At 36.8% G+C, this 70,389-nt stretch overlaps 1 protein-coding gene and 1 non-coding gene across 2 annotated transcripts; both read right to left on the reverse strand.

Annotated features, from left to right (window-relative positions):
• Positions 1 to 34,256: 34,256 nt before the first annotated feature.
• LOC114263520 (copper transport protein ATX1) lies at positions 34,257 to 37,048 on the reverse strand. The gene is made up of 2 exons (XR_014328551.1): positions 36,668 to 37,048; positions 34,257 to 34,870 (listed from the first exon to the last, which is right to left on the reverse strand). It is a non-coding gene; the product is annotated as a copper transport protein ATX1 (transcript).
• Positions 37,049 to 42,065: 5,017 nt separating this feature from the next.
• LOC114263550 (Heavy metal transport/detoxification superfamily protein) lies at positions 42,066 to 46,383 on the reverse strand. The gene is made up of 5 exons (XM_028204111.2): positions 45,779 to 46,383; positions 45,357 to 45,537; positions 44,923 to 45,095; positions 44,723 to 44,813; positions 42,066 to 42,658 (listed from the first exon to the last, which is right to left on the reverse strand). The coding sequence occupies exons 1-5, from the start codon at positions 45,797 to 45,799 to the stop codon at positions 42,180 to 42,182; spliced, it is 945 nt and encodes a 314-aa protein (XP_028059912.2). The 5' UTR covers positions 45,800 to 46,383; the 3' UTR covers positions 42,066 to 42,179.
• Positions 46,384 to 70,389: the final 24,006 nt, after the last annotated feature.

A 70,389-nucleotide genomic window follows, 5' to 3' on the forward strand; every position in this document is an offset into this window, starting at 1 on the left:
TTGTCAAAAGCTCTAGGGGTCCTACTCAGGAAAGAACATCTGAAACCATTAGAACAACGGCCTCTACCCGATCCTCTCCCTCCAAAGCATGACTCGGGTAAGTACTATGCCTTATATCAACAAACCGGTCATGACACTAACAGTTGCTTTCGTCTTCGCCATGATATACAAGATCTGATTGACAACAAGGTCATCGTCGTACCAGTCTTGCAAGGTTTATCGGCACTGGATCAGTGAACTTGGGGGATAATGTGATGTGATCGGGGGTGAACCACCTGCGGATGGTGCTCAGTTTACTCCAGATGTGATGGATGGCATGCACTGTTTTGAGCAATGTACAAATGCTGTTTATTTTACTTTCTGACTTGGGTATTGGGTTAGTCTTGTTGTGTTGTATTGAGTTAGTCTTTTTGTACTGAGTCAGTCGAGTCTATCTTGTTGTATCGAGTCAGTCCTGTTGTGTCGGAGTCGGGTGATTTCTGGGGTATTACCTCGGGCATCACTATCTTGTTTTGTGTTTGTCTTTTACACTCTTTCTTTTGAGTCTGTGTGTGCCATGAAGCCAGTTGTGCCAGAAGATCTGAATGAAATAGCAGTGATTTTCACCCTTTCGCGTTTGTTTCTGCCATCGAGCCAATTGTGCCAGCAAATTCAAATGAAATGACAGTGCTTTTCACCTACCTTTTTTGTGCCTTGAAATCATTGCATTGACCTAAGTTCTTCAAAACTTTTCTAACACTGTGATGAAAACAAAGAGGGAGGAATTCCTCTGGATTTGCAAAACTTTGATCAACTGAGAGAAAGAGAGGCATGCTAAGCCTTTAATGAATGAGATCATGTTTGTTAACGTGAGTACTAAGAAGGATCCTGGCTTGATCTAGATTGGTTCCGCAATGTCTTCAGCGCGAGCGACTAGTCACTTTCTTAAAAGATTTCAAAAAAATGTTTTGCATGGTCCTGCGAAGACATGCGTGGAATTGATCTTGAGATTGTGCAGCATAGGATCGCTCTCGGCCTTGAGACTCGACCCCCCTTTTGCTTTCAAACCTTGAACTTTGATTCAGAATGTTCAACAGTCAACCACAAAGGAGGCCCGCCAGGCCAAATTTGAAGCAGCCTTCGAACTGGGGGCAAGAAAGTCAAATCAAGAAGATCAGAAGCTATCAAAGGAAGCTTGCGAAGCTAGATCAAAAGCAGCCCTTGAACTAGGGGCAAAAATGTCAGATGTGCTCGAAGAGCCAAATATGGGTCATTTTGCAAACCAATGAAGACTGGCAAGAAAGCCAAATCCGAGAAACGGAGACAAGAAAATCTTCGCCGAAGGACAACCGAGTTCCTATCTACAACACTAGGGGAAAATTCAACCCCTATTGGATGGACTCCTACATTAACAACAAACAACAACCATTCTCCTGGATTCAGATGGCTTCGAGATCCTATGACTAGTCAACATGGACAAAGCTACACTTTTACCCTTGAGAGGCTCGCTGGGCTGAAAACCCGGAAAGGCGACCTAGGCATAAGTTAGAGCAAATGAAAAAGAAAAAAGAAGAAAAAAACAAGAATAAAAAGAATGAATGCAAAAATGGAAGAAAAAAAAGAATGAATACAAAAATGAAAAGAAAAGAAAAACAAAGCTCGCAAGGTTGAAAACCCAGAAGGGTAGCCTTAGCAAAAGTTAGAGTGTAAAAGGAGAGGTTAATACCCGAGTGTACCTTAACCCGGAACTACGTCAGGCTTGATTCCCATCTTTGGGATACGTAGGCAATTTCATTCTAAAGTCCAGCCATAAACACTTCCGAATTGACTATGTCCATGTAATGGTTTTGATCATCTTTGTCTTCTCTGTATCCAAGAGTTCGATTGTGATCATCACTTTGAGGACTGATTATAGTGCGTTGTGGTGCCATTCAGACAAGGGGCAACTTTCCGTTGCTGTGTAGTGCCATTTAGACAAAGGGTAATTTTCCATTGTTTTGATCTGAGGTTGTGCATCTCAAGAGTAAATTCTGTGTTGGTCAAGCAATGGCCATTTGTAAAAACAGTTTTTGAGAATTTTTAATGAGGTTAACTAATTTTCTCTCAAAAATTATTCCATTTTTCTGAAACTGGACCATTTCTTGGACCCGAAAAAGGAAAATTTCCAGTGCTCATAGCCTGACTTGCATGATTTCAAATCAAAAAGTTGAACAAGTTTGTTAATCTAACTCTCATGTTGGTCAAAACTGTTTTAGTAGAAAGCAAAAACAAAAAATGGTCAAAATAATGAACTAGGGGCACAGTTGAGTCAGGTGTTTTGTCTTTTTCTCATTGTCAACATACTTGCCAGAAAGGGCACTCTAACTCCTAGAAAATGGCACAACTGAAGCTAACAGCAAGGGGCCGAAAGCTCTCTCATCCTCCGAGCAGCGAGGTATCAAGTCAAGTGCGAAGCACAAACTGGAAAAGGAGCAGGATATTCCACTCCCTTATCCGAAAAGGTCTGGTCACATCCGAACTGGCCAAGGGCGTCATCAACCGATGTCAGCTGCAGATTTGCTACACACCCAGTTGTAGTGCAACTCCTCTATGGGAAAGTTCACTGTTGAAGAATAGAGAGATGTGTGTTGAGAGAAAAAGTGAGAAAAGGGCTTTTTCAGAAAAATAGAGATTGAATGCCAGAGTGATGTGAGAATCACAAATGAGAAAGGGTGGGAAACAATACCCGGAGAAACAGGCTCCCTGTGCACATTTGAGTCTTGTGTTTTGTTGTGTTTTGTTTGTCTCGATTCTTGTTTTGAGTCATTTCGAGTGTCAATAGATGTGTTTAGGTTGTTTTACCTTTGTTTTCCATTGTTGAGACATTTTTTCTATGGTTAGTCGTAGGTTCAATACCCGGTTAAGAACTCGTTCCTCAATTTCAATTTCAAAAATAAAATTGTTTTGTGCTCAGAGTGCTGTGCCATTCTCTACATGTATGCAAAACAGGATTTGTTCTTTCATAAAACTGCAGGGTTCAACCCAAGTCATGTGAACAGTAAAACCAGTACCTATCTGAAGCTACATAGGTTCCAGACTGCAAAGCAAAAGAAAAGAGGGAAAATCGGAGCATCTGAGTTTGTTTCAAATTCCGGGATTGTACTCCGAATGTAGCCCTTCAGGCCTTGTTAATTCTCCAAAGTATGAGTGTGCCTCTACTCCAAGCCCAAGCCTGCTTCAAAGCCAGAAAGGCGATCAAAAGTGATCTCCCTGAGCACCGTCCCTGACAGGGACATCTCGGCCGTGTTTGCAATGAGTTCTTAGGAGACCAACTGTGACGGTGGAAACTAGATTTCGAATGGCTGATGCCTAGAACGCAAAGGTTCGGGATTTCCAAGACTAAAGTCTAGTTTAAATACCCAGGGGTGTATCCCCGGCTTGAAATCTATATGGAAGCCCCATAGGTTGAGATAGCATGTATGCACCTCAATTTTGGATACTGAACCAACCTAGTCTGTCACCTTGTTGGAGAATAAGGAAAGTTGTGAATATGGTTAGGAAGAAAAGTGGCATCCAAACTGTTCTACGTGAAGAATCCTTGTCGGAATTTCAGAACCTTTAAACTGTGAGTTGAAGGAAAGAGTTCGAAGAACGCAAGGTAAGAGTTCGAAGAACACAAGGGAAGATCCCCGTTAGAGTAGAGCGGTTCATCGCCACTCACCCCATGAGGTGCTTTCTAAAGCGCCGCTCTGTTTGTTTATTGCGTTCCTTAAACATCATGCATTGTATTACATTGTACCTATCAAGTTTCTTTCTCATTAATGCACGATATTGTATGCACGGTTCATTCAAAGAAGTTCCGTTTAAGATTTCTCACTTAGTGTATCTATCACAGTTTGCTTCACTTAGTGTATCTATCACACTTTGCTTCACTTAGTGTATCTATCACACTTTGTTCACTTAGTGTATCCATCACACTTTGTTCATATAGTGTATCTATCACACTTTGCTTCACTTAGTGTATCTATCACACTTTGTTCATTTTGTGTATCTATCGCACTTTGCTCACTTAGTGTATCTATCACACTTTGTTCACTTAGTTTATCTGTCACACTTCGTTCACTCTTGTGTATCTATCGCACATGTTCACTTTGTGTATCTATCACACATCCTCACTTAGTGTATCTATCACACTTTGTTCACCGGGTGTATCTATCACACATGCTCACGTTGTGTATCTATCACACTTTGTTCACTTAGTGTATCTATCACACTTTGCTCACTTAGTGTATCTATCCCACTTCGTTCCCTTTTGTGTATCTATCACAAATGTTCACTTAGTGCATCTATCACACTTTGTTCACTTAGTGTATCTATCACACTTCGTTCACTTTTGTGTATCTATCACACTTTGCTCACTTTGTGTATCTATCACACTTCGTTCACCTTTGTGTATCTATCACACATGTTCACTTAGTGTATCTATCACACTTTGTTCACTTCATGTATCTATCATACTTTGTTCATTTAGTGTATCTATCACACTATGGACGTGCCCGAACGTCCCGGCTCCGCGCGCGAAATGGCGCGGAATCCGTTTTGTTTATTAGGCTGCTATAGTTCGGACTCAATGTCATGGTTCTGAATCTGATCCCGCAAAGTGAAATGCAAGACCGATAAATCACCAAAGAGTCCAAATCTAGCAAATCGTTTTGGAAAACTGATTTTTGTAAAGAAGTGCCAAACATGGACTGCTTTTCCAAATACAGAGTCGCCACCTAAATATTTTATTTTGGAGAAATTTAGGAAACCCTGACTCGTGCCTAAGGCCACGTATCTGTCATCACCAAAGTTGCCTCAGCTCGGGAACTTGGGTACAAGAGGGGAAGGTCATGCAATGAGCACCCCCGCTCGCCCGATTAAAGATCGGCCTTTACTAACATGATATTTTGTTTTTGAAAACACATGTGTTCTTATTCCAGTTATTAACCTAGAATTAGTATGTGATGCGCACAACATACAAGTATAGACTAGATCGCCTAAGTTGGAACAAAACATTTCATGCTTGCTTGTTTGAAAATGGTTTGAAGGTGCTACTCGCAAGTAGGCTAAGACGTGGATTTGCCACCCTCAAGTGGGCTTAGAAAACATGATTTTGCCACTCTCAAATGGGCTTAAAACTCGCATTTCAATGAATTGTTCCAATTCAAGTAATCCAACCTTCACCCACAGGCATTCAGGCAGTTATATCACATAAGCAGTTAGCCTCATGGTAAGCATGCTATCATGGCAACACTCACACTCATGCAGTATGCTAAAGCATAAAAGCTTACCTAGTACTCCGAACCAAAACAACAACTAGTTAGAAATCATGCATGATCCTAGTTATGTTAAGATGGCTAATGCAACACATGCAAAATGTAACTAGAAATAGGCTCAACTATTCTAAGATGGCATATGAGATGTAACTTGATAATCATGTATTCAAATAGGAATTAAAATACAATGCAGTTAGTATGATGCGCCGAGCCCAGTGCATGCAATACAGATGAATGGATGCAAACATGCGAGCATAGGACTGCTAATCAAAATATGACCTAGAACTAACCATCGTAAGTGGTTAAGTAAAAGGGAGAAAGACGTGGGGTTGGAAGATATTCACACACTCACGCACACTTATTATGTTGCTGATAGCACCCGACAATTCCCGTATACCCTTAGCATTCAAACTCCGGTTCAAAGTGTCTAACAATGAGGCAGAGTATGAGGCATGTATTGCTGGACAAGAAGTCGCCCTGGAACTAGGGGCCAAACAGTTGGATGTCATCGGGGACTCGAACCTTGTTGTATCTCAAGCTAAAGGAGATTGGAAAGTTAAAGAAGAAAATATGAGAATCTATCACCAGACCTTGGACGTTCTGATTCCTCGGTTTGAGAAACTGAATTTTGCCAATTTGTTAAGAGAGAACAACAGATTTGCCGATTCATTAGCAACTCTATCTTCTATGAAAGACATCCCTTTTGGAGTCCGGATGCGTCCGATCATCATTGAATAGAAGTTCGTGCCGGCCTATGAGCTGATTACTGCCAAAGATGAGGTACAAGATCAAAACCCTTGGTATTACGACATCTAGAACTTCTTGGAAAATGAGGCATATCCACCAGGGGCAAATGCCAAAGATAAAAGGGCAATTTGAAGAATGGTTGCTCAGTTCATCGTTTGCGGGGGTAAACTATACAAGAGGGGTCATCTCGAGATGCATAAGCTGTGTATTGATGTTAAAGAGTCCAAGCGCCTGATGGAGGCCATCCATGGAGGAGAGTGTAGAGCGCACATGAGCAGGGTGGTGCTAGCTTGGAAGATCCTTAGACAGGATTATTACTGGTCAACCATGGAGGAGGATTGTATTGGCTTTGCTCGGCAATGCCACAAATGCCAGATCAACGTAAACCGCATGAACATTCCACCGTCGAAGCTATACAACATGACTTTGCCATGGCCTTTTTCCGAAGGGGTCCAACGGGCATGAGTATATTCTGGTAGCAATAGACTATTGTATGAAGTGGGTTGAGGCCCAATCTTACGCGGTGTTGAAGGCATCACATGTCACTATGTTCATCAGGAACAACATTATTTGTCGTTACGGGGTCCCGAATGAGATTATTTCGGATAATGGTTCCCACTTCAAGAAGGAGGTGATCGACTTGTTGGAGAAATACAACGTTGCTTTTCATAAGTCATCTACATATCAGCCGCAAATCAACGGAGCTATTGAGGCTGCCAATAAGAACATCAAGCACATTCTGCAGAAGACGGTGGAAACCTACAGGGACTAGCTAGATAAGCTGTCATTTGCTCTTTGGGGCTACCAAACATCAATTCGAACTTCTACTGGGGCAACTCCGTATTCCTTGGTTTATGGGATGGAGGCTGTTCTGCCTATCGAAGTTGAGGTTCCGTCATTACGGGTATTGGCTGAGTGTCAGATAGCTGAGGCAGATTGGCAGCAAAGCAGGTTCGAAGAACTCATGCTCTTTGATGAAAGAAGGCTGAAAGCACTGTATCACGTCCAGGGTTATCAACGAAGAATTGCCAGGGCTTTCAACAAGAAGGTTAAGTCTATGAATTTGAAAGAGGGGGATCTAGTGCTCAAAGACAATCGGGCTCCCATCCACGACCCTAGGGGCAAGTTAAGACCTAATTGGACTGGTCCTTACATCATTAAGTCTATCTGGTCAGGTGGAGCGGTCATTCTGATAGATTTAGATGGCCTTGAGTTCTCCCAGCTGATCAACATGAACAAGTTGAAGAAATACTATCCCTGAGTGGCTCGCTAGGCTGAAAACCCGAAAGGGTGACCTAGGCAAAAGTTAGAGCACAGAAAATTTGAAATAAAAAAGATTGAGATTTTAAGGTTAAAAACCCAAAATGGGCGGCCTTAGCAAAAGTTAGAGCGCAAAAGGAGAGGGTTAATACACGAGTGAACCTGAACCGAACTACGTAAGGCTTGATTCCCATCTTTAGGATACGTAGGCAACTTCATTCTGAAGTCCAGCCATAAACACTTCCAAATCAACTTTGTCCATGTGATCATGTTGGTCATCTTTGTCTATTCCGCATTCAAGAGCTCGGTTGTGATCTCCAGTGCAGTGCTATTCAGACAAGGGGCAACTTTCAGTTGCTGGATCCGGGGTTGTACATCTCAGTGATAGATCTCAGTCGTGTCCAGTTTTGATCTATATCAAAAATGGTTTTGAAAAGTTTTAATAAAAGTGATTTTGCTCAAATTAATCTTTTTATGACTTAAACCATTTTTGGACCGAACAGAAAATTTTCAGTACCCACAACCTTCAATTACATTGATTTCAATACGGAGTTCTCCTACTCTTGAATACAAATTGAAGTTATTTTTTATTACATTCATAAAGAAAACTTGAAAGTACTAATAAAGCAGTAAACACGGGGCATGGATAATTCAGGTGTTCCTATGCCCCCTCTTAGAGCTTGTGAAAGCCTCTGATGCCAAAGTGGGCCCAACCTGTGCCTCTTCATTGAGCTAAGCTATACACTCATCAGAAAGAATGCAACTGAAAGTGGGATCGGGGGCCAGAAGCTCTCTCGTCCTCCATGTTGTGGCATACCGAGCCAAATGTGAGCCTCGGACTGGAAATGTAGTAGGGTACTCTACCCCATCTTCTGGGCAAATCTGATCATGTCCAAATTGGCGCCAGATTTGAAACGGGAAGTAAAAGACGCAGTGTGTCAAACCGATCAACTGAATCCCGAGCTAGCGAGACATGTTGTAGTTCATCGCTGGTAAATTAAGCCAGGGGCAGCGCCAAGCAATGTTGACAGCAGACAGACTGCACATCCATTCGCCCCACCATCCCTCATCTGGGGCATCAACTAGTCGTCGCCAGAAGAAATAGTCGCGTGCTGAATATGCTGGGCATGAGTCCACCACCCGCAACTTGTTCATCAACCATATCTAGGGAGGAATGAAAAATGAGAGGTTAAAGAATGGAGAGGTGTACGTGGAGAGAAAAGAAAGAAAAGGGTTTTGAGAGAAAAAAATAGAGCCTGAGGGCTAAGTGATGTAAGGAATACACAAGTGAAATAGGGTGGGAAACATTACCTGCAGCAGTAGTGGACTCCCCGCGAACCTAGTCGTCTCCAGGCGATGGAAGGCATCCAAACCCATAGTGTCTCAGCTAGTGTCATGGCAATGCAGCTCTTGCCCTCTTTCAAGCCTTGGGCAACCTCAATCAAATGGACGCTAGACCCTCCGGAGCCTGGGGCAAGCAAGAAATGAGACAACATGCGCAAGTAGAAGGCGTGTCGCCGAAACCTTGCCAGTGATTACCGTCGTAGTCACCGGTGTCAGAAAATGGATGAATCAAGCTAGGGATGTCCAACTCCCCGTCGCGAATCAAAGACCGAGCGTCATGGGAAGTAAGCCCACATATCCGTCCTAGAGCTTGGACGTGGCCAAAACGGAATTGGGGCAAGATCTCTTCCTCACACTCGAACTCCATCAAAGCTTGGAAGTCTTCGAAAGTGGAACACATCTCTTGTCCGTCAAAGCTAAAAACATGAGTTACCGGATTCTAACACCTTGCCACAGCATGGAGGAACGAAAAATGCAACGGGGTGCAGCTCAACGTGAATAGTGCATTTATTCTGAAACCCCGGAAGTTTAAATTTTCCGAGCCATCCAAGTTTGCAATCCAATTCGTGAGGTTTTGGACAAGAAATGCTTCCATTTGGGGGAGAAATAGAGTTCAAATGAGGGAACCATGAAGCTAGAACCTTTATAGAAGACAGAGCATTGAGTGGAGGATAGATGGCAGAAATCTGGAGATTCCCAGAAAAATTGGCCGGCTGGCCAGTTTAAGTAGCCAACCGACTACCTTAACTAGCCGGCCGGCCACTTAAGTGGTTCACAGCAGCAAAAAGTGGCCGGCAATGGCTATAAGTGGCCGGCAGCCACTGTTTGTCCCCAGCAGATTTGTCTTAGTTTGTCCATATGCTGGGAGTGCTAAAAAATCTGTGTTTTACTCCACTTTGGACGCGTTTTGCTGTGGTTTTGGTGACTTGTCTTTAAGTTTATCACTTTTGTTTATCGAGTTGTTAATCTTGGTTTATCGAGTTATTATCAAGTTGTTGAGTTTTGTTTATCGAGTTGTTAAGTTTTGCTTACCAAGTTTTTGAGCTTTGCTTATCGAGTTGTTGTAATTTGTTTATCGAATCATTGTCTTGCTTACCGAGTTATTCTTTAAGTTGTTTTGTTCTTCTTGTTGTGTCGATTCACTACCTGACTTTGCAATAAACAAATGTTCAATTTCCATCAATCTCATTTTTGCGTAAAATGATGCGATGCGAATGCTTAGAATAAAAATGCAACACTTTTTGAACAAAAAAACTGTTTTCATTCCATCATGGTTTCTCTTTACAAAAGTACAAATTTTTAAAGAAAATAAAACTGCCTAAGGCTGTACAATGTGCTACTACTAAAGCGAAAAGAGAAATAAAGCAAAAAGCAAGAGTGTCTGAATCGATGCCATCCAACTCAAGGCTGAGAGGCCCTCTTCACCCTCTTTCACGCCCTAGAGGACTCTGGGGCATCGTTACCGTCAACACCGCTGTCTAAACCAGAGCCATCTCTACTCTCGTCGTCGGAACCCTCCTCGGCTGACTCTGGCTGAGGACTCGCTGCCTCCTCGTCCTCAATGGACTCATCATCATCACCACGACTACTAGGCCTCCAGCATCTCCCCCGGTTGTGTGCTACTCGAGGTGGTACTAAAGGTCATGCCGCCACCCCTGCTGGGGCACCTGATAGAGCTGATGTCTCAAAGGGGACCTGAAAAGAAGAAAGAGTTTGTTAGAAGGTATTAATTGCGATATATGGCAGATGCAATATATTAGATGCAAGAGTTAATGTGCTGTGAGCAGTAAATGATTGCAGTATGTGTAAGTTGTGAGCAGTGTATGGGAACAGTGTATTAATGCAGTGTTTTAATGCAAAGTATCAGATCAGCGTAGTACGGAACTGTGTAAATGCTAATGCATTAGCGGAGAGTTTCAGGGCATTGAAATGCAAATTGAAGAAAGATTATCGGGATCCCGTAAAGGTTGAGTAGATCCAGGCTCCTCTACGTCATCTCTGTCAATGAAACTACTAAGTCAAGAGACTATCCTGTGTACTCAATCAGTGCCTGCAAGTGCATTGAAGAGATTAGTATGCTACAAGGCATAATTGAAATGAAGTAAATATGCAGAATGTAAAGTTTGGTACATACCGGGGTCCGGCCTCGAACTCCAGCAAGTGCATAACCGGCCGATGCAGGCTCGATGGGGATCTGGCAAGTCTCCCCAGAACGTCTCCAATAACTCAGTGATGTAGGCAAGTCTGGCCACCCGGCACTCTGTCTAGTGGTGGGCATCTCCCTAGCTCTGCCTCTTTGTGCTCGAGACCTACTCGTCGAGGGGGTACCCGCCGCTCTAGCCCTGCTCGACGAAGCAATAGCAACTGTCCTCCATGTGGGAGCGCGAGCACCTACTAACGGAGGCATGAGGTATGCCTCAATGTGGGCTGTGTAGTCCCCCTCCTCAATGAACCGATATGCATCCATGCCCTGCATAACATCAGTGAGCTCTTGGGGGGAGATACTCTCTGTGCTTCACATGGATGGTGGAGGTGGCAAGGGGATCGACTAAAACTCCAAGCCCAATGTCTGGCGCCTGAAGCGCTCTCCAAGAAACCAAGCTTGGCCCACCAGTCCCTCAAACAAGATCTGGAATCGGCAGGCACCCCGGGCTCTAGCAAAATAGAATCGGGCGAACTCTAGCATCACCTCCCAGGGCTGCCATGTAATTTGCAAACAGCAAGTGGATTAGTTGCCAGTAGATATACAAAATGAAGTAAAGCTAAAAGCGAAGGGAAAACTGTGAGTTTTGAATTACCTCAGCTGGTCTCACTATGTCAAAAAACTGGCGCAGATAGGGAAGAGTCTCCCAAGCCCTCGGCTGGCACTGGCCGTCGTAGCTACGTGAATAAGGTACCTCCGGAGGTGTCTCAACCTCTAGCTCAGGTGCAAGCAATGGGAAGTAGGCGTATACCCACAGCTGTGAAAAACAAAAGGCTGGCAGTGAAAATACAGCATACAGATAATGCAGAAAGCAGAGTATGATGCAGCGTGCAGAAAGTACAAGTGCATAATAGAAATGAGACTATGTGTGCAGTGTACAGCGTGTGCAGAAAGTGCAAAGCAGAAAGCATATCAGGAATGTAAAGCTGAAAATTAAAGCATACCTCCTAGGCTCTCCAGTAGCCGCCTACTCTATTCCCACTCCTGCGGGAGACCGAGCTCATATAGCAATAAAGAGTGGCGAGGGCGGCGCCTCCCCAATCGTAGTGTCGCACCTAGGACAGGTCCACTAAGGCGCTCAGCAAATACAGCCCCACAGTGTTCGACCTGTCAGCGAACAGAGTCGTGCCAAAAAGGAACATAAGAAAACCACGAGCGTACTGCTCCGTCGCCACGATCGTCGTGGGCTCTCTCCCTCTGAAGTGGTTGACAAACCAAGAATATCGAACGGAGCCTGATGCGCTCTAGATGGGCAGATGTACTCCCAATAAGTAGGTCCAAGTTGCCTCCCACTCACCCATATCAGCGTCATATGGGATCTGCTGGCCTCCCATCTCAAGGCCTGTCAACATTGCAAAATCGAATGGGGTCATAGTCATATCCCCCGTGGTAGAGAAATGGAAGGAGTTGGTGGTGTCCCACCATCTCTCTACCAATGCACCCAAGACGGTCCTGTGCCCAAAGAGATGCGAAAGTCCCGTACACAACAGGCCGAACCCTGCCTCGTCTATGATCTGCTGGACACTGCCAGGGAGCTCCAGGTACCGCTCTCTCGTCGTGGTGGCCCCATACCCACGGGCGAAGCGGGAGTCAGCCTGCACAGATGAGCAGAAATACGGTATGTACAAATGTTCAGAATGAGCAAAAGTATAGTGTGAAAATGTTCAGAATGAGCAGGATTACAGTATGTACATGTGTTCAGAATGAGCAGATCAAGTACAGTGCAAAAGTGCGAACTATGAGAGAAATGTAAAGTATGTCGCAGAACGTGTAAAAGTGCAGTCTGTACCTCTAGGGCATTATGGGATAAATGGGACTCTGGCTCCCGTAGCAAGAGATCTGCGGGCGCGCGCCACGCAAATCCGGTGAAGTGACGCACCGTGCTCGGTGGTAGCACGTGTACCTCAGGGTGGTAGGCCACTGGATCAAATGTCCGAACTCAGGGCGGCAACGGGACATGCTCTAGCTCTCCCTCCACCCTTGGAGACCCCTGCCATGTGGTACGTCATTTGCCATCTGAAAAGAGGGTGAAAGATAGGCAAAAATGAGCGAAATTGGTGAAAATGCAAAAAGTCAACTCTCATGAAGAGAAAAAGTCAAAAAAGTCAAATCCCGGGAAAAGAGTGCAAAACTCAAATTTAAGTTGGGGGAAACAAACCTCAAATGGTGGAAATAGAGTAAAAGGCTCCGAAAATGCCTTTTGTTCGGTTCAAAACGTAGAGAATCGAAAGTTTTTCGCGAATCAACCTCGCAGGGGCGTTGGAATACGCGTATAAAGTGTGGACTTGAGGGGGAAAATGGGTCTAGGATGGAAGAATGAAGGTTTTTGGAAATGGGTGTGTGAGAAAAAGTGTTTGGGGTTTGAGTTCATAAAGACCCGTGCGCAAAAGGTCAAAACTGCCTAGATTTTCCTAAACTGGCCGGACGTCCAGTTTTTGTGGCCGACCGTCAACTAAGCTGGCTGGCAGTTGAGAAAAGTGGTCGACAAGGTTGAGAAATGGCCAGCAGGTTCCCAGTGTTCTCTGTGAGTGTTTTCAGACTGTTTTGAGTCCCTGGTTCCAAAAAAAGTGCAAGACGAGCCCACTTTTTCAGCTCAAAATGTTTCTGTGGATGTTTCAACTGATGTCTTCGATGCGTGGCTCATCACTAGCTGGCATGCACAAGGTGTATCCTTTTAGAGTGCATTGTAACTCCTCCGAGAGGTAAATCGGAGGTCACAACTGAATTGGTCTTGCCAAGACGTGCATTTCTTCATTGAGCATATTGCTTCGAATATGAATTGATTATTGTGTACAGTGTGTGTATGCACTTTTCACTTGCATTGCTATGCACCACTTCACTTGCATTGTTATGCACGTTTCACTCGCATAGTGTATGCACTTCTCACCCTTACATAGAATATGCGTTTCTTATGTTTGCATAGAGTATGCCTTAACATCGTCGCACTCTTGCATAGAGCATGCATTTTGGTACCTGTCAAAGTTGCTTTCTTGTACAGGCACGATATTGCATGTACACTTCATTCAGAGAAGTTTCAGATAAGATCGTTCATGTCTCGATAAGAGAACGCTTTCCTTCATTTTGTGTATCTATCACACTTTCTTCACTTAGTGTATCTATCACACTTTGTTCACCTAGTATATCTATCACACTTTCTTCACCTAGTGTATCTATCACACTTTTCTCACCTTGTGTATCTATCACACTTTGCTCACTTTGTGTATCTATCACACTTTGCTCACTTTGTGTATCTACCACACGTTTGCTTCGTGTATCTATTACACATGCTCGTTTAGTGTATCTATCACACTTTCTTGACTTAGTGTATCTATCACACGTTCGCTTTGTGTATCTATCACACTTTGCTCACTTTGTGTATCTATGCTGTTATATAGGCACAAGAGTGGAGAAAAAGGGGGGGAGATTCAAATTCAAGTTTCCCCCCCAAAAATTTCCCCTCCGGATACAGAATCTGGGGGGAAACAAAATACATATTTGTGATGTACCAGAGGTGGGTATCATGGCCAGCCGGGTATTTAAGTTGCAAGTGGCCGGCCGGCCCTCCCCATGGCCGGCCGGCCAAGGGTCAAAAGGCTCAAGAAGTTTTAGTGGCCGGCCACCCCAGATTTGTGGCCTCTCATGTGTGCACAACACAACCATGTGGTCAAAAACTAGAGAAAGTGAACCAGGAGAGAGAAAATGCCACTTTTATGAAGGGTTCAAAAGGGGCAAACACAATTACTGGCCGGCCATGTGATATTGGTGGCCTCCCAGGTGTGTACAACACAAATATGTGGTTTAGGGTTGGAAAAAGTGGCCTTAGGGTGGTCAACATTGGCTTTCAAGTGAAAAAAACGGGCGACGGAGGGCGATGGAGGAATAAAACTGGTTGTCAGAACAATTACTGGCCTCCCACCCTTCTACGACCTTCTTAGTAGTGAAAATAAGGTCTCCACCAAAAATGAACCCAAACCTATGCAAAATGAAGGTTCGGCGGCCGAAACGCGCAGCCCGAGGCCCCGAAAACTGACTGTTAGGCACCGGAAGTGGTGTTCGACCACGAAGTTGGTCTCTCAGACCCTAGTGTCCCTCAAAATGGAGCAAATAAGATGCATGCCAAAAACCGGAGCAAACGGAGGTGGTTAAGCGGTCCCGAACCGAGGCACACGGCCAACGGCTCTGAAAAATCGGAAACCGGACTCCAAACGGGCAAAATGGCCTACGACCACGAAACGTAGCCTACGGCTACTGAGAGATGATCTACGAGACCTCTCCCTCCCTTCGAAAAGAGAAAACAGAGAAAATAGAGCCTGGTTCACAAACCGAGGCAAAGCATGAAAGAGTCCGGAAGTCCGGAGGCTAGGCTCGCAGCCGAGACTCTGAAACTTCTGAACGAGCACAATATGCAACATCACCAAGCGCTCAATCGGTGACGTCTGAGTCTTAAGGTCGGTCAAAAATGGGGTGTCTACAGGTGTTTTGAAATATTTTTCAAAGATTTCATCTCTCCTTCATTCATTTCCACTCTGTCCTTGCTCGGTTTACCAAAAGGCGCGACATTTAACAAATGCGAGCGTCGAGACATCGTAGGAACCTATTTTCAAAAAGGTTTTGAAAGAGAGAGTTTTAAGGTCTAAAAACCATTCAAAATAGCTTTGGTCCAAAATGGGGTGTGAGGTTAGGATTTGACTCTCCTCTTGCCGAAGAAATCGAACTTTTTCCCTGCACACCTTTCGCTACCAAGTAAACCATCAGTAGTGCCCAAGTCTTAAGGGCGGTCAAAAATGGGGTGTCTACACTAAGCCTCAAGGTCAAAAGGGATCCGGTGCTGTACAATCTTAGGATCGATTCCAAGCTTGTCTTCGTAGGACAACGCGAAAACATCTTTGAAATTTTTTAATAAAGCGATTAAACGCTCGCACTCCTCAGAAGACAGCGTGGACACAATCTGGACAAAGTGAGGATCTTCCTCAGTACCTACATTAATTGATACAATTTCATCTGTACAAGGCTTAACACGCCTCTCCTCCTCATTATCAATCAAATTTTTCAAAACCCGAGGAATTTCTTCCTCTTCATTTATGTCAAAATTTTGAAAATTAAGATCAGCACAACAAACCAAAGGCACAAAGAAGTAGGCAAAGTCCACAACATTCTCATTCAAAAGGTCTAGATCTTCAGTTATAGTAGACTCGAAAGAAAAGCTAAAAGATGACTTGGACAGGACTTTGGTATCCGGGTTACCACTCTCAGAAGTACTAGACTCAAAGGAACTCGAATCTGACTCTAACTCCACAAACTCAGTGGAATCAGATCCAAACTCACTATCTAATCTAGAACTATTGATGACACATTGCTCAAACTTCCAAACTAGGCGTGGAGCCTCAGATGCATCCATGATAAGATTGAAGAAATCTACTACTGGGTTATCCCCGATCATTGAGATAGTAAAACTATCCCCCAAGTTGGTGGTCTCAGCTCCAGCAGTAGAACTTTTCAGTAAGTCAGCCAACGCTTTTCCTAACAGCTCTTCCTCTTCGATATCCAGACTTGCAGTCCCACCTTTATCTGTGCTAGGGCTCAAGTCTGCTTGTTCATCCTCCTCTTCTGGTAACTGGTGTCCGAAGAAAATCTCGAACCCTAGATACCTTGTTTTTGTTTCCCAGTTATACTAGGGTTCTGGGAATTCACAAAATGGGAAGTCTTCCCCTTAGCGGACAAAACATCCGTTCAAGGTCTCCTATATTAGTTTGTGGACTAACTCGTACTGCCTCCCAATCCTCTTTGCTTTCAGTCTTTCTCTCAATTCCTGCCCTTATCTTTACCAATCTGCTGTGATAGATTTGTATCCCAGTCCGAAAGCGTGGGGGTCATGACTCATCTCCTTAGCAACAGTACCTCCGTACCTGCCTGTAGACACCCCCTTTTTGATGGCCTTTACGACTTTGATGTCATTGCTTGCACACCCAATGATAAGTCTATATGCTTGTCAAGTACTCGAAGTCCTCAGCAGAATGCCATAGTTTTGAGCCCTTCAAACCTTGCACACATGTTGCCTTATTCTTAGACCAAACCTTGGGTTTTAAGCCTACAGCTTTTGGTGGCCTGTCAGCCACCTCTTTGGGCTGTTGGCCATCACTCTTGGTTGTCGGCCACTGATGTGGCCTGCCAGCCACCAGTGTCTTTTGCAAATATTTTGTGACAACTCTGCCAGCTGTTTGCACAGATGCTTCAATCTACTCTCACGTGTATGGCTAAAATGTTCTTAGGAGAAATTCATGTTTTCTATACATAGAGGACTTGCTTTAGAGGTTAGAAATATTTTAGAGCAAAATTTTTTCTCTCTCTCTTGCAAATTTCTATACTCTTGCCTACATATCCTTAACCTTTGCCTATACACTCTTAACCAAACCTCTCCATATTTGAGCTGAGGTATCTTAGAGCCTTGTTTGAGCTCTTGAGGGTGTGTTTGCCTTGGTTTATTGCTTGGAATTAGTTTTTCTCTTCAAAGGTACAAAACTTTGTCTCTTTACTTGCTTTATTCACTCTTTTTCTTGCTTCTTTCCAACTGTTTTTGGGCTGTAAAAACTCTATGTTTTTTGGCTGAAACTTGGGTTTTAAGGCCAATAAAGGTTAAGGGGTTGTTCACCCTTCTTTACGCCTTGTTTTGAATGCATTTACCCTTGTGTTTCCCACCCTTGCACTGTCTTTTTTTGAGCTTTTAAACACTATTTTTCAGAGCTATTTTAGTGGCTAAAATCATATTTTGAAGTTCAAAATTGGAGGGGTTAGCCTCCCCTCCTTGTATATTGCTTACTAGCCCAGCTTGTGCTATGTTTTAGCATATTAATTTAGCTATTTTTGTCTTAATTTCAGCATGTTTTACGACTTTTTTTAGACTATTTTAGCACTATTTTTGGTTGATAGTTGCATTTGAATTTTTCTTTGCATGCTTATAGTGTAATTGTCCTCATGAGTTTGGTATTTTAGGCCTTAGACACCATCTTGTTTGAGTTGATTGCATTTATTTTTGGCTTTCCATACTTGTGATCACTCTTAATCACCTCTGCAACTTCCGTCCTTTCTTGGCTTTTGTCTTGCTTTGAAACTGGTTTCAAACAACTTGTTTGTTTAAGCATGAGATTGAGATGTCATGCTTAATGGTTTAATCCCTTTGTGGTTCATTACCAACGGTATGATGTCTCTTTCATGCCCAAAGAAACTCTTGGTTTGAGCCCTCATTCAATTAGAGAACTTACACTCGCCATCGGACTCAATAAATTAAAAGATGGTTGGTAATTAAAATGAAGTAATTAAAATGGGAATAAAATGGTGCAAGATAATAATTGATTTTGTGTTCAATCAGACGTTAATTGAACACATGGAAGCTTGAGGCATTTCATACTCATTAGTGATGAAATGGTTCTAGTTTCCAAGGTCACCACTTCCCTTGATCGATACATGAAAGAGAGGAGGTTAGAGTCTTATTTTGGGCTTTTTTGAGCCAACTTATGCCTTCTAGCTTTTAAAAAGTTATTTTAGACCGTTTGGTTAAACTTATTTCAAACAGCTTCTGATTCTAACAACTTATTTTAAGTCAAAAAAGCCGATTCTGAGAAGCTGCTCACCCTTTGCTTCTGATCATCGATTTCTGCTGTGGACATGTTAATTCACGGTTATACTCTTAGATTTTTTTATTTTTTTATTTTTTAAAAAAATAGAAAAAGACCCAAATGGACTATAAAATATTATTATTATTTTTTATGAGAAATGTAGACAAATAGTGAATAATAAAAAAATAAAAGTTAATTGAAAAAGCTACTTCATAGCTTATTTAACAAACACTACTCAGCAACTTAAATCTATAATCCAACAGTTACACCAAACAGATTAATAGCTTCTGATTAAAGTCATAATCTATAATCTATTAAGTTATAATTTATAATCCGTTCTAGCAGCTACACCAAACAGGACCTTTGTTGCATTTGTTAAACTTGCATACTTTGGTTCATAAGCCATCATGCAATGAAATTGTTTGAGTTGATGGTTTGTGGACCAAGTTTTGTCTCTCCGTTGATCTTTTCATGATAAGGAGGGGTGAATTGTGCAAACAAACCCTTGAGAATACCCTGTGCATGCTTTGTTTGTTCTCTGTTGCAGCAAGATGAACTGTATAGCAGTGGCCGACAAGCCATCACTGGTGGCCAGCAGGCCCTCACTCCTGGCCGGCCGGTTGCCAATGCAAAATCCATCAATGTGTTTTTTGAGCAGAGCAGAGCTATTCTGGAAGTGGACAAAGTGTAAGTGTTCTATTGTGCAATAGAGACCTTTTGGAAACAAAACAGTGGCCTTTTCGAGTGGAAACCAAGTACATGCATGAGCATTCTTCGCATACCGAGCATGTTTAAGTTTAAATATTTTAGCTTAGATATTTGTTGTAATTAATTAGTTGTAGCTAGTTAATTTTGTAAAGTGTTGTAATTAATTAGTTAGTTAACTAGTTGTTTGATTTCATCTTGTAATTATTTAGGTTAACTAGAATAGTTAATTCATTTGTTATTGTAATAATTAGTTAAGTAGTTTAGATAATTTAATTTGTTTTGTAATAATTAGCTTAGCTTTAATTAGTTAGCTAGTTAGTTCATTTGGACTCTCCTTCATGAGAGCGCAATGTTGTAATAATGTGTATGTCTTCCAACCCCACGTCTTTCTCCCTTTTATTTACTAGCTTATGTTGGTTAGTTTAGGGGCATCATGTTTCGTTTAGCATTCTCCATGTTTGCATCCACTTGTATTGCATGCACCGAGGCTCGATTCATCATTCTAACTTGCATTGTTAGTTTAAACACTTCTTTGAATACGTGCTTAGACTGCATGTTATTTAATTGATTCATACACTATATTAGTAGCTGAGCTTATTTAGATTGCATATCACATGAGTTGCATTAGTCATGTTGCATAGTTAGGAATCATGCATTTTTCTAACTTATTCCTTTTTTTGGCTTGGAGTACTAGGCGAGCCTTTACTCGCTTTAGCATAATTGCATGAGTGTGATTGTTCCCATGTTTAGCATGTTTGCCATAAGACTAAGTGCTTAATTGATAAATTGCTTGAATGCCTGTGGATTAAGGCTAGTTGCTTGAATTGGAATAATTTGAATAAATGTTCATATACGATCACTTTTCAAGTGGTACATATTCGAAACAATTTTCAAAAACAAGCATGACTCAAGTGTTCCAATTCTTGCAAAGTTAGTCTATACTTGTGGGCGTGCGCATCACATAGTAATGCTAGACTAATAAACCGGAACAAGAGCATATAATGTACATAAGATTTATATCATGATTAGTAGAGGCCGATCTTTGATCAGGCAAGCGGGGGTGCTCAATTCATGACCTTCCCCTCTCATACCTAAGTTCCCGAGCCGAGACAATCTTGGTGATGACGGACACGTGACCTCTGGCACGAGTCATGGGTTTCCTAAATTTTTCAAAAATATTTAGGTGATGACTCTGTATCTAGCAGAGCAATCCATTTTTGGTATTTTTGATTCAAAATCAATTTTTCAAAAAGATTTGTCGGATTGGGACTCTTTGGTGATTATCTATTTCACATTGTATTTGTGGAATCAGATTCAGAACCGCGGGAGTTTGATACTGTAGGGCTTATTCGACTTCCGAAAGGGGGCGCAGAAAAGCCGAGCTACACTGCCATTTTGGCCTAGTCTTGATCCAGGCATATGCCCCTGTTTGTTCATCATGTAGATAGATTGTGCACTTACATAGTTCCCATCGCCCTCCTCCATGATGGTTTGGACCAACCGGGCTTCTGCCAGAGAGAAACCAGAAAGGAACACATCTTCCTTCCCATGTATGATTTCCAAAAATATAGTGGTTCCCTAGGGAGGATGGATCATAGAGTTACCATACACAGTGGCAATCCCTCCTTTGAAAGGGTACTTCACTAACTGATGGACTGTTGATAATACAGCCCTCATGTGATGTAGTCAGGGCCTTCCCAGTAGTAGGTTAAAAGTGGCTAGAACGTCCAAGACATGGAATTCCACCTCATGCTCAGACGAACCGATTAGGATATGGCTTTTGAATGTTCCCATGACATCCCAGCTTGTATTGTCATAAGCTCGGATGGCTTGGTGTAAAGTCAATCGATCTCAAACCGATGGCATAGGCAATCCTCACTAGACACACATTAATCGCCGATCCGGTATCTACCAATACCAACGGAATCCACTTTTTTTTACTTTCCAGGGTTACATATAAAGGACGGTTGTAGTTGGCACCCTCAGGTGGTAACTCCTTATCTGTAAAAGATATCAACTGCGTAACGTCCCCAGATGTTACCAACAATACCAATTGGTCAACAATGGTATTGATGGGCAGTTTAGTCCGGTTCATTGCCTCTAAGAGTGATTGCCTATGCTCCCGAGATACCATTATCAACCCCCAGATTGATATGTCAGCCTAAATCTTCTTGAGTTGTTTCAAGACCAGGTTTTTCCTCAAGATCCTTTTCTTTTGATCTCTCAACCTCTTTGTTGGAAGACTCTAGCTGATCTAAGGCCACGGGTTTGAAGTACCGACCACTCCGGGTCATATGATTGATCTCGTCAGTATACCAAGTGTCATCCGAGGTATCAGTTTTCCACCCTTCATCAGTGTACGCATGACTTAGGTCGCTGTCTTCCCACCACTCTCTCGCAGTCATGGCCGAGCTAGCATCAGGTTCTATCTAAAGCATGTTAACATCACGTGCCCCATCATCATATCATTCTTCCTTCACCACAGTCTTGGTTTCTGAATCCCGATATTTTCTGAGCTTCCTTAACATCCTTTTCCAGTCATTAGGCTCTCATTCGACCTTTTTGGTAGTTTGGACAGCACTCACTGTTGTTTCGGGTTCTTCTCTCTCTTTTTCTTTGCCCTGCTCCAAAGCTATCTTTGTCTAGATCTCTTCTATCCTTTCCCTTTGAAATTGTTCCAGTGCCTATTCTTTCTCAGTCAGAGGTGCAGCCTTAGCCTTGCCACTAGCAGAGATTTCCTCTTCTGTCCTAGTCTCTCCTTTTTGTTCCTCCACATCTAACTCTTCCTCACTCAACCATCCATTGCTTGTTTCTGGCTGGCTCGGGTCCCACCATTCCACCTGAACACTGCTTGTATCCTTCTCTTTGAAGAAGTACAAATCCTCCAAATCCTTCTCTAGATTAGCCAAATCCTCTTCTAAGTTAGCCAAGTCATTTAGGCCTTGTTCAAATGTTTCCCTAGCTGGCCTTCCCCGATAACATTAATGCTGAGAAAGTCCGACAGTATGACTACTAGCTTCGGCTGATCGATGGCCACAATGTATAAACTGGGATTATACTCCTCTGCGAACGAGACCCCCTTCTCTATGACACGGGTATCAGACGGCCCTATCTTTAGTGCATTCTTCTCTTTCTCCGTTTCAACTGCCACGAGCCGAGATTGGGTTTGTAGTGTTAGATCCATCACGCACATGTCTGTGCTTTCTGGAATAACCACCTCTAGTTTTGGTAAGTGGGATGAGGTAATGTATGTGCTAGGGTTGAAAGTGGGCGGTAGTGTATGGATGTAGTTAATTTTTTTGGGCAGGGAAATTTGGTTATGTGCAAGAAGTGGGTTGGTTGTTACGTTTGGTTTGGAAGATGGGGTGATGACTTTGTTGTTGATGAGATCCTAGATCTCATCACGTAATCAGTAGCACAAATCTGTAGGATGGCCATGTTGTTGGTGGAAGATACAATACTAGGTAGGGTCATGTTTGGGTGGCAATAGGTCTGGAAGTGGACGAGGATCGAAAGGCTTGAGATGCCCCCTTTCCATTAATAGTTTGAGGGCATGGGTTAGGCTCATATGGAGGGGAGTAAAAACTCTTCGATGGTGGACCGATGTTTTGTGAAGGTTATGAGGTTATGGCAGTAGCAAAGGGATCAGCCATCTTGGCCATTGAAACAGTAGTACTGACATCCGCAGGCCGTGAAATAGTGTTATTGCTAGTATTGGTATTTCGAGAGAATGGCCTTCTTGCAGGTTCACTTGCTCTGTGGATGATGCCTTTTTTAAATGCACTCTCAATCTGGACCCCCAGCTCGTGTAAGGAAGCACATATGGACAACGGTGCCACTATCATCCTCTGCAGCATGTCTGGCTCAAGGTTCTGGACCACTAGCCTGACTTGCTCTCTTTTGGCAGGTCTATTTGTCATTCAGGTTGCCTTGGCTCTCCACTGGGCAACAAAATCAATGAATGATTCTTTGGGGTTCTGGGTAGTAGCCTCCAGCTCACTAATAGTTACTTCTATCTGGGTGTTATATAAATACTAATTGACAAATGCCTTAGATAGCTCCTCCCAATTCTTTCCAATTTAGTGTATCAGATGGCTGCCACATTAAACAAGGTTCTCCCAAACAAGTAAAGCTTCTGTGCCCTAGACAAACCCGTGGGCCTTAATACATCTGAAAACAACCAGATATGCACAATCAGACCCCCACTCCCATCGAACCTGTCGATGTGGGGCATCTTAAATTTCTCCAATAATCTAACTGAAGCCTCAATGTACCCGTCTTCGATATCCGAAATGGAGTTAAAGCCTTAGGATTTCTTCAATGCTTTCTCCAATCTAGCAATCTTGACCAAGGCCGGATCAATTTCATTGATATCAAAAGGAAAGATTCTTGCGGGAGGTTGAACCGGAGGCCTATAAGCCGGGGCTGGGAGAAACATTTCCTGAAGATCTGGGATTTGGGAATTTTCTACTGGTGGGGTAGATCTGGGTTTGGCTACAAAACCGGGATCGGATGCACGGTTGATGCGAATGCCCCAGATGTACGTCGTAGATCGGCGATAATTTTATTTTGTGCAGCCATCCTCTAGTTTACAGTGTCCATGGTTCTCTAGAAAGCCGCCATCATGGCAACAAATTCCTCCGCGTTCTGTGCTGTATTCTGTGTCGTTACTGGTCTGGATGAACTAGATGCTGGTGAACTGATTGAGTGAGAACAGATAGTGTAGACACCCCATTTTTTACCGACCTTAAGACTCAGACGTCATCGTTTGTGCATGCGATGATTGCGCATGTTTGTGCTTGTTTCGACCGCCCGAAGGTCTCAACTGAGTGCCTTGTCTTTGAGCCTCTTAACGCTGTGTTTTGACCTTGTTTTTTGTGCCAACCCTTGTTGCCTCTTGCCTTGGGGAGAAGAGAGCCTTGTCGGCCACTTATGGCACTTGCCGGCCACTTTTCTCCCTTGTAGGCCACTTTAAGTGGTCGGCCGGCTAGGGGAAATGACCGGCTAGCCACTTAATTGGCCGGCAGCCACTTTTTCTCCTTTTTAGATATTTGTAGATCTTTTAAGCCAATTGTGGCTCACTGAACTCATCCTCCATACACATGTATGAAGGGATTGAGCAAGCCTTTTGGCTTGCTTGGACTATATAAGGGGAGCCTCCTCCCCCTTGAGAGGGGTTCAGATTTTTCAGAGCTAAAAAATATCCCCTCTCTCTAGAAGTCTCTATATATATATATATATATATATTGTGCTATTGTGCTTAGAAGTGTTATTTCTTCACACTTTTGCACACAATCACCTAGTCAAACACCATAACTTTGGAGCTAAGGTACCTTAGAGCTTATTTTGAGGTCTTAGCATTGGTTTTGGTCCAAAATTATTGCTGAAGTTGCTGCCTTCTTGCTGTGCTACAAGGGTAAGCTTCTTCTTCTCTTAAGCTTGTTTGTTATATACTAGTTTAAGCCACCTTTGCATGCTTATTTTGGCCTAGTTGTCAACTACAAAAAAAAAAAGTCTATTTTTAAGTGTTAAAGATGGTTGTTTATGGCTTTATGGGAGTTGGGGGTGTTTCACCCCCTTGTATGCCTTATTTGCTAAGCTTTTGAGCCATCCTTTGAAGCTTTTGTTTTAGCCTTTGCATGACCTTTCTACCACTGAAACTCAGAGGAATTTCAGTGGTGGAAACTTGATTTTGTGGCCCAAAATAGGAGGGGGTGGTCCCCCTCTCCTTTTGTCTTGCTTGTATGCCTTGTTGGCCTCATACTTGAGCATGCTCTTTTACTCTTTTTTGACCTAGCTCAAGCATGTTTTTGTGACTTGTTGGACCTACCATAGCTCTGTTATTGGTTGGTTTGGTCATTGGTTGATTGCTTCTTACACTTGTAGTGTAATTCTTGCAAATTAGCCTTGTAGGCTTAATGCCTTGGCTCATTATTCTAGCATGTATTGGCTCCACTCCAGCATGTTTTTGGTCTTTATTTAACATGCCTTAACTCTAATGTTGGTTGGTGGAGTCACCTCTGGATTGGTTTTTGTACTTGTAGTGCAATCTTACTTGTAGGCCTAACATGCATCATGTTTTATGCCTCTAATCCTAGCTTGTGTTAGCTCTATCTTAGCATGTATTTGCTACTATTTTAGCATGCCTTAGCTCTGTTTTGAGTGGTCTTGGCCATGTAAGACTTGTTGTGCATGGTTGTAGTTAAAGTGGCCTTGACTAACTTTGAGTTTCAAAGCCTCTTGCATGCTTTACTTGTGGTGATTGCATGCCTTAGCCTCATTTCTCACATGATTTCAGTATGTATAGCATAGTCACACTCTCACATATTCCACTCTTTCATAGCTTTTGTGAGTTGTGCCTTATGCCTCGTTTATGAGCCAATACGTATGCATGCTTGTCTAGGCTTATAGGCTAACATTTCAGCATGTTTTGGTCTTTGTTTTGGCCTAATTGAGCTCTGCCCATCACTGGTTTGGTCATTTGTGCCATGTATTCCATGCCTCTTGTGTAGTGCCCTTCACTAGCCTTGTGCCTTAGGCCTTCTAGCATGCCTTATTTGTGATGTTTATGTGATATGGCATCATTAAACACATAATTTCAGAGCATATAGCCTTGTTAAACTCTCATGTTTATCACTCTTTAATTGTGTTTAAGAGTTGTGCCCTTATGCCTTGTTGATGAGTCAATGCATGAGCATCATTATCTTGCCTTTCATGCTATCATTTCAGATCATTTTGGCCACTATCTTGGCATGCATGAGGTCTATTTAGGGCTGGTTTAGTCCATTGAGCATTGTATTGTACAGCCCTAGTGTTGCGTGCTTCGCTAGCTTTAATGCTTAAGTCTTCTAGCATGCTATACCTGTGTTGTTCGCATGATATGTCATCATTTGGCATATGATTTCAATGCTTGTACCTCTATCATGCTCTCATATGTGTCACTCTTTCAATGCATTTGAAAATTAAGCGTTTTGCCTTGCTTGCGAACAAACCAATGAGCATGCATTCTTTGCTTTCTATGCCTAAGTCTTAATGTGTATTGGCCACTGTTTTGGATATGCGATTCGACCATTTGAGATTGATAGTGTATGCTTCTAATATAATGCACTTCATTAGCTTTGATGCCTTAGCTTTTAAACATGCCATGCACGCATTGTTTACATGATAGAATCTTGCACATGCCACTTTAGCATTGATAGATAGGCATGTTGTATGCTTTGCATCGTGTTTAGATCAGACGTTAATCCAAACACAAGGAATGTGGCACGTTTCATACTCAAAGTGATGAAGCGTGTTGCGTTTCTTTGTCGCCAACCCTCTTGATCATGCATGATAGAGGCGGAGGCTCTTATGTGTTGTTTGTACATTCACTAATATTGTGCGAGCTTGGCTCTTTGGCCATCATGCAGTGAAATGTGTGATTGGTGGTTTGAGAGTCGAATACTGCGCTCCTTTGAGCTTGAGAAATGATAAGGAGAGTAGTTGCACACACATTTCCTTGTAAATGCATTGTTGTGCCTTTGTTGACCTCTGTTGCAGCAAAGTTGAGATTCTGGAAAAAGAAGTGGCCAGCCGGCCACTTGCACTAGCCTGCCGACCATTTGAAGTGGCCGACCGGCCGCTTGCAGCAAAATTTTCCAAAATGCTCCTGTTTTAGGGCAGATGTAACCTGAAAATGTGTTCGATGCTCCGAGGTCACCGCGAGTGCAAGCAGAGACAACTCATGGCAAGGCAATGCATTTCCTGGCGAAGCAAATCGAGCATGCATATCTCCCTCCCCTCGAGGCCATTTTAACTGCTTTATTTAGCTAGTTAGTTCGTCGGTTTTGTAATTAATTAGTTAATGTATTTAGCTAATTTAATTCATTATTGTAATATTCTAATTAGCTTAGCATAGCTAGTTTCAATTTGGTTTGTAATTAATTAGCTTAACATAATTAATTAATTGGTCTGTAATAAGTAGCTTAACTTAGCTCTTATTTATTTGGACCCTCCGTCGAGAGGACAAATGTTGTAATAAGGGTGCGTGTGCGTGTGTGTGTGCATGTCTTCCAACCCCCATTTCTTTCTCCCTTTTACTTATTAGCTTTCAATGGTCAGTTTAGGGCATATCTCAATTAGCATACCTTATGCTATGCATGCGTGCATCATTCATTTGTCTTGCATGCACCAGGCTCGGCGCATCATTCAAACCGCATTGAATTTCAATACTTACTTGAATACGTGTTTCAAAACATGTTATCGAGTGTTGCATTCATATGCCATCTTAGAATAGCCGAGCCTATTTAGTTGCATTATTGCATGTGTTGCATTAGGCAACTTAACATAGCTAGGATCATGCATTGATTTCTAACTAGTTTTATTTCTTTGGCTCGGAGTACACTGTAAGTGTTTACACTTTAGCATACTTACATGTATGTAAGTGACTGCCATGATAACATGCTTGCCATGAGACTATTTGCTTAATTGCTATAACTGCATAAATGCCTGTGGATGAAGGCTTCATTGCTTGAATTGGAATAATTCATCGAAATGTGAGTTTTAAGCCCACTTGAAGTGGCAAATCATCATGTTTTAAGCCCACTTGAGGGTGGCAAATCCGCGTTTTAGCCTACTTGCGAGTAGCATCTTCAAACCATTTTCGAAAAACAAACATGAGATGTTTTGTTCCAAATTGAGTGATTTAGTCTATACTTGTATATTGTGCGCATCACATAGTAATTCTAGATTAATAACCGGAATAAGAATACATATGTTTTCAAAATAACATATCATGATTAGTAGAGGTCAATCCTTTGATCGTGTAAGCGGGGGGTGCTCATTTCATGACCTTCCCCCCTCGTACCCAAGTTCCCGAGCCGAGGAAAATTTGGTGATGACAAACACGTGGCCTTAGGCACGAGTCAGGGTTTCCTAAATTTTCCAAAATAAAATATTTATGTGGCGACTCTGAAATCTGGCAAAGCAGTCCATGTTTGGCACTTTTAATCAAAATCGATTTTTCAAAACGATTTGCCGGATTTGGACTCTTTGGTGATTTATCAGTCTCACATTGCACTTTATGAGATTAGATTCAGAACCGTGACAAGAGTCTGAACTGTAGTAGCTAGAACACAATTCGCGCCCTCTCCGAAAGGGGGGCGGGAAGCGAGTTCGGGCGGTCTACAGATAGGTGTTTGCCAAGTGCTTTGTACTGGTGCTGTTGACTGTCTGTTCCTTCTTCATCAGGTGACTAGCGGAAGTGAGACTAACACTGGCTGGCCACCAACAAGGTCTTGAGCTTTGCAAAGCCTGCCAAAACAAGTCCACACAACTTGGGGAATATTGGGTCTTTCTGAAGCTATGACAGTAAACTACCTAGCAAAAAGAAAGAAAGAAAAACATAATCAAAATCGCATAGCATTTCGGCACCAATTCTCAACAGTCAAAACACACAACTGAACTGTAATCCCCACTTGAACTCTGTTCTCAAACTCATACTGACATGAACCATCTTGTAAAGTCAAAAGCACATACCAAATAAAAGAACCAAAACACCCCTATAAGGGGGGTAAGGTTACCCTGTCCTGGATTTTGACATGATCTAGGTTGTACTATTTCAAACAATGAGTTTCATAACATCCTACAAATGGGTGGCATCCTGTCCTAAGTTGGTACAATCACTATAGCTTTACTATATGTAACTAGGTCAAATGGTTGAAAGGGTACCTCAGCAAGATTACCTAATAGACCTCTCACACCTAACACCGAGAAGTGAAATATGGATCAAGTGGTATACCGGTAATCCAGATTCAAGGGTTGTGTTTCCAACATGGCAGAGCCCATAACCGGTCAGCCTTTTGGCAAGCCTTTTGGGTAAGCTTCCGTCAAACCGTCCAGGAATAGCAGATAGAAAACACAGTAACTTAAAGTAACCATGAAAATGCAATGCAAAGAACATATAAGTGTAGATAAAATTTCACATCATGAGTTTCAAGTCAAGTTCTCTAAATCCCCAGCAGAGACGCCAGAAACTGTGGCTTGTTTTTCGTGCTACTTTCGGAAGACGACTAACCCCACAGTTCAAACTCCCGAGATTCTGAATCTGATTTCACAAAGTGCAATGTGAAACAATCAAAACACAAATCAAATCCGGAAATTCTTTTGGAAGATCGATGTTTGAATCAAATGCCAAAAATAGACCGTTCTGCCAGATTTCAGAGTGGCCACCTAAATATTTTTGAAAAATTTAGGAAACTCAAGACTCATGCTAAAGGCCATTAGTCCGTCATCACCAAAGTGTCTCGGCTCGGGAACTTAGGTACGAGAGGGGAGGGTCATGAATTAAGCACCCCACTTGCCCGATCAAAGATCGGCCTCTACTAATCATGATGTGTTTTTTATTTACATTATATGCACTTGTTCTGGTTTATTAGCTATTTTTACTATGTGATACGCACACAAGTATAGACTAATTTTTCAAAAGTTGGAACATTTGATTTCATGTTTGTTTTTTTGAAAATGAAAAGAGTTTGTGAATGTGCCACTTGAAAAAAGTAGGCTTAAATGTACATGAATCAAATTGTCCCAATTCAAGCAACTAGCCTCCATCTACAGATATTCAAACAGTTTATCATTTAACATACAGTGCAAAATGCAAAAGCTCAAAATTGCTCACCTAGTACTCCGAGTCAAAACAAAGCAAAATAATTAGAAAAATATGCATGCTCCCAATTAATGCAATATGACTAATGCAAAACCTACAAGTTATGTAATTTGTAGGCTTGACTATAAGCATGGCATATGATTTCATTTAAGACATGCGATAAAGCACGTATTCAAGCAATAAATTTGAAAATTGATATTGGGTTAATATGATAAGTTGAACCATGGATGCATGCAAGACAATGTATACAAAGCATAAGAATGTTAATTTGAAAATGATGTTCTATACTAACCATCGTAAGCAAATAAGTAAAAGGGAGAAAGACATGGGATTGGAAGACATACAACTTATTACATATTGGCCCTCGTGCAAGAGGGTGTGAATCAAAGTCTGAAAGTCCGAATTAAACTAATTATTACAAAACCGAATGAATAAATAAGCAAAGAATTAACTAGCTAGCTACTTTATTACAACAAGGATAATAATGAGAAATAAACTAGCTATCTACGTTAATTAGCTATAACAATTACAAATAAACAATAATGATAATTACAATACTAATAATTATAACAATAATAATAAATTAACAACAATACTCGGAGCATTAATCTACAACATTGATGTAAGCGGGGATGCACAAGGGTTGAATGCACAGTGTCCAAGAACTCTTCTGTCTACCTAGGCCTATTCTGTTTCACCTTCAGCCACTGCCCTCTGTTTTCTACAAAACATACTGCTAACTAAACATTGATGGTCGGTCATGCCACAATGAGGCCCGACCAGGCCTAAATAAGGTCGACCGTGCCTTAATTTTATGCAAAATCCTCTTTTGTGCTCTAAAGTGAAAACAGTGCAGACAGAGTTATTCTGAACTCTGTTTGGCCCTCTCCCACTTCTCTGTCACGGAAAAGCCTCAAGAGAAGGTTGAAATTGTTTCCAAAACCATCAATGAGCAAGTTGATTGCTTGATGATTTCGGACTAAATTTGGATAAAAGATCGATAAATGCAATGAATAACAACCACTCATCCCTCCTATCATAGAGTGAACTCAAAGAGGGAGGTAGAGACGCTTCAAGGTTCATCAAAACATCATGAATTGATGTAAGATAACCCTTGACACAATAGATTCGGCATAATGTCTGGTCAAACCCAAGCAATATGAATCATTTTCTTTATGCGGGTTGGTTCATTTTAAGCTAAATTCATTAGTCTTTGCCATCCTTTAATCCATTAAGTCCAAGATGATTGTTACGTCCACTAAAGATTACGTTCACTAAGTGAGAAATATGTCAAACGGGAGGTGATTCTCAACATAAACAAGAGACTATGTCGTTGACAATGAACCTCCGTAGAAATTAAGCCATTAAGCATAGATCTCTAGTTCATGTTTTGAATAACTGTCAACCGATTGAAACAACTCTCAAATGAATGAAATAAATGGCAAGTTGATTATTAAAATGAGGTTTTTAAACATGGAAATTAGACAAAGAAAGCTAGAATCAACATGCAACAAGTCATGTATACAAAGTTATGAGACAACAAACAAACTAATCAAAGCCTGATCTAACTAAACAACTTAGGACAATCCTAAAACAGCCCTTGATGGGTGAAAAATAGTATCTCAAAGTACATGAAAAAAAGCCTACAAAGCTAAACAACCAAGAAAGAAAACTAGGCTAGTAAGTAAGAACAAGAAGGGGTGGCTAACCCATCCACTTTTGAAACCTCAAAGCATGACTTTTAGCCTCTTTTAAACTCTGAAAAAATAAATTAGAAAGGAAAGAAAAGGGTATAAAAGCAAGGGTTTGCGCCATAAGTAAAGGTGTAAGAAAGAGTGTTAACTCTCTCTACCCTTTTGGTAGCTTTTCAAACCCAAACTACACTTGAAAGAGAATCAAAACAACCCAAACATACAAGAACTTGATAGCAATAGGTAGAATAAGAAGTAAAAGAGTGGATGACAAGCTTATACCTCTCAAAGAAGTGAGCTTTTGTTTGTGAATCAAACTAAGTCCAAACACACTCTCAAGCTTGAATTCTGTTGCTCAAGGCTCAACTTAAGGTTCCTAGGCTAAGGTGTGAAGGTGTATATGGTGTATGGATATAGGTTCAAGGTGGTAAGCTTACTCAAAGGTTGCTTGTCAAAGAAGAAGGAGCTCTCAAGAATGTGTATAGGCTTTTTAGAAATTCTTCAACACTCAAAACAGAGATACAATTTCGTTTTTATAGAATTTGAGCAAGAAGGGTCATAAATATCTTCAAAAATAGACAGCTGGCGGGCTCCTGCCCAAAACAATATTTCTCGCTACTAAGGCATGGCCGACCATTAATAGCCACGGCCAGCCCTCAATGAGGCACGGTCGGGCCTCAATGGGATCCCCTGTTTTTCTGCTTCAAACTCAGCATAGGGTGGTACAATGTGTAAAAATAGATTTCTTGAGTATAATCAGTGAGAACATAGAAGGTTTGGGATTGTTTCGGAGCTTAAACATAGCCCCTTCGTTGAGACCTCGAACCACACACAACACCACTTTCATCATCGAGCCTACTGGGCAAAGCGCTCGAGCCTTGCGAGCGGTCAAAAATGTGATGTCTACAAATGCTCCAAAAAAACTAAAAACTCATTAATATACTTTTCCAAATATGACAATGTGACAGGTATGATGTGACACTCCAAAAAAATTAAAAACTCGTTAGTGTACTTTTTTCAAATGTGACAACGTGACGGATATGATGTGACACTAAAAAAAACTAAAAATTCATTAGTGTACTCTAAACGTGACAAGTGACACTCTAACGTGGTGGGTGTAATATGACACTGCAAAAAAGTAAAAACTTTTTAGTGTATTTTTTTCAAATGTGACACTCTAACGTAACGGGTATAATGTGACACTAAAAAATTCCTTAGTATACTTTTTTCAAATGTGACACTCCAATGTAGTGGATAAATGAGTCATTACATATCAAAAATGACTAAATGGATCACAATAAAATATATATATATATATATATAAGACTATATAGATTACAAATCCAAGATATGGGACCTATTGATCAATCTCCCCTGTTAAAACGCTCTAAAGGGCAAATTAGCCATTTCACAATAAAAACCAAATGCAATACATTTCTTACTGAACAGAGTGAAAATCTTATCCACCTAGCCATTACACGACAATTTGTTTAGTTAATTCCAATCAAATAGAGTGAAATTATCATTCTTAAAAAAAAAAGTATACTACTCACATAGGGGGAAAATAATAATAATAATAATCTGCTATTGGAATCACAATGTTCTGCATAGAGCTTGAACTGTGTTATTGTTTTTGCAGTACTTCAATGAAAGAACTTTTGCATAGTAAAAGGGTACTATGCAATGAAAGAATTCTCTACCATCCAAGCCATTTTAACCACATGATCTGAAGGGAAATAAATCAATAAATTAAAGTACAAGAAGATGAAATGGACTCTAGAAGAGATCTCAGAAATATGAATTCTGAGTTTTTTCAAAAGTAAACCATGAAAGAAGGAGAATCTTCTTGAGCAGTAATGGCTGAAGTGGAAGCAGAATGGAAACTCCTCAGAAACTGCACTTGCATTCTCATACGCCTTGGGACCAAAAGCTGCTCCCTCACCCTTGCCATTGCCGCCCTGTACTCTTCCAACAGCTCCACCACCATCCCCACGTTTATCATCACCTCCCTCTCTCTCTCTCTCTCAAAATTGTGTATTTTGTTGATGGAAGAGAACTGGGAGATGGGTTTGATGAAAGAAAGGATGGAAAATGTGAAGTCAAGTTGATAGTTCTATCTTTATACATCCATTTTTAATTATAAGATGGGGATTAACTTGCCTTTGTTTTTTTTTTATTAATGCTATTTTCTAGTTTAATTGTAATCTTCCATGTGGTTTTTTATTATATCTATATAATCATATTAACAATAATGTCGTGACAATGATTAATTTTGCAATCATTAACAAGTAACAACCAGTTGGGACCTAATTTTAAGGCTCTCTATGTCAATAGTTTCTTTCTATCACCAACTCTCTTAATCTGTTTTTAATTACTATTTTTATTTTATTTTTAACAAGCTGTATCGACATCTTGGAGCATCCCTAAGTGTGTCGTAAGAGTTATCATTAAGACAAATCCCTGCAACCAATCCCAATAGAGACATTAAATTTGTCTTTAAAGTTAAATGGATGAAACATTTTTGAGTGCATTTGGAATTTTAAGCACAACCCAACGAAAAAAGTTGAATGATTTATTTAGAAAAAACTATAAAATGGAGAATTTTCGAAGAAATTGAAGGGGTAAAAACTGTATGAAGCTTCCAATGTACGTAGTTCCAAAATTTTTTAATGCTTTGGATGGAAAATGATCTAAATCACAAAATGACAACCTGTTTACTTATACATATTAGAAAAGAGAAAAGAAAGAGACCATTAATTTGAAAATCTGAAACCAATTTTCTCATTTGGAAGACAAAACAATGACTAGTTCCTACCAGGATAACAAGCTTTGAATTTGGCCAAACATGGTCTTAATTTCTAGAGGAAATGTGTCAAATGATGGGTTCATCCCCTCAAGTCTAATACTAGTACTTATCTGTTGGACTATCATGAATAGCAAGGATCTGTTTGTTTGTGCACACTCATCCTGACTGACCAAATGTTTCATATTTTATATGGATAAGAAAAATCCGAAGGAGCAGTTGCCAAACATGTCAAAAACCATCTTTTTTTTTTTTTTTTTTTTTTGGTGCAGTGATCAACCTTACATTTATTCTTAATTTTAGAAGGAATTGGACCGAATGAAGACCTTCTTCCATGCTTTCCAATTGAGAGACCGAGCCCTAGCTAGAGTTAAAGATGGCATGGAGCAGTCATGTGGAAGAGGGTATAGTGATGACACTGTTGGTTGCGATGGTTCCATTTCTACATTATTGTCCTCTGGATTCCAAAATTGAGTTTGTTTTCACTTCTTCCTCATGGTTGCTAGCACTTCATACTTGTTGCATATTCCCCACATTGTCACCTTGTGTTGATAGAAATCCACATTTACCAAGTGTGTACAATATAACACCATACATTATAAGCTATGAAACATGGGAACTACGACACACATGAAGTATCCCTATCGAATATTTACCTGCGTATGGTACTTCGTATGGTACTTTTACATACGGACCGGGTACACAAAACACGTATTCAAATTTTTTTCTTCTTAATTTTTGACATACCCAAACATACTTAGTATATACCCAAGTCATACCGTACCTCAGTTGAAATAATATTTTCTTCTACTATAGAAATAAAATTCTTTTCAGTAGATTCTTTTTTATTTTTAGTTTTATACTTAGTATTATTTTAAAATTAAGCTATGATTTGTAAGTTATTTAATATAATAACATTTAATTTTGGTTTATATATTTACTTTTAACATTAAATGTTAATGGTGGTTGGATCTTAACAAATTAAACGATTTAATCAACTTTTTATATTACTCCAAATTAAAAATAAATATTTTTTTACAAACGTACCAAAGCGTATCCGTACACTACTTTTTTTGAATTTTACCATATCCACATACTCATATCGTAGTAGTACCCTTACTCATAGATTATGAGATTCATTTAAAGTGATGTTATAAAAATTATGTACAAAAAAAATTATGTAATTACTGACCAAAGGAGCCTTTAGGGAACATAATTTGTTAGGTGAGGATCCTTTGTTCTGTGTTTAGGGAACTTAATTTGTTAGGTGAAGATCCTTTGTTCTGTGTCACAATGCACTCTCAATTAAATCATGTATGAATCTTGTGGCATCTTGAAGCACATGAATCTCGATATATTATCTAATAATGAGGAATTCATTAAAACAAGGGAATAGAGGAATTTAGAGATAGGATCCATCACAAGCCTAGAAGTATGCCTACAGCAGCTGAGATTGTACTGAGTTCAATTTCGTTCACACTTTCAAATTGTGTGAACAAAAACTACTTTCATTAGTCTAGAATAGTTGGGTCTACAACCTTGAGTAAGGTCAATACACTCTTTGAATAGAAGGCCCACTGTTTTCAACCAATGGGAGTTGTGTGAAAGTGTGAACAAAAACTATTTTCAACTATTATCACAACAACAATCACAAAAAACCAACATCTGCCCAACCCAGACTCATAACAGTAATGTTAAGAATACTAACAAATATATAGTAACATAGCAACTAAAAGGGTTCCATCACTTGACGTGGAGCACAGCTAATATTGTTGTGTTTGGTTAATATATTTGTTGGTATTTGTAATATTATTAAGATTCATAGCAGTGTAGTGTAGCAGCTGAAGGAGATATAACAAAAGACATGGGATGTGTAGTCAGTGGCTCATGGGAACATGGCAAGGTTACCTATTAGGACTTTAACAAAAGACACGTATAAGCCCAGGCCATTCTAGAGATGAGATGAGTAGCATGGTGGGCTCAATTTTGGAGTCCAATACAAGAAAACAAATCGTGAGACTAAGGTCCCTAACAACTTCACTAGCCTACTTCTCATTCAAATCCTGTCCGATTGAAGTAAGATTTTCCAAGGCAAAAATATGAGTTTTCCACATGCTGAATCTGATAATGCTCACACTTATTGTATCCAGTTCTGCAATTGAATTTTGTGCATTTATAATCTTTCCAAAAATATTAAAGCTTTCCAGCTAGTTTTAGAAGCGTCAATGCCACATCAATTGCAACAAGAGGTCTAAAGACGACAATTTTTTTCCTTCTTCAATAAACAAACATGTAAAACTGGCTACAAACTAACAGGATTTGTGAAGAAAAATATACATTGAAAATGGGGGTTTTAAATTTTGATTGTTTGTTTTACCTCTGAGATGTGATGGAGCCTTGTTTACTTTCTCCTCACACCCATAAGAATACAAAGGCACTCTCATTTCCACATATTGAGCCGCTATGTTCTTGCATGCTGGAACAATTTCCATGTTCACCATTCGAATACCAAAAATTTCATTACCAAAATATCCTATTGATGTTGTTCTTTCTGTTTTGTGCTTTTGAAAACTTGAAGGTGGTTGATGGCTATATATATATATATATATTTGACCTCTATAAAGCAATGATGACAAGTTTGGTTAATCTTCATGGAAAGCAGAAGGCATAAATCCTGGCTAGATTCCCTGCAAAAGAAGGGACATAGGCCCTCTTAACTTTTTCTCTCTTTGAATTCTCAAAGTTCATCCTTTACTGTTGAGTTAGTTGTAGAGATTTCTGTACTTTGAATTGAGGACTGTTTTTGAAGGAAGCAGGTGGTGGATGGATCATGACTCAAAAGAAAAGTATAAAGATGTGTCATTCAATCATCTATGTTTGGTCAATTGAAAAAAAGAGAAAATTGTAAACCCTTTCTCATGGGGATTTCACTATCTACTAGTTTAGTTTAGCTCCCACATGGGCTGTATTTTGCTTAACAGAGAAGTAGCTTTTGGGAAGTTTGGAAGGTGCACAAAATGCAACAGTAATATATATTATAAAAGTTGAGAGAGTATGATCATGGTGCATTGAGTATATAAATGCATACTCTTGGGTGATTCTCAATGCATGTGCTTACTTTTAAGTACCCCTTTATCTTAGATCTTCAAAAGAAATCATTTAGATAGTTTCTATCAATTTCTTTATTCTTCTTCTTCATCTTCTTAGTTCAATATTTGAAAGCTGGTTTTGATTGTCGGATGGTAAAATAGTGATTTTGTGGATGCTCTAACGACTACAAAGCATGATCCAAAGGGAAGTTAAAAGTAGCACCATTTTTTTGAAACTGGGAGTTGGTGTACCATCCCAACTTTCTCCTAGTTCATAACAGTGCATGTTCAGTTTGGATTTCGTTGTTCAAAGAAATGAAGTTAATTTATTCAATTATCTAATCTAGAAGAAGCACATGATGATTCGAAATGTTGCTAGATGAAAATTATCACATTCTCGAAATGCGTGACATTATAAGTCAAAAAAGGCAACCAAAAAAAAAAAGTCTACTAAGCAAAGTCAAATGAGACGTAACTTATTTTTGGAGTAAAAAAAGTGACTTTAGGATTCCCTCTTAACCCTAGGGTTTACCACCTCGTTTCGATTTTTTTTTTTTAAATTATATATATAAAATATTTAATAAAATGAACGGTTCGAATTATTAAAACAGAATTTATAGTAAGCTCTACAGGTTGAGACAATACCTTTAAATCTAAATTATAGGCTAAATACTTTACTATAAATATTTCTCTATTATATTAAAATATGGGATTGGTTCATTTAACCCTTTCAAAAACAAGTGGTTGAGATATTTTTTCTTTTTCTTTTTTTTTCGAGTTTTCAAACTCTAAAATTTAAGATGGTATAATTTTAACTCATAGGTTGCCGTCAAAGGAGACCTTAATCCACTTGAATCATTAAAAAGCAACAAACAAACAGAGCAACTAAGGGTGTGACTGTTTTGTTACATATAATATGCGACAACAATGACAAAAAAAAAAAAAACAGAGTGGGGTGGTCAGATTATGGCTGATGATTCAGCACCGCCACGAAAGGAGACTGAAAAGGGTCCCACAGAGTGAGTAGTTGTCCATCTCACCGTTGGCTTTACATGCTTATTCAGAGAATGACTCAGATCAGATCTTCATATTGGAACCCACCCACCATGTGATGCCCACTCCCACCGCCACTGATTGCATCAGGGAATCTCCTCTCCCTTCTCTCCCCTCGTTTAGGATGTTTACATATAGGCGTGCACGGTGGAGTTTGAAGTGATTTAAGATTAAAATTATAAATTAAATAGTTTATTAGTAGATTAATGGATTGGTAAATTGTGATTTAAGTGATTTTGGAGACACATTGAAGAATATTTTAATAAATTATCAAACATTTACATAATATATAATATTAATTTACATAATATTTTATATATATATATATATAACTATTAATTTGTAATAAATTTCACATTTTAAATCTCCTATTTTGATATTTTATTAGAGGTTAAAAAATGTACATGTATTAACTGTAGCAGAACGAAATAATTTGAAAGACGAATTATAAATTTTAAAATTTAATTCACAATTAATATATAGAGCGATACAAATTAATATGAATCGATACAATTTTAACTGATACAATATTATTCTGATACAATATTATTCACATATAATACAATTGCATGTTATTCAACAGTCTTTTTGCCCCTGCGGTTCATGTGCATTTCACAAGCCCACATATAGTGTGAATAATAATTAGCCAAAGAAAAGAAGAATTAGATCAAATCTTAATAATTAAAGAAGACTGCTTTTGAGAATGAATGAGACGAGATTCTATGTCATGTCATGTCCCCAATCTCTGTCCACGTCCTCTACTATTTGTTATATTATGCGCTTAATTTTTTCAGTACTTTGTTTGGGGAGAAGGCAATTTGAAATAGTTGGATATTGGAATCCTATGAAAATAAAAAAATAATATATATATATATATATATATATATGCAAACGCGTGTACCTCTTTTATTTTTTTTATTTTTTAATTTTTTTTTTTATAAAATGCTGATTTAGAACACCATATAGACAATAACTCATAAAATTCTAAGATTAGTGAATAATTGCTCATAATTCCACATATTTTGTGCCCTACATTTACTGAGAGCTCTTATAAATATATATATATATATATATATATGAGTAAAAATAATTTAAATGTGAGCTCTGTCAACCCAAATAATTCAATCCCAACTGGGAAATTCCAGGACAATAATATATATATGTTTGTTGCAAGTTAAATGTAAACCTTTTAATTTATTTTTTTATTTTTTTGAGATTCTTGTGTCAAATTGTTTGTTGCATACAATATATAAAAAAAAAAAAAATAACTTAAATAAAGGAAATATCTTCAAACTGAAAAGAAATACTTTCAGATTTTACTAAATGATGTTAGCTTTGCTCCACTGCTGCTAATATGGCAAGCTCATTGGCTTAATTTACTACAAATAGTAAATACTAGTGGGCCTTGTAATGGTGGTGTGTCCCATGTTAGTTTGAATATGCTGTTGTATGGATGTGTTTAATCTTTTTTTCTTCTTTTTTTCCCCAGTAAATTCCTTCCCTTTATTATATGCTGCTGCTCATGAAACTTTGTCAGATTCCATGAAATTAATATTAAATTTCTCTATTGCCTCTCTATTCTCATCATGATGAAATCAATAGGTAAACAGGAATGACCTCAAATTCTTTTGTTTGGCTGGTTGGTATATAAATCCAGCTGCAGTGTTTTAGTGTCTTGGATGGATTAGTCAATGAGAATCACAACAATAATAAAACTGTATTTTGATCATAGATTTATGTATAAATTTGAAAAGAGAAATGAATATAAAGTCAGTCTATATTTCATTTATGTTTTTCTCACATTTTCTTTTTTATATTTTTATCCAAATCTAAGATTCAAATATAGCTCAAGTACGTCATTCTTTATGTTAGGTTTTATTCTTGGTAATCCCGTTTAACAAAGCTCTTTTCAGTTGTAATTTTATTTCGCACTTTTTATTTCAGTGAGGCTATGAGTGTTTAAATGCGAATCCAACCCAAATTGTGCCTTGCAGAGAAGTTTGTGATGTTAATACTTTCAAGATTGCCACTTCGTTGATTATGACAGGGATCGAACTGTCCGGTCAGCTCGCGAGAGTCCAGGGGGTAGCACCCCTTGGTGGGTCCGGGGCAACGCCCCCGAAGCAAAATGCAAAATTACATTTAAAGTTGCTTGTCCGCCCTTGCTCGCTTGAGCGAAGAAGTCATCGCTCAAGCGAAAGACTGCGTCTGCATAAAGACCTGAAAGAGATGTTTGTTCACTCGAACAAAGGATGCGTCGCTCGAGCGAAGCCACTTATGGAAAACACGCGTTTTTGGTTCCTCGCTCGAGCGAAAGAGTCTTCACTCGAGCGAGCATCGCGATTCAGATTTCTATAAGTACGAGTTTCTGTCAGATTTTAGGATTACTTCTCCAGATCTTCTTCTTGTGTTCTAGGATTTATATCTGGGGATATTTTGCTAGTTTTCTTTGATGTTTTGATTGAGTATTCAACTCATGATTTTAGAAGTTTACATCAAAGGATTGTTTGTTTAATTCTATACAAAAGAGAGAGTTGTTCTTCGGTGGATTCTGAAGAATTCGAGCCTGAAGTTTTGATGGATTCTGGAGTGGCTTATCGTCAAGACAATTCCGAGGTGAAGACGGGGTTGGAAGAGACACATAGAGGTTGGTTCAATTCGGGCGTGGATTCGCTAGGTAATTGAAAGTATACCTGTGTAATTCCTTTATATCTTCTTAGTGGATTGTTTTGTAGCTGTTGCCCGTAGTTTTTTTATCACGATTGGAGGTGCTCCAATTGTGGTTTTTCCACGTAAAATCGTTGTGTCGATTTATCTTGATTGTTTGATTGGGATTGTTATTTATTACTTAAAATTAATACATAATCACAAATCAATATCTAGCAAATTTCTAGTTTTTTCGCTTTATTTCCTAAATACATAACAAAGATGAGTGAACTTGTCTTATCCGTAAAAAATTTCACTACATGATTGAAACGCTACGTAAGCAATGTCATATGATACTCCAAAACTAGTAAATAAAATTGTTCCACTTTACTTTCCCAAAATTAATAAATGTTTTCCGACTTTCCTCTAATATGTATAGTGTGCGCCTTTGGCTTATGCATATATGTTTACATCACATTTAGATTCACAATCCATAGTTAGTGTTGTGACCACCCTGATAATCCATGATAAAAAGCAAGTATGGGACTTACATTAAAAGGATTGTGTTTTGAAAAGATGTTAAAAAGTTAACTTTTGATTTTTTACTAAGTTTTTAACTTTTTTAAAAAATGATTTGGGAAGTTGGTAAAAAGTTTTTTTTTTTTTCTTTTTGTGTAATATTTATTTATGGTGTCACATCACATTAAAATGACCAAAATATCCCACCAAACTCAGAAAATTTACTTTTTAACCCATGTAGTTGTTTGAACAATTATGTAATTACATGGAAGGCAATTACGTAAATTCATGACTTGCGTTTTTGACCATTCCCAAATCAACCTGCTTGCTTTTTTCATGTTGCTTGTTGCTTTTTTTGGAATGCTGCAAAACGCAGCTTCTTGCTTACTTCCCAAATGGACACTGTGTATGCATATATCTGAATAGATAGGCAATAAAAAATCAAAAACAAAAACAAAACACATAAAATACAGAATAATGATTATATTTTTCTTCTATGTATTATCATAGAGAACAGAGAAGTACAATTGGGGAGTCATTATTATATGATCATGAAAGTTTGTGATGATCATGAATTTTCAATCAAGTAATGCAACAAGCATTAGGGTTTTCATCAGAGAAGAGCTGTGGAGGTGGGATTCTCTCAATGACATAAAGGGGCTGATAATAATACATCATTCTCTGCATGCTTTGTTCATCAGTAATAATATTTGGCTCTTCTTTATTGTTCTCACCGCCACCTTTCTCTTCTTTGTTCTCACCACCTTCTTTCTTTTCTTCTTCCGGTGGCTTCTCGCCGCCACCGCCTTCTTTTTTCTCGGCTGCAGCCTCTTCTCCTTCCTTCTTCTCTTTTGGATTCGGTTCTTCAGCCAGCTTTTCTGCTTCTTTTTTCTCTTCGGGCTTTTCTGCTTCTGCTTCAGGCTTTTTGGGCTCAGGCTGGGGAACTATTTTGGCTTGCTTTTTGGTGCGTCTGTAAACATAATCGACCAGCCTGTTTGCATCCATTGTGCCAGTCGCTGTGACTTTTCCAGTGCTCAGCTCAGTCGTCGCAGTTTTTACTCCTGCAATGCAAACAAAAATCACATATGATGAAACTGTTTTTTTTTTATCGGCAAAATAAATCTTTATTGATGAAATCAAACAAAAAAGATGGAGAACATCAATAAAGAGGAGCTCAAAGCTAGATAAAGCTCAAAGCTCCGGTTCGTGAGAAACCAACAAGAGGAAAAAAGGAAAAAAAAACAGAAAGCAGCAGCAAAAACATCCAAAACAGAACACTCCTCTGAAGACGCAGACCAAAAACATATGATGAAACTGTTAACCAATGTAATAAGGAAAAGTTGCTAAGAAATCTATGCGGAAAAGAGAAGTGTAGTTGAGATTTAGTTGATAAATTATGGAGTCCATAATGAATAAAACCCACACATTAATGCTTCTGGTGAAAATTGTGAGTGTATAGTATTTCTGATACTTAGCTTGATTAACACATCAAAGACTATCTAATAAAGTAATGCTATACATAATCTTTGTTTTTTTTTTTTGTTGTTTTTTCTCATATTTAGATATATGACAATAGAATTCATATTAAGGGGGTGTTTGGAAAGTGACTTTTTTTTAGGTTTTTTGGTTTTTTGGTTGTTTTAGGCTAAAAAGTTTTTTTACAATTTGAGGCTAAAATAACCTGTCTAAAAGGTTTCCAAACACCGCCTAAATAAGAGTAGTGTTATTCAAATTCAAAAATTAGATGAATGTATATGAATTCAGTCAGTTGTGTCTGATGAGAAAACATATTTAGTGACTATGTTAACTCAATAACAAGGGTGTGACGTTTTTTCTTTAAAAAAAAAAATTAATTACAAAAATGGTCACAATTGATGCCATTGAACAAGAACACGACCAGCCAGGCTGGAATTTAAGGCGAACTTAATAATTTTTGGTATAATGAGTTGAAGAGATAGGACCCACAAGCATGAGCTACATTATCTAAATATTATTTTGAAAATTAAATATATGAATCAAATTTATTCAAAATGTAACCCACATGACACCAAGTAAGTTTGAATTCATATCACCTTACTTTTAAAATATTTTTAAAAATAATTTTTTGGAATATTTATCTTTTTCCTCAATTGTGAGTGGCATGATGGTGGGGAGCACCAAATAGCTGCTCTAAATTTCAGTTCACAATTCACACTACAATTGGCTTGATTTTGTGACATTCACTGAAGTTATTCTTTTGTATGTATATCCAACAAAAAAAATTTTGAATATTTCATTGAAAAAAAAAGGTACAAATACCAATATCTGATTGTTAAAAAACAATGTTCTATCATTTGAAAAAAAAAATGTTCTATCATTTGAAAAAAAATAAATAAATAAGGGTAAATTATACATATAGCCCCTGTATTTTATACAATATGTCAATTTGATCTCTGTTGTTTTAATTCACTCAATTTTGCCCTTTAATTTAAGGGATTGTATCATTTTAGTCCAATAAATAACGGTTATTAAGTTTGGTAGACGAAAAATCAAACTATCTGTCAATTTAGTCCATGTAGTTTATACAATGTGTCAATTTGGCCCATGTCAAAATCAAGCTAATTAAAACAACAAGAACCAAATTGACACATTATATAAACTACATGAATCAAATTGACACATTATATAGACTTTTCGTCTACCAAACTTAACAACCGTTATTTATTAGACTAAAATGACACAATCCGTCAAATTAAAGAGCAAAATCGAGCAAATTAAAACATTAGAGACCAAATTGATACATTGTGTAAACTATAGTGACCAGTAGCATAATTTATCTAAAAAATAATAATAATTAACAAACACATCAGCAATAATGTGGTAGTACAATTTTAAAATTATCGATCACAATAATAAAATTTTAATTTGATAAACTTTTGAAATTATCAATCACAATAGTAGATTTATTTTCTAATTTGAAATGAAAGCACCAATAAATGACACATTATTTTGTATGATAATTTTATATGAACATTTTGTTTGCACATTATTACCCTTTTAAAAATATGACTCTCACATTATTTTATATTTTGATTTTTGTATGAAATTGTGTATAGCATTTTTCCGATTAGCATAAACTATATTACCTCTCATTTTGAGTATCTTTCTCTTGAGTTGCTCAGCACAAGCCTCACAGTGCATGTTCACATTGAGTTCCACAGTTGTCAATCCACTAACCTGAAGCAACAAGAGACCACAATACTTCAGCTCGAAAAAAGATACATTCACAAAATCCATTTTTTCATAATTAATTTTATAATCGGTTTCTGTACACATAGAATGAGACCTGTGAATTAATGACTTCGGGTATAGGTTCACCCTCAGCAGCAGGTAATGGGGACAGGACTTGTGCTCTTCTCTTGGTTTTCTGCATTATCTTTGTACATATAGCTTGAGGCTCAACTACTCCTTTGATTGTCACTTGGTTTTGCGACATATCAATCGCGACTCCTTCAACACCTGTTCATTAACCACATGCTTTTAGTGCATGTATACACACGGAGAGAGCGAATACTAAAACTAAGGCCTCGTTTGAAAATAAACTATTTTAATAATTTTTTAACTTTTTATAAAAAGATATGAAAAGTGATATGACAATTTATAATAACTTTTTAACTAAAATATGTAATTGTCAAACGAAACCTCATTCATTTGGTCACAATTTTTGTACTTCCTTAAGAGATCAAAAGTACATGAAGAGAGAGAGAGAGAGAGAGAGACCTCTTATCCTCAAGATGGATCTCTCAATCTTCTTTGCACATCCCACACAATGCAAGTCGACGAATAACACGAAAGGCTCAGGTGGCTTTGGCTCTTCTGCCTTCTCTTCTTTCTTCTCCTCCCCTGCCTTCTCTTCTTTCTTTTCTTCAGTAGGCTTATTATCTTCTGCCTTGGCTTGTTCCTGTCCATTCCACTTTTGTAAGGATAATGCTATACAAACAAAATCTGTATATAGAAACTCAATACAAATTATACGGTTCACTTATATTCATTCAAAAATGTCACATTATTCTGTTTGAATTTTTTTTATAAAATTTAGAGTGTTTATCAAAACACCAAAATAGCATTAAAAAGATCAGAAAACTGAAAAGAAAAAAAACAAATAAAATGCAGAAGCTGAATTATTTACATTATTACATTACCTGTTTAGCTTCTTCACCCATTTGGCTAATCCCAAAATAGAAACCAAAGAAAGCTATAAAAGTTTCTAAAAAAGAGAGGAAGAGCTTTCAGATGAAGGTAAAAGAGGAGAGGGAGGACTAAGAAAAGGATGGTGAGATGGTATTTATATATACACTAAAGAATAATAATAATATCTATATATATATATATAAGATTTTAATGGGGTAGGGGTGTGGGCGGTGCGATAATTATCCTATACATAAAGTGAACTCTGTGATTCCTGAGCACATGCAGGGCCACTAACTAACCATAGAAACAATCAAACTTTGTTACTTGAATTTTTTCTTTAATATTAATATTTGTTAGGTTGTAGAATGTAGAGAGAAGTAAGGGTTGGGGCCAAGGCTAGTTTATTCTTAAAAATGTGGCGAAGAGAGTTGCTAAATTGCAGGAACAAGTGAATCTGCAACGAGTGCAACTTGTGACAAGTTCTACAGATATACGAGTTAAAAGAATTGTTATCATCTTTATCTTTGGTGATAGTTGAACTTTCAACTTCTACTGAGAGGTGACAAAATGTTATTGGGTTAAATTTCTAATTAAGTCTCGAGAGGGATTGTGATCCTCTTCGCTTCAAATTATTCAAGAGTTTATAATGATTATTTCGCAACTCCTAGTTTTTTTTTTTATTTTTTTTTTTTCAATCAACAAAAAAGAAGGATAAGTTTTTATTGATGAAAACAAATTGTGATATAAATGAAATACATCAATAATGGGGGACAAGAGCAAAAAGTATCAAAACGATGCTTCTTGACCCTTAGATAATGTAATGGATATCTTCTATTATAATTACAAAATTGGGAGAATCTTAGTCTTAAAGAGAGTATTAATGATCCGAGAGAGATTTATTATAAGATTTTTACCATTTTATATTATGGGATGAAACAAAATAGTAACAAAAATAATTGGCGATATACTATTTTTCATTAATATTAACTTATTTTTATTTTAAGAAATGCTATATATATTTTTTGGCCACGGTCACAATCACATACATGGCCACATTTCTCCTGAGGTAAATTATTAGTCATATTCATAAACTTCTGTTTATTGTTAAGAAAATTTTATAATCCACATTTTTTTTTTAATTTGAAGTGTACCATATTGCTATTATTCACGTGAATTAAACTTACGGGTTTTGTTATGGTACACCATCAAAGGGGTGTGTACCATATTTAAGTTAAGATATTTGGAACTAATTTTCATAAATATCATATATGAATCCTTTTAGGATTATAATTTTAAAAAAAAAAATGAGTCTTAACCAAACACTACATAAGATATAACCAAAGACATTTTGGATCATATAACTAAAATAATATCATAACTAACATGACAATGAATCATTACTAACGACATAATTAATACTATAATAAGTTATAACCAAGTGCCACGAACATTGTAACTGGAGCATACCAAAAGACACTATAAGAAAAGGAGGCAAAAAACACGAAAGCTTTTGCAACGGCTCGTTTTCCGTCGCAAAAAATGACCTTTTGCGACGGTAGATTAACCCGTCGCTAAAAAATTATCAAAACGGCGCCAGTTTTAGCAATACGTATTTACCATTTGCGACGGTTTAAAATTTACCGTCGCAAAAAAAGTAATAACAAAACTTTTGCCCTGCTCTCCCCAATTTTTGGCGCTCGGTCATTTTGACAGAAATCCCTAATTCTTTGAAATCCCTAAATCTATGAAGTCCCTCAAACTTTGAATCATTTGCATCGAAATCCCTAAATCTTCTACTTCGCCTATCAGCCGCCGCCAGCCATCTTCGACCTAGCTTTCAGAGCTCCTTCTCCAGCGAAGTTCTTCGGCTTCGGCGACCCCTCCAATCGAACCTCTCTCTACATGCTCAAAACCGTAGTTCTTGGAAGCTTCGAAAATCGCAGCAATGGTGCTTCTGCTGACTCTTCTCTGAGGACTCAAATTAAACTTCAACTTCAACTTCAACTTCAACTTCAACTTCGTTCAACTTCACTTCGTGGAAAGACTAGTATCTAACTATTTCCTTCTTATTATTTTTTTTTTTTTTTCCCTGTACAAATTCAAGGTCAAAACATAGGAACAAGTTTAGGGAATTGCTAGTTTTTGGTTTTTGTTAGTCTATATGCTCTTTGCTTAGCTTTGCATTCTTTGAGGGTTTTGGTCTCTGTCCCTTTTAGCAAACAATCACAGTACATACTTAGAATTATGAGTGTGTGATTGAGATTTAATCTATGCATGGACTCGCAATATATCATTTAAATTTCAACCTTTCACTTATTTTTTGGTCAATTCTTTAATACCCAATTCTGAGTATTTAGCATTTTCCTTTAATAAATTTCCGACCTCAGGTTTGGTTAATTTTTTATTTTTTATTTTAGTGAATCACTCTATCTAGTTGACTGAATAGATTACATGGTGTGTGCCATCTGGACTTGAATTTCTACCCATTCCATGTTAGGTATTCAGAAAACATAGGTGCGCATGGAATTTGTGTATAGCAAAATATTTAAAAATTGTGTGCGGTTCATATTTAATTTATGCATTGTGGAACTCAAATATAAGATGAATTTGAGTGGCATAATAAATTTTTTGTTATATTTTTAGATGAGTTTTGTGTACCTGGCATGGTTAAGTACATAGCTAAAAAATAATACAATAAGTACTGATAGATTGTATTTAGATTTTAAGTTTATGAAGAGATTTATAAATAAAAAATAGAAAAATAAGAGAATAAATGAAGGCTCTATTTGTTTTAAAATAAAATGTTTTACTGACAAATATTTTACATGTAATCTGTTCACATTCTCAAAATAGAGGTTGAACTCATTTTTTTTTTATTACCTGTGTTTTATATCATATCATCATTACCTCTTCATGATCCCTTATTGATATGAAGAGAAGATGAAGCTCACTGTATATTAACCTTGTTGTATACAAAAGTATGCTTTTCTATTATCACAAATTTTCGACTACTGCTAAGACAAGGTTCAGTCCTTGTATTGGGAAAACACCTACTTTAAATTCACTCTCTTGTGTTCCAATGTTGCCAATCAATGACTGTAATGAAGTTATATCTTTAATAGACAATTCTACAAAACACAATACATATGTATATACATAATATTGGCAAATGCTATATAATTGGTTGAGAATAAATATTGATTTACATTAAACTTATGCTCTGTTTGGTTCACTAATAAAATAAAGTGAAATTTACATGTAACTCATTTCTGGTGCATTTGCGCAGACATTCTGTTGGAAGACCAGCCCCAGCTACATCCCTTGATTTGAGATCATCAGCTTTTGATCATCAAATTACTGCCCATTGGTTTTTAGGTTAGCTACAAGATACATATACTTCCATCGTACTTTTTTAAGTTCATTTGCATGTGTCCATGCTTCTCTGTTGGTATTGAAGACATTAAAACTCAAGAAGATCCAATCTTCTTGAGTTGAGCTACATGATTTTCTCTGTTGGTCTTGAAGACATTAAAGGCCATCTGTAATATCTGTGTATTATTTAAGTTCATTTCAAAGGCCTATACCACTGGTTCCATTCTACTTCTGTCCCTACTGCGTACCCACCAAATCAACAGGAAAACACACAAAAAAAATTGAGAGGGGACCTTGAAATGTCTTAAATGAAAACTACCACAAACAATTTATATGGATGTTAGCCTCTAGGGACCTTCCTTCTATATTTAATTCAGGAAAGTTTGTTATATTTGTCTTGCTTTTATTTATAAATCATTATCCAAACAGACCACTAAAAGAAACATTTGTCTAGCATAATCCAACCCAAGTCTATTTCATGCACATAATAGATGCATCATGCTAGAAATGAGTTGTCCCACCCTAATATCTACAGTAGGTTTGCTAATATTTGTCTTCACAAGGCCCAAATGATAAATTGTCTCTCGTTATGGATTGGAATTATATAAAATTTATTTTATTAAACTTGTCTGATTTATTATATTTTTTTAAAACATGAAATATTATTGTATTTATTCTAAAATTGATTAACATACTTAATTGACTAAGCATAAAAGAAAATATTATGTAATAGGTAGTTTCAGAACCTAATAAAAAAAAAATGAGTTAATATTTTTTTCCTTAATTGATATTCATATTCTATCTCAAATCAATTCATTTTAGATCTTTAAAATTTAATGAATAGCTATATTCATTGCTATGGAATGGAAGTGTACTACTTGTTTTAAGAGATGAGAGTGTGATACGTAAGTATTATATTTAGAATTACTTTGATGAGCTATTTCTGTGGATGTGTACAGATGATGGATAAGAGTTGGATTGATTTGCCAAATAGGATGTCGAGCGAATACATTAATGGGATTGACGAATTCCTTGTGTTTGCCTACACCAATAGGGTTGAAGGTTCGATGATCAGTTGTCCGTGTAGGAAGTGTGAGAATCGATACTATTTTGTATGAGAGGATGTACGGGAACATCTGATTTTGAATGGTTTTTTTAAAAAATACAAACATTGGGTTAATAATGGGAAATCTTACGTATCTCTGCATGGTAATCGAGAGAATGAAACATTAGCTAATTTAGACATTGGTGATGATATGATTGGAATGATACAAGGGGCTATGGGAAATCCATATGCCGGTACAAGTGTTGAGGGTGATGAACCACAGAGGCCTGATCCCCATGCATCTAAACCCCAGCTCGGTCCAAATACAGAGACTGCAAAGTATTTCAAACTTCTTCAAGATGCACAAAGTGAATTGTATCCGGGTTGTCAGAATTTCACATCTTTGTCATTCATTGTTCGACTTCTACATTTGAAGGTGCTTAATTAGTGGACAGACAAGTCTGTTGACATGTTGCTTGAGTTATTGAATGAGGCATTCCTGTTGGGTGTGAAACTCCTGGACTCATATTATAAAGCTCAAAAGGTCACAACAGATTTGGGCTTCATGTATGAGACGTGGGATGCATGTCCCAACAGTTGCATGTTTTTTCGAAACGAAGACGCCAATCTTCATAAATGTGTCATATGCAACAGTTCTAGATGGAAATCAAATGGTGATGGTGGTTCAAATGGTTCTAACAAAGGTGGCAAACAAATAGCTGCAAAACAGATGAGGTATTTTTCTTTAAAGCCAAAGTTACAGAGGTTGTTTATGTCATCCAAGACAGCCAAGTTCATGAGATGGCATGCAAAGGAACGAACTGATGATGGTGTCTTCAGGCATCCTGCTAACTCCCTTGCATGGAAAGATTTTGACCATCGGAATATTGACTTTAGTAATGATTGCCGAAGTGTAAGGCTTGGCTTAGCATCTGATGGTTTTAACACATTCAGGACGATGAACATAGTTCATATCACTTGGCCTGTTGTGCTCATTCCATACAACTTGCTGCCATGGATGTGCATGAAGCAACCATTTCTAATTTTATCCGTGCTTATTGACGGCCCGAAAGGACCTGGTGACAAGATTAATGTGTATATGCAACCGTTGATTGGGGAGTTGAAAGAACTATGGAATGAGGGTGTGTCAACATTTGATGCATCAACAAATCAAATGTTTGAAATGCATGTAGCTTTACTGTGGACAATTAGTGATTTTCCTACATACGCAAACTTGTCAGGATTGAGCACTAAAGGCGAATATGCATGTCCTTGTTGTAATAAGAAAACTACATCATGTTGGTTGAAGCATAGTAAGAAACAATCATACTTGGGTCATCGCAGATTTTTACCTACTGGCCATAAATTTCGGAAGGATAAAATATCATTTGATGGTAGTCGGGAAGTCAAACTCAATCCAAAATTGTTGTCTGGAATTGAGATGTTGCTACAATTAGAATCTAAGAGTATTTTAACCCAATACAAGAGAGATGACCTTAAGGAGAGGCATAGGAGGCAGGTAGAGAAGGAGAAAGTTGGACATCGCACCCATAACTGGAAGAAAAAGAGTATCTTTTATGAATTGCCATATTGGGAGCACAATCTAATAAGACACAACCTCGATGTGATGCATATAGAGAAGAATGTTTGTAACAATGTGTTGTGGACAATATTAGGGGTTGCAGGAAAATCGAAGGATGGTGTTAATGCTCGGCGTGATTTACAAGATATGAATATTAGAAAACCCCTACATTTGCAGTTAACAGGGTCGAATAAAGCCTATTTACCACCAGCACAATTCACGATGACCAAGGATGAAAAAGATTTGTTCTTGAAAGTGTTGAAGGAAGTAAGAGTTCCCGACGGGTATTCATCCAATATATCACGTCGTGTGCGCTCACATGATAGAAGTATTGGGGATCTTAAGAGCCACGATAGTCATATTCTGATGCAACAACTTATTCCATTGGCTATTCGAAGATCGTTACCGAAGAATGTAATTGAACCCTTGATTGAATTGAGCAATTTCTTTAGACAATTGTGTTCGAAAGTGAATCGTACGACGGATTTGCAATATATTCAAGATCGTATCGCTGTAACACTTTGTCATCTAAAGAAAATATTTCCTCCGAGTTTTTTTGATATAATGGAGCACTTGCCTATACATCTAGCTGATGAAGCCTTATTGGGTAGAGCGATTCAATTTCGATGGATGTATCCAATTGAGATGTATCTTCTTATTTTGAAGCAATACGTGCATAATAGAGCTCATCCTGAAGGATCAATTGCTAAAGGATATCTTATGGAAGAATGCATGAATTTTTGTGCACAATATCTCAATGATGTGGAAACCAAATCTAGTCGACCCGTGAGGAACTATAGTGGTGCTGATAATTTGGGTCATGCTATTGGTGAAAACACAAGCTTTTATCTTGATAATACTTCTTGGCTACAAGCTCATCGGTACATCTTATTCAATACAAGCGTGGTTCAACCATTCATAAAATAGGTTAAGTCACTCACTCAATATTTTATTATGTTTTATTGAATTTTCAACAAAATTTTTTGTATTGCTCAAATTTCAATCTACACAGCAAACACCTTGAAGTACTTAAGCTCAAAATGCCTCGTGTTGACGATCATCAGCTTCGGCGTGAATATTTTGAAACTTTTCACATTTGGTTCAAGGAACATGTATGTATTTAACTTTATAGATTCTAGTTACTTAAGTCGAACTACATTTTAATTTTTACATTTTCGTGTTAAATAGGTCCAAACTTTACGAAGGACTACTGATGTCATATTTTCTAAAGCGATTATTCTATTGGCAAATGGCCCTCATAACCTGGCAAAGAGGTTCAACGGGTATCTACTGAATGGGTTTCGATATCGAGTAAAGGCCATGGATGATCGTCGAGCCACACAAAATTGTGGTGTAGCTTTGAAGGCAGATACCATAAGTTATACTAGTCGAAAAAACAAGAATCCTCGTATGGGGTCTGTGTACTATTATGGACAATTGACATATATTGTTGAGATTCGATGTTCCAATGAGAAGAAACATGTGTTGTTTAAGTGTGATTGGATTGACAACATTCACGGAAAGAAAGAAGATGTCTTCAATTTCACGTTGGTGAACTTCAATCATTTGTTGTACCGAGATAATCGAATTACCAATGAACCTTTGATCTTGGCGTCCCAAGCAAAGTAAGTTTGGTATGTTGCAGACCCGTTACAACCAGACTGGCAAGTCGTGGTGAAGATGTCTCAAAGAGGTTTATTTGATATGAGTTCGACTGATCCACAAATCGAGCCATACATGAGCCAACAATTGGAAGAAAATATAATGCTTCGTGATGAAGAAGTTGGTTGGGTGAGGGAAGCCGCGGAAGGGGAAATAGTTGATGTTCAAATAGGCTGATATTTAATCAACATTAGTAATTCAATTAAGGCCAAGGTTGTAGTTAATCATCAATTTCTTAATTTACTTTGTCTTTGTAATTGTATTAGTTCAATTAATGTCATATTATAGTTGATGACAAACCATTGTCTATGTTTCTAATGTCAATTAATGTTATATTGCTTGCAAATTATTATGGGAAGGAAGAGGAAGCCTGATCATCCCCGGCGCATGATGTCTGATGTGCTACATAACAGGACATCAGTAGCACCACCATCAGAGGAGGCATCACATCAGCCACCATCGGATGGGCCATTAGTGCCGCCACCATCTGAGGGCCCATTAGTACCACCGCATCAACCACCATCAGTGGCACCACAGCAGCTACCATGTACTCAGCCTCCACGCCTACCATCGGTGCGTCCACCATCAGTGGCACCACAGCAGCTATCATCCCGACTAGAGTCATCAGCTCATGAGTCATCCGCAGGTATATAAATTTGCTTTGATTCGTATGAAAATTATTTAAACATACATTTATTTATGCTCATTATATATAACTTGTTTATTCTCATTGTATTTTGCAGACCCTTCGACTTCTTCACAGTCCACCTCAGGTATAAGAATTCGATTTGTATTCACATTATTTAAATTTGCATTTGTTTATTACCATTGCATATTGTTTATTGTTATTGTATCTCGCAGGTCATGTTAGTTCTTCATCAACCTCGACTAGGCGTGGTAGAAGATGTGCCAAGGGCATTAAAGAGTGGGGTAATGGTAAAAAGCTGGACATACAATTTGATGAAAATTACTGCTCAATAGAGGATAACGTGGCTAAGTTAACTACTCAACTTGGCATCATTGTGCGGAATGGTAACATTGTTCCTCTTACTTTTCTTGACTGGAACAATGTGCCTGATGATATTGTTGATGCTATCTGGAAGGATGTGAAGGTAAAAGTATATTTTTGTCCACAAATTCGAATTCCAAAATTGTGTTATTATTATTTAAACTTTGAAATTGTGTTTTATAGGACAATTTAAATATATGTCCAGAGGAGTACAAGCCAATCTGCATGAAAAACTGCAACAGCATATGGAAGGATCACAAGAACAAGATTAAGGCTAAGTATTTCAAGCCTAGAAGTTCTGATCATAATCTGAAGGATGATGTTCCTTTGCACATTATGCCAAGCCAGTGGGAAGAACTTGTGGAGTATTGGCGTACTTTCGATGCTGAGGTATAAAAATAAGTTATATTTATAATATGTAAACATACAAATCATATTTACATACTTACATTTGTTGAACCTGTTATAGAAAATTGCAAGTAGGAACGCTAAAAATCGGCGGGCTCACGGCATAGCTCATACCACAGGGCATACTACTTTTTCTCAGACACGGCATGAGGTTTACATTTTATTGTTTTATTTTTGTATATAAATAAACATTGTATATTTGCAAATTATTTGGATTCTAATTTTCATCTTTCTAAAAAAATGTAGATGACCAATAAAAGGGAGTCTACTGATAAGATGAATGTTTGGCTTATGACATGTAGAGCAGATGACCCAGAGATTATCCAGACCTTGGTAGTTTCCAAACACCTTTGATTGTATTTAAAGTTTATTTTTGTGTGTCAACCATCTTAATTTGGCATATACTTGTATGTCTTAATCAATACAGGATGAGTTTAATTGTCAACTCTCTATGCTACCTGAGGATGGTCGGACTTTAGAAGCTAGGAATGCCATTTTCCATGAGTTGATAGGTCATGACGGACATGGATATTGTCGCACATACGGGAGAATTGTGCCTCGGAGAGCGGTGTATAAAGATAGTGATGGGCCATCACAGTCAACACCCCAGCTATCAACTATTGATCAGATCACGCAGCAGGTTCGTGCAGAGCTAAGGGATGAGTTGAGGGAGGAGCTGCGAGCAGAGTTCTCTACACATTTACAGTAGATGAGAGCTGAGATGATGGCCTTTGTGCCACAGGGGGCGAGTGTGGATCCCAACAGACAGGTTCAATATAAATTAAATTGTTTGATAGTTCAATTTTCACACAAGATTATGTATAAAATTCGAATATGATTAACACATTATGCATTGACTATCATAGGTTCCTGGTGCATCGAGTGGCCACCGGGCATTTAGGGAATCTGCAGAAGACTAGAATCCATATACACCACCACCAGAAGATCAGGTATAAAATGTATCTTTGCATTCTAAGCTAAAATGTATCTTTGCATTCTAAGCTAAAATGTATCTTTGCATTCTTTACATTCTGAGTTAAGAGACTTGTGGGAGAAGATGAGACTCAAATCGGGTTCCCGAATTAGGAGTTAGAGCCGAATTTAGCACGAAACTTGGCACACACAACCGCCTAGGCACGAGAAACTTGTGGGAGAAGATAGGACTCGAATCGGGTTCCCGGTTTGGGAGTTAGAGCTGAATTTCACTTTAAGCAAACTAGTTCCTTAAGAAACTTGAATTCGAGGTGCTAATGCCCCAAAATCACCAAACGGTGTCAGTTTAGTACGAAACTTGGCACACACGACCGCCTAGGCATGAGAGACTTATGGGAGAAGGCGGGGCTCGAATCGGGTTCCCAGTTTGGGAGTTAGAGCCGGATTTCATTTTAGGCAAACTAGTTCCTTAAGAAACTTGAATTCGAGGTGTTAATGCCCCAAAATCACCAAACGGCGTCGGTTTAGCACGAAACTTGACACACACGACCGCCTAGGCACGAGAGACTTGTGGGAGAAAACGGGGTTCGAATCGGGTTCCCGGTTTGGGAGTTAGAGCCGGATTTCACTTTAGACAAACTAGTTCCTTAAGAAACTTGAATTCAAGGTGTTAACGCCCCAAAATCACCAAACGGTGTCGGTTTAGCACGAAACTTGGCACACATGACCGCCTAGGCACGAGAGACTTATGGGAGAAGACGGGGCTCGAATCGGGTTCCCGGTTTGAGAGTTAGAGTCGGATTTCACTTTAGGCAAACTAGTTCCTTAAGAAACTTGAAGTCGAGGTGTTAATGCCCCAAAATCACCAAACGGCGTCGGTTTAGCACGAAACTTGGCACACACGACCGCCTAGGCATTAGAGACTTGTGGAAGAAGACGGGGCTCGAATCGGGTTCCCGGTTTGGGAGTTAGAGGCAGATTTCACTTTAGGCAAACTAGTTCTTTAAGAAACTTGAATTCGAGGTGTTAATGCCCCAAAATCACCAAACGGCGTCGGTTTAGCATGAAACTTGGCACACACAACCGCCTAGGCACGATAGACTTGTGGGAGAAGACGGGGCTCGAATCGGGTTCCCGATTTGAGAGTTAGAGTCGGATTTCAATCTAGTCAAAATTATTTCCTAAACTATCTTTGTAATTATATAGTAGTTAATTTTTTTATATTTTTTTGTAATTAAAATATTAACACCATTATATTGTTATTAATTATTTTTATTTTGTTTTTTTCAGATATTTCCTGAGTAGCAGTTTGCTTCTTGTGGAATGCGGGCGTGTAAAGATTATAACCAACTTTTATTTTTGTAACCCACGAAAGAATCAAGACGAAAACTTTTGGTTTTGATTTTGATTTATGTTATTTAAATTTGTGAACAACATTATGTATGTATTATGCGACATTATGTAGTGACATAATTTTTATTGTTATGAATTTTTATTTATGTATTGTTATGAATGGAATAACATTATGAATTTTCATCATGTGCCAACTTTTGTTTATGTATGTATTTATATTATTATGTAATTTTTGGATTTTTTTTTTAGTTATTTTTCATTTAATACAGGTTATTTTTATATTTTTAATAATTTTAATACAGGATTTTTTTTTATTTTTTTTTTGAGACAGCAGAACACCCCGTCGCAAAAAGAAAATTGTACCAAGCTTTTTGCGACGGCACATATACTGTCGCAAAAGGTAGGGAATTGAATTGAAAAATAAGGCCTTTAGCGACGGTATAATTCCCGTCGACAATAGTCATTAGCGACGGCTCAGCTTGCCGCCGACAATAGTCATTAGCGACGACACTTTTAGCGACGGGATTTTTGCCGTCGCAAAAAACTGTTTTAGCGACAACAATACTGTGCCGTCTCAAAAAACCCAGATTTTCGTGGATTATTGGCGACAGAAATTTGCCGTCGCAAAAAAGAAATTTTCCCGTCGCAAAAACAATGACGACGGCACTTGCCGTCACTAAAACCCTTTTGCAACCCCTTTTGTTGCGACCCCCACTTGCCGTCGCAAAAAGCCATTTTATCATCGCAAAAACCTTTTGAGACGACGTTTGGGGTATTTGCGATGGCGTTTTGCCGTCACAAAAAACAATTTTTTTTGTAGTGAGGGCGTGCCTATAGCAAAACATCCCTAAAATTAATTGTTGATTCTCCGTCAAACATCTGAAAGCAAACACTGTGTGACGGAATAGACAACCATTTGTGATTACCAAATATATGAGGGTGTTGATTTTTTTGTATAACCGAATATTTGGGTTAGTTTATGGACATTTTAACTAATTTCAGTATAAGAAAATAATAACATTGAAGAGCAAGAAACACTTTCTATTGAATTTGAAAAATCTAAAAATCCCGGAGATACTGATTTGTGATTATGTATCAATTTTAAACAATAAGTAACAATCTCAATTAAACAATCAAGACAAATCGACACAACAATTTTAACGTAGAAAAATCACAATTAGAGCGCCTCCAATTGTAATAAAAAAAACCGCAGGTCAAAGTCACAAAACAATCCACTAAGAAAACACAAAAGAATTACACAAGTATACTCTCAATTACCTAACGAATTCACGCCCAAATCGAACCGACCCCTATGTGCCTCTTCCAGCCCCGTCTTCACCTCAGAATTGTCTTGCCCAACGTTGAATCCACAACGCCGATGTCGAATCCACGACGATAAGTCACTCCGGAATCCACCGAAGAATATTGTATTGAATAAATAAAACATACAAACTCTTTGATATATATAATCCACCCAATTCATGATTTAAACTCTCACAAATATCATAGGAAACAAGTAAAGAAGTTCCAAAAGAAAACCCTAATACCCAAGAAGAAGATCTGGAAGCTGTCACCTTAAAATATAATAGAACTACATATTTATAGAAAACAAGACCGCGATTTCTGCTCGAGCACAAGAATGGCTGCTCGAGCGGAGTGACCAAAATGCGTATAACAAAACAGGGTCTACGCTCGAGCGCAGGAATGGCCATTCGAGCGAAAAAAAGCAACTCCCAGTACTTTTGCAGGTGAGTGAAACTTCTGAAATGTCGCGATCTCCGCTCGAGTGCAGGAATGACCGTTCGAGCAGAAAAACAACTTCAACTGCAAAGTGGCATAGTCAGCAAAGTGACAAATATGATAAAATTAAGATCACAAACTCCTCTACATAGGCACAAATCGGGTTGGATTCGCATCTAAAACTCATAGCCTCACTGAAATAAAAGATCGAATAAAATTACAACTGAAAAGAATTTTTGTCAAATAGGTTTGCCGAGAATAAAAACCTAACAGAATTTAATACACTTTGATTTAAATTAATATATTTTTTAATATTTTCATTTATTTTTAATATATTTTTCATCTCAATTTTAATATTAGATAATATCTTATGAATACACGTTAGCATTTACGCATGCATAGTACTAATTATGTTGTTGAAACTGGCTACGTAATTCTAGGTAATAAATTTTAGGATAAATTACACCAATGACTAATTTAGTTTGAGTAAAATTTCACCTTAGTCTTTATAACTTTAATTTAATAATATGTTTACACTTCTAATTTTGTTGTAACGTGGTCCATTTGTTGTGTGTTATTAACCTTTCGAACAGAAAAAAGAAAATATATATATATATGTACAAAATTAGAGAGGTTAAAGTAAAATTCAAAATAATAAATTACATCTTCTATAATTTATTTTGAATTTCATTTTAGTCCCTCTAATTTTGCATATCGTTTGTTTTTTTTTTTTTCATTTCAAATTCAAAGGGATCAGGTTACAACAAAATAACAAATATAAGAATTAAATATTCAAATTTAATTATAAAAATTAAAATAACATTTTACTTAAATTATAAAGAGTAATAATGTAATTTACCTTATATTCTAAATTTTGTAGGCGCGATCACTATTGTTTGCTCATCAGTTTCTAAAGTGCCTTTTGACATTTAACGACTTTCTGTGCAGATCAGTCGGCAGCGAAAGTTTATCTTTACTGTTTTTTTGCCCTTTTTTGTTTTTGGCAACTTGGGCATGATTCTCACCGATTTACTATTTCAACAGTGTTGTTTGGTTTCGCCAACTTTTTTATTTAAATAGTGTATTTTATACCTTACATATATAAATTAGAGAAAATTAATGATAAATCTAATTTAAAAAAGGTATAAGGCATTAGATTTAATAGATTTTTTTTTTTTTGTTGTTGATGAGAGGTTGACATTTTGTGAAATAGTTTGGTAAAAAGTACTGAAGAATATTTTGTTTTCAATTTTACCTCTTGACTTTTTTATCTGTTTGATTTTTTGTTGACTATCTATTTAAATTTATATCTATCTATTCAAATTATTTTCTATCTGTTCAAATTTTTTGACTATCTGTTCAATTTTTTTTCCTAAATTCTATCTATCTATTCAATTTTGTATCTATTTGTTCAAATTTTTTGACTATCTATTCAGTTTCTTTTCCTAAATTCTATCTCTCTGTTCAATTTTTTTTCTAAATTCTATGCTAGAGAGTCTCTCTCTCTCTCTCTCTCTCTCTCTCTCTCTCTCTCTCTCTCTCACACACACACACACACTCCTCACCTCTTCTTTCTCTATCTGTTGCTTCCATTTAGGTTTTTCACAAAGATCAACATTTGTTCAACAAAAATATAAAAAATAATAATTAATTACAATAACACAATAGATATATTGTATGAATTCACTGGATATACCAAACAACTAAATTAAAATATAAAAAAAAATTAAAAAAGCAAATCAAGAAGCGTATGCACAAATACACAGATACATACTAGATTCGTCGCTGGCGAGTTGTGGAGGAGGAGAGCACCTGAGCAAAAAGAGAATCATGATGGAGTGGTGGTGCAAGGACGAAAAGAGATATTCGTGATCGTTGACAACAGAAGTTGAGGGTTGCGCTTGGGTTTTTGAAACATGTGCACAGATACATACTAGCTTCGTCGCTGGCGAGTTGTGGAGGAGGAGAGCACCTGAGCAAAAAGAGAATCATGATGGAGTGGTGGTGCAAGGACGAAAAGAGATATTCGTGATCGTTGACAACAGAAGTTGAGGGTTGCGCTTGGGTTTTTGAAACATGTGCACAGATACATACTAGCTTCGTCGCTGGCGAGTTGTAGAGGAGAAGAGGGGATGTGGTGGTGGTGGCAGCAGTGGCGGTATATCCATCGAAGATGAAGAAATGAAGAAAGAGAGAGAGAGAGAGAATGTGTATGTTTGGATGAGGTTGAAGAGGAGAAAGTGTAACAAAGAGAGGGTTAAGGTTTTGTGGGGGTGATGACTAGGTCGAAGAGGAGAGAGAAAGTGTAAAGTGAAAGGGTCGAGGTTTTGTGGTCGCCACCAGCGGTGGTTGCGATGGAGAATGAAACCCTAATCTGGAGATGGAAGAAGAGAAGGCAGAGAGCAAAGAACAAAGAGAGGGTGTTGGGTTTGGTTTGGTTTCGATTCAGTAGCATGTATATATGTGGGTAGTTTGGTCAGTTTGTGAGTGCTTGTCCTTTTAGACAAAATATTATAGCGCCTAGAGTTTTAGACAAATAAAATTCAAAAATGGATTTATCATGCAAGCGCCCTATAAATTATTCATACAAAATTAGAATAATCTAAATTATATAATATTTTGATATAGTTTTTTCAAAAACAAAATCTCAAATCAATATAATTATTTGAAAAAAAAATACAATATTAGTCTTATACTTTTATCATAATTACACTGACTTATCTCAAGATAATTCACTTAACCCTTAAATATTTTTTTATCCACAAATCATTAATTATACGAATGAAAAAAATGATATTATCATATTTGTCTTACTAAAATGTATATTTATCTTTAAAATTAGTTTTGAACGATTTAATCATATTAAAATAAAAATTAATATAATTATATTAAAATTATAAAACTGATTATATTTTCACTAAATTTTAAAAAATATAATTTACCATTAAATAAATTATTCAAATGATTGAAATTGAAACCCATATTGAGTTGCACCAATCAATATACAACACTTCTCAATCAACTGTAAAACTCTCCCGGATTGGATATATCAAAATCAATGAAACTTGAAGGAAGTGAAAGAGTTATTGTTTGGCGTGCTAGAAAGTTGGTGTCACGTGGGTTGCTTGCTTCATTTCCTTAGATCCCAATACTCTCATCTCTCCTCTTTCATGCCAACTTTCTATGTATTTTTCTACGATATTTTATTTATTATACAATATAAGTGCATTTACAATTTCAAAATTGGCACAACAAAATGGCATGAAAATCTGTTCTTGGAAGATATCCTTCATATCTTACAAGAGAGAAAGTAGACCATGAGAAACTCTCAAACACAAAAGATGAGACTCAGTAATTCAATCTCTTTGAAATGGTGTGACAAAATCTGTATTAGAAAGAAAATGTGAAAACGTATTCTCAAAACATGCCCCTTATTACTTGAGTGAAGTAGATCATGAGAAACTCCCAAACACAATTTCAGATGCATTCACGCTGTGTTTGGTTAGAGGATTTGGGGAGGGATTTGGAAAGGAAAAGGAAAAAAGTGTGTGAAACTAGGTGAAATATAGGTATGTTTTATTCACATTTCACCTACCATTTCCATATCCCTTTCTAAATCCCTCCTCAAATCCCTTAACCAAACACAACATCAGTGATTTAATCTCCTCCAAATGATGCAACGAAATTTGTGCTAAAAAAAAGGCACAAAAATGAATTCCCAGAACATGCCCCTCATTTATGAAAAACTCTCCAAATGCTAAAGATAAAGTGCATTTGGTAATTTTAAAATTTGTGGTAAAAAAAGGCACAAAAACGTATTCAAGGAATTCGTTGCAACTGCGATTATTGCATAGTAGGTAATTAAAACAGATAGTAATAATAATATGAAAATGAGAAGTACGTTGGTAAAATAATAGGCTTTATTACTCCTTGTGGTTATGAATCTTCTCTCTCTTTCAATCTCTCAACACTTTGATTAGTTCTCAACACTAAAGTGGTGTGACAAAGGGATCCCTATTTCAGAACCAGCTTTACCAAACTATGCACCCACCCACATTGAATATTATTGATTTGGTACATTTCTCCTTCTCCATCATAACCTTCACATCCAAACCAAACCAAATCAAATAAACATGCACAAAAAGTACTCATCATTATTCAAAGCTGGCTAGCTAGTTAAATTTGTAATTTACTCAATGATAGAAAAACAAATACATTGGATCAAAACGATGTGTGTTTTGTAACAATACAGAAAGAGTTAGCCCACCTTACCTAGCTAGGTGTGCTTATTGCGTGGAAATGACTCAGCATGCGTGAGACACATCAATACAATCCACTACTCCAAAAGTTTGTTCTGAGATGTCAATGAAAAAAATATCAACATGACATCTAGCCAAAAATAAGCAAATTATTCAATATTTTGGGAATATTACCTTTATATATATGTATGTGATACTCTTAATTAAATCAACAAGGATTGGGTCAGTGGTAAGATTTTCGAACTCCTCACTCAAAACCTGAGTTTGAGTCTCTATAACCCCTTGTTAGGGTTAAACATATTTTTTAGCGCCCAAAACACGCGGGGATCTCAGCTTCTGTCCCGACATTGGTGCGATAGGATTTCCTACATATGCACTATGAGTGTTAATTAAGGGACAATACTTTCTCGCAGTATGTGAAATAATCTATTTACATATTCATGTTTTAAATTAAAAAAATGTGTATGCTCTTAATTAATGAGATGGCATAAAAGAAGATAAATGAAATTAACTTTATTTCCCTTTCAACCAATCAAAATGGGTGAGATTGGCTCCACTTATCCATTACTAGTATTTTTATTAGTTCATGAGCACCACATGAACATTGTGAGTTGATAATCCATAAATATTTGACTTCATTTTATTATAAATCATCTTTTTGTTATATTGTTATTGTGGAATGAATTTTTTCTTTTTTCTTTTTTCTTTTTTCTTTTTTCTTTTTTCTTTTTTCTTTTTTTGATTTTTAAGACCCTATTTCATTAATAGGATTAATAATGAAAGGATTGATTCATGAAATTAGGGTAGAATTGGTTATTTCATTGGATTAGTTGGATAAATAATTTTCTATTGTCTACTTTTAGTTTGCATTATTAGTTATAGGATTAAAAATTGAGAAAATTTTAGTTTAGTGGGTATTTTGAAAAATAATTACAAATTAATAAATGCTAAATTTTATAAATATTCATAATTATAATTATAATTTTTTTCACATATATATAATAATTATATGAAATTACCACTGATGTGTAATTTTTCCTTTAAAATTTACCAATTTTGTTGGATAAAATATCCATTAAAATTTAATTTAGATAACGAAAATTATAACCAAATAATAAAATGTGAATCACATATATTAATAACTTTAATTATATGCTATAATCCGTATGATCAAACTAGTCCTAAGAGCCTTGCTAGGTGCGCACACAAAAACCAAACAAAAAATGAGACACAAACACTCACAAGTCAATATTATGAATGTCTGTGTTCCATTCTCGTAGATCAGTAGGCCTCGTTTACGAACAGGCTAATTTAGTAACTTTTTGACTATTTGACTAAAAAGGTAGGTAAAAAAAACTTGTATGTTTGGGATGACTTTTTAGCTAATTACGAAAAGATGTATAAAAAGTAGAGAGAAAAGAGAATCTTTGACTTTTTGGTATGAGTTGTTGGCTTTTTGATTAATTTAGTAACTTTTTGGCTAATTGACTAAAAAAGTAAGTCCCCAAACGGGGCCTTGTTTAGTTTAACAATAATATTACATACTTAGAAAGAAGAAGAAAAAAATACACTAAAAGTATATTTATAAACCACATTAGTCTAATTGTGACTCACATCGTAATCTTTAAATTTACAATATATCATGGTTTTGAAAATCGGACCGGATCGGCCGGTTCGACCAGTTAAATCGTCAACTGGTCGGAATTCCGGTCTAGATATACTCTTTAAACTGTTCGAAACCAAAAATCAACCTATTTAGAGCGAACCGGGAAAACCGGCAGTTGAACTGGCAAATCGGTCAACCCGGGGATGGTTCACCGAGTCAATAAAATTGAAAATTTTGAATTTTTTATTTTGATTTCTTCTAATTTTTTTTTATTCTTCCTTCTTTCTTTCTTTCTTAATATATATATATATATATAAGAATATAAGAAAAATTTAATTGGAAACTCTCTTCCAAAGGTCTCCTCTTGTGGGGAATCTCATTAAGAATTTGAAATTATTATGAAAGTCTCTGCCTATTTATAAAAAAAAATTCTTCCAAAAAAAAACTCAAGAAATCCATGTGAAATTCAATCAAATTTATTAGAGGAAGACTTGAAATTTTGATATCCCTCCAAAAATTTTGCTTTTCTTTCAATCAAATTATTTGAATTAAAATCATATGAAGATAATATTGAATATTTGATTTCCTCTTCTAAAATTAAAATTAATAATATTTTAAAATATATTATTATATTTTTTAGTAAAAAAATATTAGGAGAAATATTTAAGATAATTTAATTTTTTTAATTTTTTTAATTTATAATTTTATTACTTATATTTTTATTTAAATATAATTTTAATATATTTATTTCGTCACAGTTCGATTCTGGTTTAACCCGACGGTTGAACCGGTGACCCGTCCATCCAATCCTTTTTTCGATTCACTCACTGGTCCGATTTTTAAACCATTACAATATATACCTCACTATCATAATAAATTTCAAAGTTAAAACTTTCATGAATATGGCATTTTTCCTTAGTTTAATTACTAATTTCTGAGTCCAATTCTGAATTTGATTTGGTTTGTATGTTTCTATGTAGCACAAGTGTAATAGTTTGGCAGGGGGTTGATTGTATGAGATTCTAATAATTAAGAGGGGGGATGGGGACCCAATTATCATTCCATTGGGAGGTTAGCAGCATCTGGACTCTAAGCTTTGTCTACTTAGGCCTCGTTTGGGAACAAGTAAATTTAGTAATTTTTTGACTATTTGACTAAAAAAGTAGGTAAAAAAAACTTATATGTTTGGGATGATTTTTTGGCTAATTATGAAAAGATGTGCAAAAAATAGAGAGAAAAGAGAATCTTTGACTTTTTGGTATGAGTTGTTGGCTTTTTGGCTAAAAAGATAACTTTTTGACTTTTTGGCTAAAAAGGTAAGTCCCCAAACGGGGCCTTATTAAAGCATTCATTCATATATCTATCTATCTACCTATCTATACTATTATAAAGTGTACACCTCTTATGGTGTTTTGAAGCCTTTGTTTCTTATGTTGTCATGTGTCTACTTTTTTATTTGAAATAAAAAAATAATAATTAGATAGATGAGAGGAGGTTTGAACCTTAGACTTATGTCAAATTAGTAAGACTTTTACCGCTTAACTAGCACACAATATATGATAAATATTTTATTTTATTTTTATTTATTTGAATTGCACACGCATCGCGTATGACAACCGCTAGTATATATATATACACACAAGCTTAACTACCCTTAAACTCAACTTTTTCTTCAAATATTCAAATTACTACATGATTTCACTGTTAATGATTACTTCATTATATCAGTTAGTTCATTGGACAAATGGCTTGTACCCATCATTGGTGATTTACATTGATTGCTTGAGGTTGGATTCTTTCTTACATAACTTGTCTGAAATGAATTAAGTTATAACATGCAGGAACACTGTTGTTAGATACCCCATTCCACTACTACAATGGTTTTGGTGCCTAAAAAACATATATCAAAAATAAATAAAGAATTGTCTTACTTGGTTGTATGGTTTTGCCCCCCACAGGTTCCGACCCAGAAAGTTAAAAAAAATACAATCCTAAAATTTAATTAAAATAGGGTAAATTACATTTACCTCCCTGAAGTTTCTGACAAATACAAGGACCTCCCCTGTGGTTTAAATAATTACAGTAACCTCCCCTACTTTACCTGACAATATCAAGATTTCCCTCTGTTGTGAAAATTCACTAAACGGTGTTACTTTTTTTCTTCAAAAATTACTTTGTTGCCCTTCCCTTTAAAAATATTAAAAAATATTTTCAGATTGGAGGATAGGTTTAGAGTGTTTGGAACAGTATTTTTGGATTTATTTTTTAAAAATATTAAAAAATGTTTTTTTAAAAAAAATATTTTTTTATTTTAAATATATAATTTTTATTTAAATATTTTATTTTATTTTGTAAATATTTTAATTTTTTAATTTTAATATTTTAAACTCAAAACACAATTTCACACTCAAATCGTAACCAAGCACATAACTCAAAACTCAATTCAAAAATTATTTTCAAACCTCATAACCAAACACATAACTCAACACTCCACACTACTTTCAAAACTCTACATTCAAATCGTAACCAAACGCATAACAAAAAAATAAAATATTTAAAAATATATTTATAAAATAAAATAAAATATTTAAAATAAAAATTATATATTTAAAATAAAAATTAAAATTTTAAAATTTTTTAATATTTAAAAAATATATTTAAAATATTAAAAAAATACAACACATAGATGTATGAAATATAATGCACATTAAAATAAATAAATAAATATTTAAAATATAAAATATTTACCCTAAAAAAATAAATTCAAAAAATTTCAAAATTTATAACCAAACAAATTTTTTTCTTTTCAAAACTTATAACTCAAAATACGACCTCACGCTCAAATCATGATTCTAAAAATAATTTTAAAAAATAAAATAAACTTTTTTTGAAATTTTTTTTCTTTTAAATAGAGTTTTTGAAAAAGTTTGGTTTTGAGTTTTGGAAAGAGTTTTGAGTTTTGAAAAAAGTTTTGAATTGAGTTTTAAGTTTGTGTTTGGTTATGAGTTTTGAAAATAATTTTTGAATTGAGTTTTGAATAAAAACATGTTCCGAAAAAAGATTTTTTAGGAACATGTTTGGTTTTCTTTTAGAATCACAATTCCAATTAGAAATTTTCAAAAAAAATTTCAAAACTCATAGAGTGTTAACCAAATACACAATTCCAATTAGAAAATTCAAAAATCTTTTCAAAACTCATAAAATCACAATTCCAATTAGAAATAATTTCTTGAATTTATTTTTTAGGGTAAATATTTTATATTTTAAATATTTATTTATTTATTTTAATGTGCATTATATTTCATACAACTATGTGTTATATTTTTTTTTTAATATTTTAAATATATTTTTTAAATATTAAAAAATTTTAAAATTTTTATTTTTATTTTAAATATATAGTTTTATTTTAAATTTTTTTTTTATTTTATAAATATATTTTTAAATATTTTAATTTTTTTGTTATGCGTTTGGTTACGATTTGAATGTAAAGTTTTGAAAGTAGTGTGGAGTGTCGACTTATGTGTTTGGTTATGAGGTTTGAAAATAATTTTTGAATTGAGTTTTGAGTTATATGTTTGGTTACGATTTGAGTGTGAAATTGTGTTTTGAGTTTAAAATATTAAAATTAAAATATTTACAAAATAAAATAAAATATTTAATAAAAATTATATATTTAAAATAAAAAATAAATTTTTTTTAAACATTTTTTAATATTTTAAAAAAATAAATCCAAAAATACTGTTTCAAACACTCCAAACCTATCCTCCAATCCAAAAATATTTTTTAATATTTTCAAGGGAAGGGCAATAAGGTAATTTCTTAAAGAAAAAGCAACACCGTTTAGTGATTTTTGACAGCAGGGGAGAATCTTGATATTGTCAAGTAAAGTAGGGGAGATTATTGTTATTATTCAAACTACAGGGGAGGTCCCTGTATTTGTCAGAAACTCAGGGGAGGTAAATGTAATTTAACCATTAAAATATAAATTATTTCTTATAATTTTAAAAATTATATTTCACCCGTTTATGTTTCTAATTGCATAACAAATTATCCATTTTATTAATAAAATATTAAGTCAATTAACAGTTTTTAATAATATCATAAATATATTTTAATTAATAATTCAGGTAATTTTATTGTTATACAAAAAGAATAGTTACGAATTTCATTTTTTGTTTTGTTAATTTTGTTAAATAAAATTTTTTAATAATGGAGTATGTAGAGACAATCCGTATTTTAAACACATCTTAAAAGATGTATTTGTTATTCATCAAAAAAAAAAAAAAAGGAAAAATTACCAAGTCTTTTTTGAAACATGTGTAGTCTATTTAGTCTCATAACCTTTTGTTGATACCCAAAAGTCCTATAACGTTATTCTTCTTCTCTGTCTCTCTTCTTCTCTACCTCTTTTGCTCTTTGTGATTTCCGGCAAATGTTGATGGATAATCATATCTTGCTTCTTCTCTTTCTCTTTCCAATATATAGTCACGGTGACCAACGACTACCATCGATTGGGATTCACCGGCAACCATCGACCGCCGACTCTTTACTTCACCCTCACCAACGGTAAAGAAAATATGTTTCCAATGAAGAAAATGAGTAGGTCTACTTAGATCTAATATAGATCTACATCATATCTGAGTATATATACATCAGATTTGGCTAGATCTAAACAAAAAATAGTTGCCGGAGTACAATCATCTCTCTATATCCGCCTTTCTCCTTCTATCTCTTTTTTTTTCCTACATTTTCTCTACTATACGCTTCTCTTTTTCTATTCTAATGGAGAAAATTTTCAAGTTCTGAACAAGTTGTTTTTGAGTTTTAGTTACAGGCGGTGAAAACTGTAAAATTTTGCAGTTTCAAATTTTTTTGGTGCTAGAATGAATCATGGTTTAAAATTGTAAAATTTTACAGTTTCAAATTTTTTTGGTGCTGGAATGAATCATAGTATAAAACTGTAAAATTTTGTAGTTTCATAACATTCTTTAGAACTGTAAAATTTTATAGTTTCATAACATGTTTTTCAGTTTGATTAATAAGGATAAATGCTTAATAGATTTTTGCTTTGAAACTGTAACATTTTACAATTTCAAAACTTATTTTTCAGTTTGATCAATATTGGAGATTATTTACTTAAACCTTACAAAAATTGAAAAATAGCATATGTTTTTCCCATTGTTACTGTTTTTTGTCGTTTCATTTTTTTTTTAAGTATATTAATATTTAGCACATTTTGCTATGTTTTTTCGCTCTAATTTCTCTATTTATTCTTTTTTTTTTTTTGCAATATTCTAGACATTCTGGTGAGTATCCAGTGACGTTCTTAACGTCCAGTGAACGTTTTGAACATTCCGGCGACTTCCATTAATGTTCTTAACACTCCAGTGAACTTCCGGCAATACTCCGGCGACTTCCCGGTGATGTTGAACATTCCAACGAATCTCCAGTGACCGTTTGACGGAAGTCCGCCGGTAGTAAAATGTAACAGTGTCTGTAAATTAAAAAAAAATAAAAAAATTTGGTAACAATTAAAAATGTATAGGACTAATTGGTGTAAGTGTTTTGTTTGAGAATTACATGGGTCTTGAACTTTATATATGGGACTTATTGGTAAGTTCCAAAAAAAAAAAAATTGTTGAGCTTAGCCCAC

The sequence above is a fragment of the Camellia sinensis genome, chromosome 1, assembly GCF_055761805.1.
Source record: "Camellia sinensis isolate YWXY chromosome 1, ASM5576180v1, whole genome shotgun sequence".
Taxonomy (NCBI): domain Eukaryota; kingdom Viridiplantae; phylum Streptophyta; class Magnoliopsida; order Ericales; family Theaceae; genus Camellia; species Camellia sinensis.

Excerpts from the sequence above, each read along its gene's own strand:
- LOC114263550 (XM_028204111.2), bottom strand. The coding sequence starts at position 45,799 with ATGGGTGAAGAAGCTAAACAG. Across the intron at positions 45,538-45,778 it reads TGGGTGAAGAAGCTAAACAG|GAACAAGCCAAGGCAGAAGA; the intron begins GTAATGTAATAA and ends TGGAATGGACAG. Across the intron at positions 45,096-45,356 it reads ATCCATCTTGAGGATAAGAG|GTGTTGAAGGAGTCGCGATT; the intron begins GTCTCTCTCTCT and ends GTTAATGAACAG.